The 72,089-nt window shown below is 37.0% G+C and overlaps 1 pseudogene; it reads right to left on the bottom strand.

Moving 5' to 3' along the window:
* Positions 1-23,256: 23,256 nt before the first annotated feature.
* LOC121474939 lies at positions 23,257-24,778 on the bottom strand (annotated as a pseudogene).
* Between the last annotated feature and the right edge of the window lie 47,311 nt (positions 24,779-72,089).

Raw genomic sequence — 72,089 nt, 5'->3', positions numbered from 1 at the left:
GTGTCTCTGCCTCTCTCTCTGTGTCTGTCATGAATAAATAAATAAAATCTTTAATTAATTAATTAATTAATTAATTAATTTTTAAAAAACCATTTTAAAAAGCCTGATGCTTTTGCATGGCTCTGGACAGTTGAATCTGCATAAAATCTCCCTCTAGAACTTCATCAATGGAAACAGAATTGTTCCAATACAATAACAATTTGTTTTTTGTATACAGCACATTAGTAGGCATAGGGTAAAACAAACAAGCAACAAACAAACAAACAAAAAACACGGAATATTACTTTCTAAGGTGATCTGAGAACAGAAATATTTTAAAGCAGTGATTCAGAAGAAACTTGAAAGCAGCTAATACAGACACACTTTGTAAGGATTACAAAGACAACCTTAATCTTAACCCTGATATAGGTGCTTTATGGAGAAAGTTATGCTTGTTATCATAGAGAAGAGATGAGGGTCTGAAGGGGGTTTTATTGATAATACAATTTTACTCGATTATATGTAGCTCAAGGAAGCTCATCTCCCAAAGCAAAATCCAAATTAGGATATTACTCACTTGAAAGAGTTAAATCTTTTGGTCTCTGTGTCTGCTCCCCCACAGGAACAATGAGACTTGTTATTTTCTTATGATCGAAGGATCCCCTGCAGGCTTTACTGACACCTTGTACATCATACAATGTTGGCCCACTATGTCCAGATGCAAAATCAACAAGGGGTCTTCAGATGAGCCAAGACCATGCGCATGCGGTTGGTTGCCAGAAAATCCATGTCTCAAGGAGTCAGATTTTCTGGGTTAGAATCTGTTAGGGCACTATTCTGTGAATTACATGAAAATATACAATGATCATAAGCAGCTCTGAACTTTTGATCAACACCTAACCAGTTAGCAAGGTGATAGAACAGGGAAACAAAAATAGGAATAGCTAATAATTACACAATGAATAACGAATGCCAGGCACTGTTGTAAGGGCTTTGATATCTTAATTGATTTCATCTTAAACACAATCCTGTAAGGTTGGTACTACTGTTACCTTCATTTTTAGATGAGGAGACCGAGGCAAGGAAAGGTCAGGGTTATGCAAGACTTGATTACGTTGTCCGGCTAATAAATGGGAAAACAGGGAATCAAACTTAGGCAGTCTGACTCCAGAGTGTGTGCAAATTAACCACCATGCACTGCTGTCCGTCATAGGAAAAATAGCTAACATCAATCTGCTTCAAAACTAAAAATAAACTGCTTATATTGTGGTGTCAGACATTGGGAACAAGAATAATAGTCAAACAAAAGTAATTATGAAGACATAAAGAAGAGAGAGAGAGAGAATCAATTAATAAATACATTATTATGCACTAGGGGATATATAAACTATAGAATAAGTTACTTAATCCTGGAACCCTAGCCAAATGATGACACAAAACTTTAAAACAAATGTCATCTCTGCAGAACTTTAAGAAGGTATATAGAGTATCATACAAATCAGTGAAAAGACATTATAGCTCCAAAAGTTTAGGAATTATTTACTTTTGGGAAATGTGTATTTATTTTCTCAATCACAATATTTCTTTGAAAGTTAGCGCATCTCAAAATGGATGAGGAAACAGTATAAGGGCCAAGAAATAGATTTTGATAATAACAGAGACTTCACTCAGGGTTTGTCTTCCAGTTTATGGAAATTTCCTGTTCTCTTCATTACTACATGAACTTTATAATCCAGTGGAAAGAAGTCAGACCCTGAAATTGTCTTTACTTTGTCAGGTGACATTTTGTTGTGGCTGGATAAAGCATTTTATTTCCTTGTGATTCAGATTGCCCCTGAGTTAAATGGGGTCAAAGGATCACTGTGTTATGTTCTTGCAAAGCATTTTGAAATGGATATATTTTGAGACTTTTGAGAGGGTAGAAAATCCATGAGAGTAACATGATTTCTGTGAGATTTTAGAATGACTTAGACTTGGGGATCACTTAAATAAATTTAAGCTTTGAATTTTTATTTGATTATGTTATATTTTGACATTATTCAGTTTATGACATAATAGAAACTGGCATTACAAAATATGATGGTCTTCCAGCCCTTCTGCATGAATTAACCTTTGGGGTTGTTATTCCTAGTTATCTCCTTGGGATCTTTCACTGCTTCTCCAGGGCATTTATACCCTGTTTATGCAGCAGACCCTTTCAACAAAAATATATGTCATCTCCTGCAGAGTGTACCATCTATTTCTTATCTCTTGCTTATTCCCATGTGCTGCTGAAGACTTTTAAGAAAACCATAATGCAACTTCTCATCCTTCCTCCTATTCTCAAAAGTAAACTCCTGGTAAAACTCCTGCTACATATGCGAGGCCTGGGTGAAAGAAAAACAGCTACACACACAGCTCCCATCCTTTGAGGTGATAAATGGAGGCAAGATGCAAGGCTAGTGAGAAAGACAACCTTTCTTACTAGACAGTGGCCATGGTTTCAAGTCCTGTTAGCACTATCAGGACACATCTTTTTGAGTAAAGGGAGAGGAAACTGAGATTATTTTAAGATGGAAAACTATTGCCTGACTGAAGGAATGTTAAGAAGTGGGTGGGTGGGGGCAATAGATTTATTCAGAACATTCACACTTCAATGAAGTTAGAAAGTAACAAAAGGCCAGGCTTCTAGTGATTTAAGTTATTCTGTATTCTGTATTCTTCTTCCAAAATCTGTTTACTTCCAGTATATTTCACTGAACCTACTTGATATCTCAGTGTATCATACACTACAAAGCTCCACACAGTGTAGGGGTCAAGGGCAGGCCATCCCAAGAGGGGCCATATTGGCATAAAGATGATTTTGAGTAAAAAAAAAAAAAAAAAAAGCAGTCAAAACCCATCAGGTTCAGGAAAAGCTCACCCACAACCACCTAAAAACAATTTAGATAAGGGACCTGTTGCAAGAAGAGAGTTATCACCATAGATAACTGCATTATGCTACGCACTGGCCTAGTAGAGAGGGAGAAATCTAGCTAGGCCTGTTTGATCAAAGTCCTCTGTGCTCCCTTGTTTCTGCTGGCCCAAGGAACATTTGTTTACCAAATATTCACTCTCTTTCATCTTCCTGTGAATCGCATTAGATTCTTTGAAGTCTCTGACCCCTACCCACTTTTCCTTGGTTCCGGATGACAAATAAACCTCATTTTGTCCTACTCTTGGGAATTTCCATATCCTTGTGGATTCCCTGTACATACAAAATTGAATTTGATTTGCTTCTGTTAATCTGCCTCATGTCAATTTGATTCTTAATCCAGTTCTAGAAAGATTTTGAAGGGGACAGGAGATTCTTGCTCCCTGATACAGGTTTATTTATTTTTTAATCCGCTATAATTCTGAGTTTGATTTTGTTCCTAAAACTTTCTATTACAGTTATCTTCATCACATATTATTTTGTTATTTACATGTAGTGATTTAACCAGTTCATTCATCATTCTTTCTCATTAGGTCTGTTCCTTCCCCCTCTCCTCCTCCTGCTCCCCTTTTTTCTTTCTATTTGTCTGTCCTTCCTTCCTTCCTTCCTTCCTTCCTTCTTCCTTCCTTCCTTCCTCCCTCCCTTGCCTTCCCTCCCTCATTCCCTCCTTTTTTCTTTCCTTCTTTCTTTCCTTCCTTCCTTTTTCTCTTCCTCCTCCTCCACTTCCTCTTTTTTCTTCTCCCTCTTCTTCCTCCTCCCTTTTCTTTTTTAATTTATTTATTCATGACAGAGAGAGTGAGAGAAAGAGAGAGAGAGAGAGACGCAGAGACACAGGCAGAGGGAGAAGCAGGCTCCATGCAGGGAGCCCAACGTGGGACTCGATCCTGAGTCTCCAGGATCACACCCAGGCGGAAGGCAGTGCTAAACTGCTGAGCCACCCCAGCTGCCCCCTCCTCCCTTTTCTAAGCCAAATGCCCTTTTGAATGAGTGGATTAAACAAAATATCCTTATCTGTCTGCATGCTTTTCTGAAATCTTCTATCATATTGATCACACAAGTTAAAACATAAAAATAAATAAATAAATAAATGTTTCTAAGAGGCTTTTTTAAAAAACTGTATACTCTTTTATAGGCTACATACACTATAGAAATCAGTATAATTTCATGGTTTTATTTAAATAACATTTTTGAAAAAGAAAACTTTGATTTTATTTTTGTGTACTCTTTTTAAAAATGCTGGTTGAAGGAGTTTGAGAAGACACAAATCTGAGCTGAGATAGTATAGTGGAGTAATTGAAAGAAGACATTTTGAAGTCAGAAAGCCCAGTGTACGGATCCCTGTTCAGTAGGTTATTTTACATCTCTAATCCCCTGGTTCCTCAGTTGTAAGGTGAACATAATAATGTGCCTACTTGTTAAGATCATTACCATGGTTAAATAATGAGGCTAAGTTTCTTTGCAAGATGTCTAGCATGTAGCAATGAATCAATAAATTGCAGTTATTGTTTGTAATTGCATAGTATTACCTATCAATTCTTTTCTTTTTTGTTTTTCTTTTCCTTAGTTACCAGCAAAAACAACAAAATTAAAATAGTTCCTTGTGTTCCATATGTTGCAGTGGAGATGCTAGGAATAAATAAATGGCAAGGCCTATTGGAAGATTCAGAATTTGGTGGTTCTTTTTGATGGTATTTAAACACTGCAGATGAAAACAGAAGGGAGATTTAGAGACACTTACTCAACTGGGAGTTTAGAAGACATTAAGTATCACAGGAGTAGAAGCAGAGATAAACAGACCTGGGAGTAAAATCCACAAATGGTTTGTAAGAACTATTACAAGAAAAGCAAATTAAAAACACAAAAAGATTGAAAACCATATGACTGTGTAAAAGTGTGCACACATGGGTATGTATGGGGAAGAGGGAACAGGAATAAAGAAATGAGGCAATAGCTATTTAATAATACTTTATGGAATTTTTTTTATTGTCAATAAATGTATGGCCCAGTCACCCTTATACAGTGGTGCTATTTTTTTCATGTGGTTTCTTTTTTCAAAAGTGTACTGCACCTTCATATTACCCATTAGTTTAAAATAATCTGAGTCTTGCCGGCTTCTTCCCTGATTCTCAACACTACAGTGACTAATGGGCAGTCACAGACCCTCCCTTTAATTCTTCCGCCATCCTTGCCATTCTGTGCATCTCTCATCCTTGACAGAACATCTATGCCTTTGTTAAAGGTAGCATTTAAACGTCAAATGCCTTCCTTCCAACTAATACTCCTATCTAGATTTACTTCTGCCTTCCCTGGGATATCTTTTTAAAAACAATCATATTTTTAGCTTTTACTTGTTAGAATCTATTATTTTTGCTTTCTATTTCTTTATTTTTCTCTGCTTTTTTTAAAAAAAGATCTCATTGATTTATTTAGAGAAAGAGAGTGCAATTGAGGGGAGGAGAGAGGAAGGGAGAAGGAAGGGAGGGAGTAAGGGGGAAAGGAAAGAATCTGAAGCAGATTCCATGCTGACTGCAGAGCCTGAATGGACCTCTGGCTTGAACTCATGACCCTGAGATCATGACCACGAGATCATGACCTGAACTGAAACCAAGAGTCAGTTGCTCAACTGACTGAGCCACTCACTAATTGGATATTAAGCTTTTTAAGATAAAGGGTCTTACTTCCTGCTTCAGTTGTATCTTCCACAGTAATATAAAGAGAAGTAGCTCAATAATTGTTGATTGGCCAGCATTTCTCAGTTTTTAATGTCTTCACATTTGTATTATTTTTTAGTCATTTACATGATTGCATTTATTCATCAGTTCACCAACACAAAAATACAATTAATACTACTCATATTTACAATATATTATTTGCAGTTTTTTAAAAAACCCTTTCTTCTAGGGAGTTTTTTTCATTTAACATTCTTACTCATGTGTCTTCCATGAATTCAAAAGATAATGTTTCTTTTTCAATCACAAAGACCTCCTTTGCTCAGCTAATTAGGTCCTCTTGATTATCCTTTGAAACCTAACATCCATGTTAAAAGTTAAAGAATATTTTGTTCTCATTTATTCTACTAGGTTCTCCTTCATTAGTTTAATTTTGGATGCATTCTTGCAGTGAAACTCTTTGATCTTTAGTCATGGTTTATTAAATCTCTCTTCTGAAATGCCCCATCCCTTCATCTTATATCCTGGTGCCATTCCAAATCATGTTTAACTTTCAAGATCCATTTCAAATATCATGTACTACATGACACCATTCACAATTCATTTCTCTCTCTTTTTGACTTCTTCAGTCCTCTGATTTCATCTGTACCATCGAACATCACGTTTTGCTTTTTATTCATTCAAATTCATTGAGCACCTTTCACTTGTTGGGCACTGTATCATGCCATAGAGATGCAAAGATAAATGACTCAGGATCTCTGCCTTCAAAGTTGTTGCAGCTAATAGAGAAGACAAAACATTAGATGATGGATTTAGTAATGTAACTAGCCATAATAGTACAGGAAACCAGAGAGGAGATTTTCTGGGCCCCAGAAAAGTGTATCTAATAAGCCAACATATAAACCAAGCCTTAAAAGTGTGTATGGAATTGGAGAAGTTAGTGGAAGATTTCAGGTAGTGAGGAATGCTTAGAGGAGACAGAGAGAAGCAGTTCTGAATGATGACAGGACCAGGATGTTTAATGGAGTAAGGAGCTAATGTACAGAGAAGGTGTGCTTGAACTGTGGTCTAAGACTGTTTGAAGTCTGCTCCCTTAGAATGATAACAAAATTTAATGTAGAGAAGGAGCCGCTAGACCATATCGTTAGCTTGAAATTTAATTTTTTTCAAATGAGCCCGTACAGTTTGGGATAGGACTTGCATTCATTTTATAGTTTAACATATTAAACATGGAATGAAGCCTAGGGAGCATTTAGTAATAAATTAGTAGTAAACAGATTTCTGTTACTATGCTGTGATTAAACATATTGCTTAATTGAATCTACTAGTCAATATTTTGGAGGCTACTGTGATGGAGCCAGGTAACTTTAAAATAAAAACATTAGTTATTATTGACTTATATACTCGAATTTTGTAAATGACACTAGTGCTTGATAAGTTGCTAAGTCTAGACCATGGATACATTCAACTATTTTAATTTGAACCATTAATGAATCAAGCATAAGTTTTTAAATTCATTATTCTATGCATCCTGTTGAATCTTTTATAATAAATGAACTATGTATAAGAAAGTTACCAATAATTTGAGTATAAGAATTTTATGCTTTACCTCTCTTCCAATTTCTACTAGAGGGTTACCAATGAATTCTTTAAAGTCAAGCCCATTGTACAGCTTGGTGGTTATCAAATCATCTTTCCTATTCCTATTCAGTTTAATATTTGTGAATTACTTGATAATATAATGAATATCATACTTATGTCTGAATAAGCCCAAAAGGAATAAATATTATATTGGGCAAAAACAAGTCAAGGAGATTATTTTTAAAAAGAATATGGAGGCCTGCAGTCAGAATTAAAAATATCATACTCAGATACTGTGCTTGGGGAAGGTCTACTCTGATAGCAATTATTATTTAAAAAAAAAAAGATCTTAGTTGTCTATAAGCTCAGCGTTGAACAAAAAAAAATGCAACTGAATGCTTAAAACATAGTAATGCACATTAATTTATTGTTAAGCCACAAGAATAGGAGGGCAATATTTGGATCAATGAAGGTAATAGACCCATTCTCCCATTGTTCACTGCCAATGTTAGACCACTTGTGGGCTATTCAAGTGCAGATGGTTCATCTTACATTTAAAAGATGGTGAAGAACTATTGGTGGGAATGCAAGCTGGTGCAGCCACTCTGGAAAACAGTATAAATGTTTCTCAAAAAGTTGAAAACAGAACTACCCTATGATCCAGCAATTGCACTACTAGGTATTTACCCTAAAGATACAAATGTAGTGATTCAAAGGGGCACCTGCACCCCAATGTTTATAGCAGTAATATCCACAATAGCCAAACTATGGAAGAGCCCAGATGTTGTCTATCCACAGATGAATGGATAAAGAAGATATGGCATATATACACAATGGAATACTACTCAACCTTCAAAAAAAAAAAAAAAGAAATCTTGCCATTTGCAATGATGTGGATGGAACCAGAGGGTATTATGCTAAGCAAAATAAGTCAATCAGAGAAAGACAATTATATGATCTCATTTGTATGTGGAATTTAAGAAACAAAGCAGAGATCATAGGGGAAGAGAGGAAAAACTAAAACAAGAGAAAATCAGAGAGGAAGACAAACCATAAAAGACTCTTAATAATTGGAAACCAGCAGAGGGTTGCTGGAGGGGAGGGGATTGGGAAGATGGGGTAACTGGGTGATGGGCATTAAGGAGGGCACATGACGTAATGAGCACTGGATGTTATATAAGACTGATGAAGTACTGAACTCTACCTCTGAAACTAATAATACATTTTATGTTAATTAATTGAATTTAAATTTAAAAATAAAAAATGATGGTAAAGAATTTATAAATTATAAAATACAAAACAAAGAAAATTTTTAATGTTCAATGTGGAAAAAAATAACAGAAACATGATAGGAGTTTTTATAAAGGAATTATTTGTATTATTTGTTGCTTAAAGACTAATAAAATTAAAAGATGGATGTTACAAAGACACATTTCATCTTCATGAACAGGTTGACCCAAAATTAGGAGTAAGGAATGGGTTTTATAAAGAGGCCTGTTCTCAATCACCAAAAGGTTTTTAACAATCCAGGTAAAGTTCTAGTAGAGATTCATTTGTGATGAGATTGGACCAGATGACCAAAAATATTGTCTTCAGTGTTCAGGTTTGGAGACTATGACTGCTATAAAGCAAATTAAGATGTATTCCAGATATGGGCACCTGGGCTGCTCAGTGGTTGAGAATCTGCCTTCATTCAGCTCAGGGCATGATCCCTGGGCCCTGGGATCAAGTCCTGCATCAAGTTCCCCACAAGGAGCCTGCTTCTCCCTCTGCCTATGTCTCTGCCTCTCTCTCTGTGTCTTTCATGAATAAATAAATAAAATCTTTTTTTTAAATGTATTTTGGATATACTAATGCAGTTTTTTTTTTTTTGAGGCTATGCTCTTAGATTTGTCTTCACAGTGAAAGGTGATAAATTTGTTATAAAAACATTAATTATATTGAACTTCTTATATTTTATTTTTACTATCACATTATTTATTATGCACCCAGAGAAATGCACCATACACTTTCTAAGTATTATAATTAATCCAAACAACATGTCTACAAGGTACAAATTACTAGCTTCATTTGGGATTAAGGAAAATTGGCTTAACGAAGTCTAGATAACTTGCCTAAAATCACACAGCTGGTAAATAACACAGAGATATTATTCCAAGCAAATCAATAAAAGAATAAACTTGGAAGTGATACAGCATAATGATTTCAAGTAAAGGTGGCTGGGACTCAGTCATTGCTTTGAAAACCCCAAAGACTTCCTCTTTCAGTATGTAGGGGTGGCTAGATCAGATTCATATTTCACTGAGGCAGACTTCAGAAAGCCAAATTATGGACAAACAGATAAACATTCTGGAAATATTCACAACAATACTCCCTCTTCTTAGGCACTTTGGAAAAAATAATTTGTTGCTATTTTATTTATTTACCAAGAGAAATTATAGTTATGAAGTGTTGAAGTAGGGGAGAACCAATACATTATCTCTTGCTAGATTATTAGTTCCATATGTTGAATGAGTTAAAAAAGAATTGAAGACAGATCAACATGAAAATCATGGACATGCTTGGAGACCATGAAATTTGAGGAAGAGGAGTTAGATAACTCAAGCTTTTAACGGTATCATTCTAAGATAACTGTGCTTTCATTCCAATTGACAATCTTATATATATTTATAAACTTAATTTGCTTACCAAAAAGTATTGTGGCCAAGTTTTCAATCCTTTTTTTTTTTTTTTAAGTCATGGACAACCCATGATCTAACCCATTGTGTTAAATTATAAATCTCAGAGGACAAACGTACAGCTCCTATTTAGTATAGCTTCTAAGTACTAATCACAGTTAAAGTTTGTCTGGCTCCAAAGCCCAGTAAAAGCCATATGAGTCAAGGATAATGTCATTATAAACTATTTATGCTGAATGAAAGAATATTTACTTTGGGTACAACCATAAATTCTTAAACTGATAATTTCAAGGGGGAGATAGAAACCTCTAAGTCACTAATGTGACAATAAGAATGAACTTGGATGATCAGACCAGGGAATTAAAAAAAAAAAAAAAAAAGCAGATCTTTTAGAAGCACCATAAATTAGGTTGTTAAATTGTGGCTGGGTTCTAATGCAAATCTAGGTTACCCAGGCATAAAAGACAGCAGCAATTGGCAAACACTGTGTTATTTATTTTCTGGATAAGCCATCTATCAAACTCTTCTATCCTCAGTGAAATGCACTCACACACCATGGAAAGAAAGAAATTGGTTAGTGATGGAGTATAACCCTGGGAACTTCTTTTCTGAACTTTAGTAGAATCAACTAAGTATCAAAGTTCTCTACAAATTCACAGTCGCTTGCTTGTCTAAACCAAACAAGAGGGAGATATTCATTTGGTTGCTAAGCAGAGAAAGTGATTACTGAAATGTTTCATGACCTGTTTGATGAGTCTGTCAGGTGTCTTCTGTGAATCCACTGCCATAAAGTACATCAATTTAAACCTCAACGTCACAGAAATGGCAACTCATCATGAAAATTGTCAATTCTTTCAAATCTCAAAAGAAGAAAAAAAATGCATGGAGATACTGTATTTTAGAGGTACCTGAGCCCACTGATCAATAGTAAGGGGGCACCTGGGTAGTGTAGTCAGTTAAGCACTCTTGGTTTTGGCTCAGGTTGTGATCTCAAGATCCTGTGATCGAGCCTGCCTGGACCCCCAAAGTCAGACTCCATGCTCAGCATGAAGTCTGCTTAGATTCACATTCCCTCTCTCTCTGTCCCTCCTCCTTATGCATCCCCCTCAAATAAATAAATATTTTTTTCTTTTTTTAAATGGGACTTTTCCAAAGTCTGGAGCAGAGGGATTTGGAAATAGCATTACAAATCAGAGAACTTGTGGTTTATATGTTATTCCAAAAAAAAGAAAACTACATTTCTTTATCATAATTTTATTTATTTAATAATTAACAGAAGATTTAGGAGGGATAGTGAGTATATATCTTAATCCACAATCTTGAAGGCACAAGAAATGTATTATTATTTTCTTTAAATCAGTGTAATTTGATTTGAACCTCTATTCAGACATTTGATGGGAATGTAAATAAATTTACCCTTTCCTTACCTCCATCATAACATAGGGATCCAGAATCACCTGGTACCAGGAGAAGAGGCAAGTGCCCTTCACATGAGCCTATTATGTATGATTGCTACTGGTTTAATACTTACCCAAGTTTATAGAGTCACCAGGAGGTTGCTGCTTTTCTATGTCCTTTGCCACATTACCGAATCTGAAATTCAGAATCTTGATTGGACCTGAGAATGCCAGTGCCCTGCAATCACTCTTGAGGAAAGGGAACATAATCACAAATACTAAAGAATAAACACCACCTGATATAGCAAAACACAGCAAAAACCAAACATGAATAAATGTATCAGTACATCATTCCTACAACAGAAGTTTTGTCTAAAGTTTTTGCTTAAGGTCCAGAGTTTTTTTTTTTTAACTTCTATTTAAAATAACTTTGAATTTACAGAAAAGCTGCAAAATAGTAGCTTCCATAAGGCCTTCACCCAGCACCCCCTAATGTTAACATCCCACATAATCACAGCAAAATGATCAGAACCAGGAAATAAACATAGGCACACTACTATTAATTAAAATACAGACTTTATTCAAACTTCACCAGGTTTCCCCCTAATTAACTTTTTCTCCTCAAGTTCTGGTTCAAGATTCCACACTATGTTTACTTGTCCTGTCTCCTTTGTCCAATCTGTGACTATCCTTTAGTCTTCACCTTTCAGGATCTTGACACTTTTAAAGTGCATCAGTTACTTAATTTATAGAATATCCCTCATTTTTTTTATGTTCTTTGCATGAGGTTATACATGCTAAAACACAGAAGTGATTTTTTTGCCCTTCTCAGTGCATATCAGCGGGCATGTCATGTCAGTGTCTAATTATTAGTGATATTCCTAGTGATCATTTGACTAAGGTTCTGTCTGTTGATCTTGAGTTTTTCTAATGTAAGTTACTCTTTGCCCACTTGAAGTTAATAAATATCTTGGGGAAAATATTTGCAAGCATGCAAATATTCAATTCCCCCTCAAAGTTTCACTCACTAATTTTAGCATCCATTGATGGATCATACCTGCAACTATTATTATTATTATTATTATTATTACTATTATTATTATTATTATAACTGTCCAATGCTAATTTTGTTTTTCCTTTATTCTTCCTACATTTATTAATTGGAGATTTTCAATAAGAAAAAGCTGTTTCTTCTCATTGATTTGTTTATTCCATTTATATCAGTATAGACTCCTAGACTTATTTATGGGTTATAATCCAATAACATTAGAGGTTCTGGATTTTAAACTGTTATAATACTCTATTTCTTTTTTTAAAAGGATTTTAAAAAATAAATAAAAGGATTTTATTTATTTGAGAGAGAGACATAGTGAGCGAGAGCATTAATGGGGTCGGGGTCAGGGCAGAGGGAGAGGGAGAAGCAGGCTCCCCACTGAGCAGGGCTCCATCCCAGGACCATGAACCCAGGACCCCTGGATCATGAATTAGGCCAAAGGCAGACACTTAACCAACCGAACCACCCAGGTGCCCCTATTTCTTTTTTTTGAGTTCCACATGTTCCCTCTTTTTATTAGGAATGATATTTGTCTCTGGTTCATTGCAACATGTCCATTTATTCCATTCTTCTTGTACTGTTTCCTTTAATTTTACTTCTCAGTCTTATTATGATTCCTCTTTTAAAATATTTTATCTGTAATATTCTGTCATCTTTTATTAAATCTTGTTATCCCCGCCCCAAACAATGTCATTTTTTCCCCCATTACCTCCACCCTGGACACTCTTTATTTCTATTTACTTCATGTACAGGTGCTGATGAGCAGACATAGTTTGTCCAGTATGAACAAAGATAAATTGCTTATTCCCATCTTTTGAAAATAGTCCATTCGTTCTTTTGACTTTCAAGATGAATGTGAGAAAATTAAAGGAGTCATTCTCTATTTTGGCCATCAATTTCCAGTGGGCACTGAATAAGGTGACCGCTAATAACACTGGTAATGGGTGATATTTCTTTTTGTTGTATTATTGTGGTTGACTTTAGAGAAGGATTGACAATATTTTTTGAACAACTGCTGATTCCATCAATCTTTGAACTAAAAATAATTTAAAACAACACATTTTTTCTGTAAGAAAATTAAAGAAAAATTTTGTCCTTTGTATCTCTGCATGACAGTTGCTTAATTCGCCCATATGTTCTTATACTTACATCCACATCAAATATATAAATTTCACCTATTCTAACCAAAGGTTATAAATCTGACATTTTCAGGTACATCAAAATCTATTCCTGTGACACATATTTTACTGTAGTTGCAGAAGAGAAATCTTGAAAGGAAATTAACAAAACAAACTTTTTCTATATCCCTTGGACATTTCTAATGAAAGCTTATTGAGAACAATTATTTTCTTTTTATTTTTTTTTAATTTTTTATTTATTTATGATAGTCTCACACACACACAGAGAGAGAGAGAGAGAGAGAGAGAGAGGCAGAGACATAGGCAGAGGGAGAAACAAGCTCCATGCACCGGGAGCCCGACGTGGGATTCGATCCCGGGTCTCCAGGATCGCCCCCTGGGCCAAAGGCAGACACCAAACTGCTGCACCACCCAGGGATCCTGAGAACAATTTTTTTCTTATTGTGAATTGCTAAAAATATTTTTATAAGGATGGACAAAGGCAATTATACTTCAGTGAGACAGCAACTAGCCAAACATACCCAATTGTGTCTATATAATTAATTTAGAGAATAGGCTTAGATCTTTGAAATTCTGAATGGTTCACTGCAACCAACAATAATAAGTAGAAAGCAGGTATCTTTCAAGCTACAGATACTGAAAATTTAGCAGGGGATAATTTTATTTTTTTTTAATTTTTATTTATTTATGATAGTCACAGAGAGAGAGAGAGAGGCAGAGACACAGGCGGAGGGAGAAGCAGGCTCCATGCACCGGGAGCCTGATGTGGGATTCGATCCCGGGTCTCCAGGTTCGCGCTCTGGGCCAAAGGCAGGCGCCAAACCGCTGCGCCACCCAGGGATCCCTGCAGGGGATAATTTTAAAAGTTTGAATGTTGTTTAAAAATGCCTACATTGCTAAATAAAGATAAAACATATGCATTTCAAAAGCATAATTAATATTTACTTTATTAAACATTAATATTCCCTAAATGTAAAAATCCTGAGGCCTTCCATTTAAATACTAACAACCTAGACAATATGTGTTCTGAGATTCTTTCCTATTAAGAAAAAGAATCTGTAATTATAATTTAAAACAATTTTAATTCCCAAGGGTAGAAATAGGAATATCAAATAATGGCATAAGAAGGAAATATGAAGAACTTCTGAGAAGGAGACGAAGTTTAGCTTGTGACTATTAATGACTCTTTAACACATAAATAAATTATGTGGATGTCATAATCCTAAAAAGGAAAACAATATGACAAAGTCCTAATAGGTGCCTCTATCTAAATCTACATATCTAAAGACATTTCAAGTCAAATCTTAAAAGATATTGCTTGAACTTGACAAAATGATCATAAAATTCATGTAGGAGGGAAAAAAATCACAGAATTAATTTAAGTAAAGAAACATAAAAATACAAGGGATGGAGATATGCTTGATCATTTTTAAACTGCATTTTAAAGTTCCGATCCATCCAGTCCTTGTTCTCTTACATGTGCTTCTGTAAGAAATAGGTATTTTGACCTGTATTGGGAGGTTCAGAATGCAGATACATGATAGACTGGGTGTGTGCAGTAAAGGCAGATATTTAAGAACTTGCTTCTTATTCCTCCACCAGTATCAAAGGATACGTCACATCCTTTGTGAGCAAAGCAAAGTAAGTGGCCATCAGTAAGAAAAGTACAAAACAACACTTTCTTAAATGTAAACAGTTTTTTTTTCTACTCTCTTTCCAATGTCATCCCTAAGATATGTTATTTAGTGTGAAATAAAGTAGCTTTCAAATAACTGAAATAATACAAGTGAGCAATACTGACCTTTTAACTGTAACCGGAAAAATTTTCAGATCACCCAATTTTTTCAATTAAAATTAAAATTCAGAGGTAAAGCTTTAATGTAACTTACTTCAAATTTGGCATACCTTATTCAGTAAGATATTTCAAACTATTTTGTAAAAAGGACATATTTATACCAATTACTGGTGATCTTGATTTTATTTCATGTTATAAAATGTTGAATATTTTCTATCTTCTACTATCAAAAAAAAATATTAACTACATGCCAGTTGCCAGATGGATTATATTTTGGCAATATGTGTTTTTCTCTTTTTCCCTTTTTCCCTTTTTTAGCCTACAGGAAATGTTTGATCATGGTAACTAATGAACTTAATGAACTCTGATATTTATATTTGGTTCACATTTAATTATTTCTAAAAGCCGAAGTCCAAAGTTTATTGTGCACACAGTGGTGGGCTGAATTATTTCCCCCATTCTCCATTCCTCCCCATATTCAGATTCCTAGCCATGCAGCTGGGCTGAATACTTTTCTCTAGGACCCAGCATGATTTCCCACTCCTCAGTTTTCACTTTGTGACCTGCTGTGGCCAACAGAATGAGAAACCAATAAGCCAATTTCTACGCTAAGCCATAATAAGAAGCTGAAGCTCTTGAAAACACTTGCTCCTTCTTGCTTCTGCCATCACCTTGTGAAAGACATGACCAGGCTAACCTGCTCATCTTAGAAGAAACAGTTGAATGACGTGCAAAAAAGCTGGGCCACGCCTCTGAACCCAACCTAGATCAGCCTACTCCCAAACAAATTAAGGAGCCTTCCTAAGAAGAGCCACCCAGTCCAGGCTAGCCTAGATCAGCGGATACTAGAAATAAATGTAAGAAATAAATGTTTATTGTTATAAGACACTAATGTTATGTGGTTGATTGTTTTGCAACCATACTGTATCAATAGCTTATTGATAAATCCTCATATGTATACTAAAGGATCTTCAAATCTAATCCTATTCCTCCCACTTTAGAAAGAACTTACAGTTTTAGCTAAACATTTCACTACATTTTTACAAGTTAAATAATAGGCAATGGTTTACTGATTTATTACATTGTTTTCATCGCACATTAATTACTCATGATTGACATCATTTTAATCCTTATGACTGCTTATGGAAGTCTCTCTATAATTTATTTCCTCTAAGCTTTTGATACTCACACTTGAAAAGTGAATTGATACATTTGCTTGAATTGAAACATGAAGGCAAAATTTTTCTGACAGAATGTAAGTCTGATTAGCTTGGGGATACTATGGTGATCAGTTTGTAGGACAGTCTCCATAAATTTAATGTGTCAATTCTACAATGCCAAGGCATTGATAAAAATATATTTAAAGCATATAATAAGATAAAAAGAATTTAATACAAAAATATTATATTAGGGGGATCCCTGGGTGGCTCAGCGGTTTAGCGCCTGCCTTTGGCCCAGGGCGCGATCCTGGAGTCCCGGGATCGAGTTCCGCGTCGGGCTCTCGGCATGGAGCCTGCTTCTCCCTCCTCCTGTGTTTCTGCCTCTCTCCCTCCTCCTGTGTTTCTGCCTCTCTCTCTCTCTCTCTCTCTCTCTCTCTCTCTCCTCTCTATGTCTATAATAATAAATAAATAAATAAATAAATAAATAAATAAATAAATAAATCTTTAAAAAATAAAAAAAATTATATTAGAAAGAATACAGTAATATGTTTTATTTTTTCCTATCCCTTTTGTGTGTGTGTTGGAGTAAATAAGATTCTTCTAAATTAAAGAGTAACAGATAGAATTTATAGTCATTTGGTATGTGTTTATAAATTGTTTTTGATTACATCCCAAATACTGAGAAAGTATGGACTATAATGACAAGTAACAAATCATGTTTCAAATCAAATCCAAGCTAGGTGGTTTCCAATTCTTTGCTTTTGCCAATTTGAAATAAGACTTAATTAACAATGGCTAAAAATAATTTTTGGTGATATATCATTGTCATGTTGGCCTTCAAAGATGTGTGTAACAGTCTATAATTAAAAATAATTTTTGATAATAGATCACTGTGACTTCTGGCATTTAAGGATTTAAGTGACATATCTATGAAAAAGAAATAAAACTTCTGTCTGCTCCCCTATACTGATTTCTGTGAAAATAATTTTTTTTCTATTCACCTCTATAAAACAAAACAAATCAGAATATAATTTATGCAAAACTCTGTCCACGCTAGTAATTTCTTATGCATTCAGAGACAAAAGCTAATTGAAAAAAAGTCACTAATCTCAATAATAAACATTAAAATTTTCTTTTCATTTCAATAATGATGTAGAGATTTAATACTATATTTATGATGCACAGTAATATTACTAATAACTTCAGCTTGAAAAAATTTTTGAATGTTTATAACCCTTCAAAGAAATTTTGCTCTTACCATACATATCTTTTCTTTACAAAGAATAATGGTGGGATTATCAATAAAAGTCTTTCAAGAACAAAAAATAGTTTATATTGAGGTAAAATTTTATGGTTAAAATAGAACTGAAATATGATTCAAGGGAGAATAAAGCAAAAGTCGTAAAATTCCTTAATGTTCAGGAAGAAATTGTTGATGTATTGTTTAGAATCATTTTGGTTATTTAAATTTCACTGGATATTTAAAAGAGTACTATAACTATATTTTTATCAAACCATTGATGCAGGCTTTGAGAGCCTCTGGGAGGCTCTTGACATTCTGTTAGCAAGCATCCAAATCTTTCTTTCTTGCATTATTGCCAGTATTCTGTTTGAATTGTTTATTTATGCTTTAGGCTGGAAAAGAGAGACCCTTGGGTTGCCAGTGAGAAAACAAAGTATAGATAATGAATAGAAAATAAATAGGCCAGTATTGAAAGATAAAACCCTACTACAGGGGATCCCTGGGTGGCTCAGCGGTTTAGTGCCTGCCTTTGGCCCAGGGCGCGATCCTGGAGTCCCGGTATCGAGTCCCACATCGGGCTCCCGGCATGGGAGCCTGCTTCTCCCTCCTGTGTCTCTGCCTCTCTCTCTCTCTCTATGTCTATCATGAATAAATAAATCTTAAAAAAAAAAAAAAACCCTACTACATTGTATTTATGGATAGTGACTAATTTTTCCTGGGCATTTGTCATGTTGCAAGTTCTATCTACATTTAATAACTCATTTAATCTTCACACCTACACATGAGGTAGACACAGTTGTTAGCCCCATTATACAGATTAAAGCTGGGGTTCAGAGAAGCTAACTAATACAGCCACCATTCTGTAGTCACTCAAAGTGAGATAGCCACAGAAACAAAGCATGTCAATTAATACTCCACTACACTGTGGGAAAGGCAATGGCTCTTTGCTTTGTCTCTCCCATGATCCCTTGACTAATACCTTCCACTCACTTCACTCTGCCCAGAAAGGAAAGACAGGAAGAATGGATATCAAAGATTATTACTGATGATCTCTGGATGATAGTTTAACCAGTAATTTTTATTTTGGTCATTCTTAATTATTGATATTTTCTAAATTAAGAGGGGGAGGAAAAGATGTTGAATAAGCTTTGTTCGGAAAATAGTCATTCTCCTTCCCCCATCTCCATAAAGAAGCAAACATTTCTATGGAATTGGAGCTGGACTTGGCCGGAGGAATGTGGAAAGACATGATTGTAGTTTTGATACTAGCCATTCTGACTGGTATGAAGTGATATTTCACTGTAGTTTTGACTTGTGTTTCCCTGATGATTAGTTATGTTGAGCATCTTTTCATGTGTCTGTTGGCCATTTGTATGTCTTCTTTGGAAGAATGTCTATTCAAGTCCTCTGCCCATTTTTTTTTAAATCTGATTTTTTTGTTTCTTTCGTGTTGAGTTGTATGAGTTCTTTATACATTTTGGATATTAGCCCCCTTTCAGGCATATTATTTGCAAATATCTCCTGCCATTCAGTAGGTTGCATTTTCATTTTGTTGATGGTTTCCTTCACTGTGCAAAAGTTTTTCCGTTGAATATATTCCTAATAGTTGATTTTTGCTTTTGTTTACCTTGCCTGAGAAGACACTCCCTCATGCACCATTGGTGGAAATATAAATTGGTGCAACCACTATGTAAAACAGTATGGAGAGTGCTCAAAAAATTAAAATAAAAGTAGCTGGTGATCCAGTAATTCTACTGACTATCTACTCAAAGAAAATGAAAAAAAACTAATTTCAAAAGATATATTGCACCCCTATGTTTATTGCAGCATTATTTACCATAGCTGAGCTATGGATGCAACCTAAGTGTCCCTTTATAGATGAATGGATAAAGAAGACATGTAATAAATATATACAATGGAACATTACTCAGCCAAAAAAAAAAAAAAAAAGAGATCTGGCAACAACACGGAAGGACCTAGAGGGCATTATACTACGTGAAATAAGTCAGACAGAGAAACAAATACCATATGATTTCACTTATATGTGGAATCTAAAAAACAAAACAAATGAACAAACAAGCAAAAAATAAACAAAAAATAAAAAACAAAGACTCATAACTACAAAGAATAAACTGGTGGTTTCCAGAGGGGATGTGAGGGGATGGGCAATAAGGACATTAAGAGAGGGATTAATAGGTACAGACTTTCAATTTTAAAATAAGTAAAACACAGAGATGAAAACTACAGTCAATAATATTATAATACTGTTGTATGGTGACAGTTGGTGACAACATTTATCAAGTTAAGCATTGAGTAATATATAGAATTGTTGAATCACTACATTGTACACCTGAAATTAATGATTAAATTAATTAATGATTAAATGATTAATGATTAATGATTAAATTAATGTCATCATTGTCTGTAAACAATATTTCAATAATAACCAAAATTTTATTTAAACAAAAAAAGTGATGATAAGCCAGTCCCAAGCCAAAGCTTCAAGTGGCATCTTTCATTTGTAACTACTCATCTAGGTGCTTCCATCCTCTGCGAAGAGAAGATGCCTCAGATAAGAAGATACCCATCCCCAAACTATAGACAGAAGCAGAGATAACCCAGTCCTCCCAGTCCTCCTGTAGACATAAGAAAGACATGCCAGTTATATTTTGGGGTTGAGTTTTGCAGAGCAAAACTGAGGAATATGATACATGTCTACTGTGTTTAAAATCTTCTCTTTAATTGTTATGCATCTTATACATATATTCCAAAATTAATTCCACAAATAACAAATTTATAAACTGTCTCTAGTAATACATTTCTTAGTCATTGGCATTGCTCATGAATCTCCAGTGTTTTTGTTCTCTGATCATCTAATTCATTCATGGTGTTTGATTTTACATGTAAATGAGATGTTGATTCCACAAAGCAGAGCTAGAACTAGAGCTTATTTCCTGAAGCACTATATTCTGCACTCTACCTCCACACAGCCCTTTGCTCGCCCCATGTAGAGAGGCTAGCTGTGCAGCTCCATTCTGTCCGCACTTAAAACAGCCAAGGGTTGCCGGAAGTCCTAATGGCTGCAAACGATGAGGTGAGATTTCAACTTTCTGGCAGTTGGATGCACTTGGTTAATAACCCTGCACACCATGGTACTGTTTTTCAGTGTGCCTCCAATAGGAATAAAAATCCAGCTTTAAGAAAAATCTTGATTTGTTATTTGTAAAACCTTCGAGATTTGTCACTTCTCCAACTAGTGTCAAGTGGTCATTTTCCTAAGTGGGGTGCCATCCAAGATCCGCCTGTCTTTTTTAAGAATAAGGCCATGACTGTGTGTTTGGGAATGAGAATCAAACTATAACAGAAGTTTGTTTGTTTGTTTTCTCCTTTACTCACTATCCTGGCCTACTTATACAAGTAGTTTCAAAAAAAGAACAGAGATACCCATGATGAATCTGAATTAACCAAAGAGGCCACCTACAACTTCAGACAGCAGGACTCAATCTGACTGATACAGAGGGTGGGGATGATGAAAGGTTGCTAACAGATGCTTCCCTAACAGAGAACTGGCAGATTGGGATACGTTCAAACTTAAGCTTTTATTCTATTACTCTCATTATGCCCCAGTTTTCTTGACAAAACACCATTGGAGATCTTCTGTTACTGAGAGTCCTAGGTAAAGCTTCTGTGAGATTGCCTTCTGTTACTCAGGGAAAACACTTTGCCACAGAAGACATTTTTTCAAGTGGAAAACATCCCTTCCTTAAAAGGAATCTATGCCTTTAATTACCTCACTTGGTAGGCAGTCTGTACAGTTAAAATCTATCTATCTGTCTATCTATCTATCTATCTATCTATCTATCTATCTATCTATGTATCTACCTATCTATCATCTATCCATAAAACAATAACCTCACCTACAATTGTTCCAGGTTGGGAGATTATATATATTCCTTTTAACTGTAGAGACTGACTACCAAATAAGGTATAAATAAGATAATTACTATATTACTATAATTATTGTTATTACTATTATTATTATTACTACTATTATTATAATTACTATAATTATTATATATTATATATATATAAAATATTAGTAGGACGCAGGTCTAAAGAGACTAAAAATAATGAATACAGATGAAAGGAGGAGATACTGATAATTTTTGAGTTCTATAACTTATTTTTAACAGAAACAACTTCTTTGAAAGGAAATAATATTTAGTAAAACCTTTCAGATTAAACCTATTAATGGCAGTAAAATTGAATTATATAAATTCTATTAATGTAGCAGAAGCTTCCCAGCTGAATCTCTCCCTGATATTGTGGAAAACTGCTCATTTTCACAATCACTTTCTGTAAGGGAATTGTTAAAATTGGTTTAACTCTGTTAAGTCAGATAACTGAGATTACCAGTTTTTAAGCTACAAAAAAATAAATAGAAAAATTATGATACTCAGTCCTGTATCTTATGATGTAAAAGAACACCTAGGCAAGATGTTTAATGTCCATAAGCAAAAGCATTTTTGCAAGTCATGTCCAAACAAAGTACCTGACAAAAAGTAGGCACCCAACAATGTTTTCTTAACTAAATTGACTAGAGCTTTTTAATTTTTCTAATTGTATGTTAAAGAAGTTATTCATTTGACCTCTGATCTGCTCCTGTTCTTTCTTGACCCTGTAATTTTGTCTTGAAATTTTAATTTAGGAGAAGAAAGAGCATTGGCTTTTTTAAAAAAGGGAATATCTAATATTTAGTGAGGAGAATTACTATTTGATTAAATTTAAGCTTGACCTGGGGGTAAGGTGATCTGCATGGAAATGGGCTGGAATGTAGAATCACAACCAAGATGATTTCCCAATAGAAATTCCTGCTTGCTGTAAAGAGACCGAGGTCAAAGGCTCAATCTTCAAGCCTACTCTGCTCTTACTAGGTCTGTGTTGCTGGACATGTCACTAAACTTTAAGTTTCAGTTTCTCTGAGCTACTTAACCCAGAGAGGTTTTGTGAAAATAGAGTGGTGTTTGTAAAGTGCTTAATGCAATGCCCAAAATAAATTAATAATGTTATCCTCTATTGTTTGTAAGAAGAATCAAAATTAATTTTAGCTACCAATCTACTTGGCATCCCACCTGCAAAATTTAACCTAAGGCCATGAGGTGTTGTTCTTTGGCACTATTATATACAGGCTCAGTGGAGTGGATGTATCACTGTCAGACGCAGTGGAGGACATACGGTGAGTCTTGACAGAGACTATGACGGTGCTGGGCCACAGTGGGCACTGCCAGGTTTAGGAGACTTTTACAAAGGGGATACAAATGGCTTGGATGATAAATAGGCAAAATACTTTGTCTACCTTTGTTTTTTTTTTGGGCGGGGGGGACAGGCAGCGACTTTATTTGGGAAAAGACACTTGAATTGGCTGTCGGTTGGGGGCATGGACAAGAAGGGGTACCCAGGGCAGTAGACTCCCCCTAAGGGTGGGCTGGGGACCGGGGCTGAGCCTTAGGCGGGTCTCTCGTACGCGAGGCCCCCTGCACAGCTCCTTCCCCCAAAGGCTTCATGGGGCCACAAGAGCAAGGAGGCTGGGAGGGCCCGCGCTGGCTGTTCACCTGGGCAGGACGTCAGACGACTCAGACACCCCCTTCCCATCGCGAGTCTCCATCTTCTTCACAGCCACGGCCTTGGAGGAGCTGCTGCGGCTGAAGGAACCCAGGGCCAAAGCCGGACTGGAAGGGGCTTGGCCGCGGTTGGGGCCGGGGCTTGTGGGGCCCGTAGGCCAAGGCCAGGCCCCCGGAGTGGCCGCTGGTGGTCTTCGTGTGGATGCTCGCGTTCTGCATCCCAGACCCGCCCTCCGGCAGCGGGCGGTGGCGGTCCCGACGTCCAGGGCAGCCTGACGCTCAGGAGCTCCCGGGACTGGCGCAGCTGCCGGGCCGTGTCCTGCTGGTCCCGCTGCGGGGCGGCCTCCGGCTCCGCCCGGCCCGGCCACCTGGCACTGGCGTCCTTGATGGCCAGGTCCCCGCGCGGCTCGGCGTGGGCGATGGCAGGCTCCAGGGCAGCCCTCTGGTGTTTGAGGGCCTCGATCTCAGCCTGGAGGCGGCTGATGCTCCGGTTCATCTCGGAAATAGTCTTCGTGCGGCGGCGGTCATCCCCGTGCTTCCCGGCCAAGGTCTGCAGCTCCTCGTACTTGATCTGGTGCATGGTCTCGGCCTCCGCCCGGCTGCGGTGGGCGATGTCCTCGCACTGGCCTTGACCTCGGCGGTGATGCGGTCCAGGTCCAGGGAGCGGCTGTTGTCCCTGGACGGCACCGCGGACGGTCCGAGATCTGGGACTGCAGCTCCTGGGTCTCCTCTTCCTACAGCTGCCCTAAGGAGTTGATCTCGCCGGTCAGCCCTTCCAGGCGGGCCTCCAGTTCCATCTTGTGCATGTAAGCTTCATCCACGTCCTTCTTGATGAGGACAAATTCATCCTCCATGTCTCCACGCAATTTCACCTCATCCTCCTATTTATTCTTGAAGTCCTCCATGAGCCCCTGCAGGTTGCCAAGCTCCACTTCCAGCTTCAGCTTCTCCTGCCCCGGGGTGTCCAGCTGCCTCCGGAGGCTGTTGATGTAGCTCTCAAACATGTTGTCTATGTTGCTCCGAGCCGTTTTCTGCTGCTGCAGGAGGCCCCACTTGGCCTCCAGGATTTTGTTCTGCTGCTCCAGGTGTCTGACCTTGTCGATGAAGGAGGCAAACTTGTTGTTGAGGCTCTTGATCTGCTCCTTCTCCTGGGTGCACACCGCCTGGATGTTGGGGCGCTTCAGGGGGCTCCGCAGGCTCTGGTTCACTGACACGGCTGTGATGCCCCCGCCCCACGGCCCGGGCCTGCTGTAGCCCCTGACCACACTCATGCTGCTGTTCAGGCCACCCCGGAAGAAGCTGCCCACCCAGGAGAAGGCATATGAGCGGCTGCTGAAGGCCGGGGGGCTGGAGGTGGACACCTTGTAGGACTTCTGGGTCAGTCACCCTGATGGACATGGTGGAGGCTGGACTGAAGGCGAGGAGGCAGAACCTGACAGAGGTTCCAGAAGGAGCGCCAGGAGCCCCTTCTAGGTGGGCTACCTTTGGTTTTATACTTGTACCTAACATGATGCATATGTATATTCTTTTTGGGTAAATAATTTGCCATTTGACTCTACAAACACCTATCAGTCTGATAACAGTGTTTTTCGTAGCTTCCCCGTATTTTAACCAGATTAGCTTTGCCTTCCAGGGCAGAGAACAGGCATGGAGGCATATGTGATAGAACATGCACAGAGTGGGGCTTTTTTTTTCAGATCATCGGAATGTGGAGGCCGAGAAAAATCAAGGCCATTCCACCTCAAGTTTAGCATTAGCACAAGTACAGCCATCTTAGGCCCCTGTGAATAAGAGCTGAACTTTAAGGGGAAAAACTGCAGAATGTCCTCAGTGTCCTCAGCAGGTAATCCCATATCAGAAAGACAACAGAGCTCAGAATTGCCCTCGGCAGAGAATCCCGCATCAGAAAGATAACAGAGCCCACGCCCATGGTAGAAAGTCCCATATTAGAATGAGAACAGACTGTATCCTTTGCTGTGCAAAAGCTTCTTATCTTGATGAAATCCCAATAGTTCATTTTTGCTTTTGTTTCTTTTGCTTTCGTGGATGTATCTTGCAAGAAGTTACTGTGGCTGAGTTCAAAAAGGGTGTTGCCTGTGTTCTCCTCTAGGATTTTGATGGAATCTTGTCTCACATTTAGATCTTTCATCCATTTTGAATTTACCTTTGTGTATGGTGAAAGAGAGTGGTCTAGTTTCATTCTTCGGCATGTGGATGTCCATTTTTCCCAGCACGATTTATTGAAGAGACTGTCTTTCTTCCAGTGGATAGTCTTTCCTCCTTTATCGAATATTAGTTGACCATAAAGTTCAGGGTCCACTTCTGGATTCTCTATTCTGTTCCATTGATCTCTGTGTCTGTTTTTGTGCCAGTACCACACTGTCTTGATGACCACAGCTTTGTAGTACAACCTGAAATCTGGCATTGTGATGCCCCCAGCTATGGTTTTCTTTTTTAAAATTCCCCTGGCTATTCGGGGTCATTTCTGATTCCACACAAATCTTAAAACAATTTGTTCTAACTCTCTGAAGAAAGTCCATGGTATTTTTATAGGGATACAGTCAACAAAACTAAAAGACAACCTGCAGAATGGGAGAAGATATTTGCAAATGACGTATCAGATAAAGGGCTAGTTTCCAAGATCTATAAAGCACTTATTAAACTCAACACCAAAGAAACAAACAATCCAATCATGAAATGGGCAAAAGACAGAAATTTCACAGAGGAAGACATAGACATGGCCAACATGCACGTGAGAAAATGCTCCACATCACTTGCCATCAGGGAAATACAAATCAAACCCACAATGAGATCCCACCTCCCACCAGTGAGAATGGGGGAAATTAACAAGGCAGGAAACCACAAATGTTGGAGAGGATGTGGAGAAAGGGGAACGCTCTTACTTGTTGGTGGGAATGTGAACTGGTGCAGCCACTCTGGGAAACTGTGTGGAGGTTCCTCAAAGAGTTAAAAATAGACCTGCCCTATGACCCCACAATTGCACTGCTGGGGATTTACCCCAAAGATTCAGATGCAATGAAACGCGGGGACACCTGCACCCCAATGTTTATAGCAGCAATGTCCACAATAGCCAAACTGTGGAAGGAGCCTCGGTGTCCATCGAAAGATGAATGGATAAAGAAGATGTGGTTTATGTATACAATGGAATATTACTCAGCCATTAGAAATGACAAATACCCACCATTTACTTCAACATGGATGGAACTGGAGGGTATTATGCTGAGTGAAATAAGTCAATCGGAGAAGGACAAACATTATATGTTCTCATTCATTTGGGGAATATAAATAATAGTGAAAGGGAATAGAAGGGAAGGGAGAAGAAATGGGTAGGAAATATCAGAAAGGGAGACAGAACATGGAAGACTCCAAACTCTGGGAAAGGAACTAGGGGTGGTGGAAGGGGAGGAGGGCGGGGGGTGGGGGTGACTGGGTGACGGGCACTGAGGGGGACACTTGACAGGATGAGCACTGGGTGTTATTCTGTATGTTGGCAAATTTAACACCAATAAAAATAAATTTATTATTAAAAAAAAAAAAAGAAGAAGAATGAGAACAGAGCTCAATGCCCTTAAGCACCATATCAGAATGTAAACAGAAGTTGAGAAATTCCTCCACCCCTTCTGAAAATCCCCTAGACCACCTCTGAAAATCCCCTAGACCAACCTATATTAAAAACCAGCTGTAACCTACTTTGGGGTCCAAGTCCCTGCTCCGCTGTGTCGGGTATACTTGGACCCAAGCTCGAGCTTGCTAATAAACCCTCCTGCGCTTGTATCCGTGTCAGTTCCTTGGTGGTTTCTCGGATTCGCAATCTTGGGCACAACAGGACCAAGGTTTCATACTTTAAGGTACTGTGATATATTTGGTTTCTGGAAACACAGTGGATTGAAGTAGTTAAGTGAATAATTTTATACAGGTAGTGTGGAGCTTAGAGATTTAATCACCTCTTTTTAGTCACTCCTTAAGTGTCTGTTAGTCAACATTTAGTAAGAACTTCATGTGTGGGACCTTGTACTATCGTGGAAAGATGCTGTAGATCGAGGGATGTAGAACTCAGAATCTGTTTCTATAGAAAGAAAACTACCTGGGCTTTTTTTTTTTTTTTTTTTTTACCAATTATTATTATTATTATTATTATTATTATTATTATTATTTTATTAAAGTAGAGTTGACACACAATGTTACATTAGTTATAGGTAAAATTACCTGGTGGCTATATTTTCTTCTTTCAATAATGATGATCTTTATTTTTTGTTAATTCTTCTTCTGTATTTCTGTAGTAATCTAGAATAACAGCATTATCAGCCATGTATTTCTCATTCTGTGAGCAATTTTTGTAAGTAAAGTCAATGAGAAAAGTCAGAAAAGCTAGGGAGTGTCTCAAAGAGAGGAAAGAGGCTGTTATCACCAAGAGAGGAGAAACAAGTAGTAGCACAAGTAAAACACAGAGGTAGCATGGCTTATGGAGGAAGGCCTAGCTGGTTCTTGTTTATTTCTCCAACTCTGATAGGGGACAAAGTGTTTTCTTTACAACTCTATATCCATATAAGTTGCCCACATTTTCCAACCCTTTGTTCTGGGATGTCGAAAGTGGTGGCACTTGGTTGGCATTATTGTTCACAGGAGTTGGTACAGTGGAACTCTATGCTCTAGGACAGCTTAAGTCCCTACTGCTTTTTCCCTGGTTCTTCCAAGCAAAGATTATGATTCATGAACCCCTTCCAGGGACATGGTTGTTTTCTCTGCTTCCTCTTCAGTTTGAGTCACACACAGCAACAACCCCTCTCTCTGCACATACCTTCTATGCACCACCTTTCTTAGCCTCATCTAACCTTTGTAGGAAAAAACAAAAAACAAACAAACAAACAAAAACCCAAAACCTCATTCTCTGTATACATTTGAAATATTCTTTGAGTATTCTTTTTTTCAATTGCTTGTTATGGGGAAAGGTGACAGAAATATGTGAACAAGCTGAGGAGGAAAATATATAAAGAAGCTGAGAAGAAATATATTAACATGCAGAATAATGCTTTGATATATTTTTACAACATAAAGCTAATCCACAAGATGCCCCACATCATGTTGCATTGGAGATGGACTGGAAAGTTGACTTCTTTCTTTGTATTTTTATATGCTGTCAATCCTTACACACACACACACACACACTCACACACATCATTCCCTCTCCTCTCTACACAATGGTGACTATCATGATCCTCCTTGACAATAATTGGCAAATCAGAATGATACAACCTACTGCACCCTAGAATATCTCACCTAACCTATGCTAAAGCCTGTTCATTTGGGGATCCCTGAGTGGCTCAGCAGTTTAGTGCCTGCCTTCAGTCCAAGGTGATCCTGGAGTCCTGGGATCGAGTCTTGTGATCAAGGGCCGGGGTCGAGTCCCGCATGGGGCTCCCTGCATGGAGCCTGCTTCTCTCTCTACCCGTGTCTCTGCCTCTATCTCTCTCTGTGTGTCTCTCATGAATGAATAAATAAAATCTTAAAAAAAAAAAAAAAGCCTCTCCATTTGACTCTACCAGTCTCCAGTTTTGCTTTTAGTTCAACATTCTCCATACTGTAGACTGGGTGTTTCTCAAAATCTATCAAGTCATTCTCTGTTTAAAATCTCTCAGTGGGGCAACCTGGGTGGCTCAGCAGTTTAACGCTGACTTCAGCCCAGGGCGTGATCCTGGAGACTCAGGATAGAGTCCCACATCAGGCTCCCTGCATGGAGCCTGCTTCTCCCTCTCTCTGTGTCTCTGCCTCTCTTTCTCTCTCTCTTCTCTCTCTCTCTCTCTGTCTGTCTCTCTCTCATGAATAAATAAATAAAATCTTCAAAAAATAAAATAAAATAAAATAAATCTAACAATGTTCCCAGACAAGTTGGAGGAATAGGGAACAGATGTACCCTCCTGACTGAAATAATAATAGAAAAAATGAAACAATACTTTTTTAAGACTTTAGACACTAGGTAAAAGGAGGCATAAAACCTAATAGGTGAGAAACAAATAGGGTGAGCCCTACAATTGCAATTACAAGCTTACTGCCTTGAAAGTTTTTCTGGGTCACAACGCGGGCAGGGAGAACCTAAGTGTAGCTCAGCAGACTTCCTGTGCTAAGGAGACAAAGCTGAGGGAGATCATAATGGTTAGAGTACAGAGGACAGAGTACCGGAGAGTAGAGAGCACAGAAGGAGAGCTCCAGAGATATGCAGAGAATCCTTCTCAAGTATTCATCTGAGTAGTGACCAGCATGTGCTGGTAGAGAAACTACCTGAGGCCAGGGCACCTTGGTGGCTCAGTGGTTGAGCATCTGCCTTTGGCTCAGGTCGTGATCCCAGGGTTCTGGGATTGAGTCCTTCAACAGGCTCCCCATGGGAAGCCTGCTTCTCCCTCTGCCTATGTCTCTGCCTCTCTCTCTCTCTCTGTCCCTCATGAGTAAAGAAATAAAATCTCTGTCCCTCATGAGTAAAGAAATAAAAAGGAAAAAACAACAACAACAACCACCTGAGGCCAAGCAAAGAACTACTCAGAAGAATCAGGGAATAAGTAGTTGGAGCTCATATGGGGTCAGAAATAGTACCATTTTCTACCAGTCAATCTGGAAAAACTAATAATTCATGAAGCATTGTGTAGAATAATCACAAGGTTCTTCCTCAGTAGCAGTGAATAATTAGACCTAGACTCAACACCCCTCTGAATTGGCCTAACAAATGATAAAAGAAAGAACAAAACTATAGTTTAACCAAATCCCAGAACAAAGCTCAAGAATATTTATAGGGATATAAACATATCCAGCATCCAGCAAGATCAAATTCACAACTTCCAGCATACAATAAAGAGTTACCATACATGCAAAGAAGCAGGAAAATGTGATCCATAGTGAGGAGAAAAACCAATCAACTGAAATGGAACCTGAACTGACACCAACATTAAAATTAACAAAGGATATTAGAAAGGTAATTATAACTGCATTCTATATATTAAAGAAGCCAGAGGGAAGGTTGAATATGTTAAGTAGAGCCATGAAACATATTTTTAAAAGACCCAAATAGAACTTCTTTCTAGACATGAAAACCACAATGTCAGAGATGAAAAATACACTAGATGGAATTAATGGCAAAACACATGTTGCAGAAGAAAAGTAATGAACCCAAAGACAGAGCAATAGAAATTATTTAAAAATGAAACAAAAAAAAGGACAATCAAAAGAAATGTATAAAGCTGCAGGACAACTTCAAGTGACCAAATATACACGCAATTGAACTCTGAATGAGAGGATAGAGGGAATGAGACTGAAACATATCTGAAGAAACAGTGCCGAATATTTTCCCAAACTTGATTAAAACTATAAACCAATGGATCTAAAACTTTAACAAATGGCAAACATATGACACATTAAGAAAACTACACCAAGACACATCACTAAATTTCTTATAAGATCTTAAAAGCACATGAAATATTTGAGGAAATGCAAATTGAAGCCATAGTAAGATATCACTACATACCTGTCAGAACAGCTAAAATTAAAAAGACTGATCATACGAAATGTTGGTGAGAATTTGAAAGAGCTGGAATTCTTGTACACTGCTGGTGGGGTGACATAATAATTTAATCTCTGAAAAGCAGTTCAGTCCTCCCTCCTTGGACTTCTCCTATGTAGCACATATTTCAATTTATTATAACTACCTATTTCTTTTCCTGTAAACCTCCTCAGTATCTCCATATAGCCAGGTTATCACATCTGTCTTATTTACCATCATATCCCCAGCAATTAATACTATGTCTGGCATAGTAGAAACTTGAAAAATATTTGATGAATGAATGAGTGAAGGGACTGATGAATGAGGGAATGATATGTTTGTAATGGGGTCAAATGTCTCAGGACACTGGTGGTGGTGATCCAAGACTGAGTCTCTGAAATCTCCACACAGGAGCTTCATTGGGGAGTATCCTTGGGATCCATACTCGTAAGGAAACAAAGAAGCTGGAATGGACAGAAAGAGGCTGAACTGTGATACATTTGCAGCTGTAGCCTCTGCTAATCCCATGAGGCACTCTGGATGTGGGATGGACATTCTAGGTGCCCAAAGAGAGGCAAGGGATCTGGAATTCCATCATCTCATGTCTACTGTTCTGTGGATGAGGTGAAACCCTGAATGAGGCAGCTCATTTATGTAGAAGTTCCATAGAAGGCTCAGGTGTAAGCCCTCGGCCTCTAACATGCCCAGCAGCTGGGGGATGAGTGTTGAATCTTGGAAGGAGATCTAGGCCATGGATGGATACACCACATAAAGTGATGAGGCAATGCATTTCAACATGAGGCAGAAGCTTCATGTTTGCTTATGAGGGCAAGCCTCATGATGGCTTAGGAATCCAGTGAATAAAATATCATATTCTGAAACTTTTTCCTTAAATGAAGTGCCACTCTCAGAACTCTTTGTAATATGCAGTGAAGAAAGCATTGTACTAACCTTTTCAACTAATAAAGATAAATTAAAAGTGTCAAACAACTTGTGATCTAGAGTCTTCTGGTAGAAATAAATATGTGATTTAGAGAAGAAGAGAAGAAAATGTGAAAGACAGCTGTCTGGCTAAGAGGAATGGCTTTCAACTGCTATAGATTTTTGTAACTATGCAAGTAAATTTCAAAAGGTAAAATATCTGAGGCTAAGACAGTATATTTTTCTCCTTTCTCAGAGTCCATTGGGAGCTTCAGCTCTCTTCAGTTACATCAAATTTACTTCATAGGAAAGAGATGATTTGTTCTACCAGTTTCCACATCCTTCTGTTTAAAACACACACACACACAACTTTTTTCACAGTTTAGAGAAAAATTTGCTCCATAAATTATTTTCAGATTTTTTTCTGTAATTGAAGCTGAATTTCTCACAGATGGTGATAAAATAACCCTTTCAAAATCTCTTCTTCTAAAAGGGGATGCAAGAACACTGTTACCAGTGAAATGGTTTCTATTTATTTTATTCTGGTTTCATCTCCTTCTGCTACTCAATTCTCAATCTGGCCTTTACATGGAGAACAGAGGATATAACATATAATGCCAGAAGGACAAAGGGTGTTAATCAAATTTTCCTTCTGATTAAGACAGAAAATCCTAAATCAATATCTAACTTTTTAAAAATGAAAGACAATTTTCAGTAAGACTTGAACAATAGCTTGATTTGTTTAAAACACTTACACTGATTTAAAATCTAATAGGATATTGCAAGGTTGAGAATTAGTCTCTGAAAACCCTTGTTTAAATCCTGGCTTTCCTGCTTATTAATTTTGTGACTTTGGGCAAATAAAGAAGAAAATAATAGTACCTGTTTTATTAGGTTTCTTCAGAATGAAATTTGCTACTACACATAGAAATAAATTTAACTATTATTACACTATAGAGAAAATCCATGTAGGAATGACAAGGAAATCAAGCCTACTTTTTTCCCTTTTCTTCACTCTAGAACTAGAGTTGAGATAGTTTCAGAACTCAGAATGCCAAGTAGCCATAGGACCGAGAAAAAGTTAACTACTCTTACACTTGTGTCATGAGTTCTCTTTCAATAGCACTTGGGATTCTCCCCTTTAAGAACTCCTCTCACTCTTCTTTTTCCTTCATTGGTTAGTATTATCTGGAGCATTTTCTTAACTTGGGCAGAGGTATCTGCCAGTGTCTTCTCACTGGATCTTAAAAACTTGATACCTAAAGTGAAGACCATCGACACCCTCTATGCTTCCTGAAACTGCAGATAAGTCTTGAACACACTCAAGACATGTGAAATCAGAATCTAAATTTTAACAAGATCCCAGTTGGGTTATGTACACATTAAAGGTTGAGAAGCATGTGACATAATACAGACTCAGCAGAAGATCATAGAATACATGTTATTTAGAAAAAAATTTTGTTCTTTTTACTCTTTTCTTTCTTTTTTTTTTTTTTTTTTTAATTTATGATAGTCACAGAGAGAAAGAGAGGCAGAGACATAGGCAGAGGGCGAAGCAGGCTCCATGCACCGGGAGCCTGATGTGGGATTCGATCCTGGGTCTCCAGGATCGCGCCCTGGGCCAAAGGCAGGCGCCAAACCGCTGCGCCACCCAGGGATCCCCTTTTTACTCTTTTCATTGAGTTTATTTTCCAAGATTTGTTTGATTGATTGATTGATTTGGCCTCAAAACTAAACATAGAAAAAAGGAATTGAAGTTAGGAGCCAGAGAAGGTAAAGAAACTCTTGAAATATGTTATCCATTCCTGGACTCTGGATGCTTGGTAATACATAGTAGGCCTTTGGCCTTGTCCTCTGCACAAACATCTCTAGGAGCCCCAGTGAGGTGTTAGCTGGCAGATGATATAGTGACTCACAGTTCCAGACAAGAGAGGCAGAACCATTCTTTTTTCTCATTAAGGTATATCAAGAATATATTTAACAATAAACCATTTTGCTGTATTTCATGACAAAAAAATTACTGCTCTTATTATTAATGAAACAGACATCAGTATTTCATTGTTCTCCTCATGGTATCAGTGGGTGGTAAGAGATAAGAGTTTGTCTCAAAATCATATTTAATTATTCCTGAGCTCTCTCTTTTATTTCATTATTTTTAATTCTCAATTCCTTTGCCATTTAAGAAAATGAAGCAATCCAACACCTGCATTCTCCAACACCACTATTCAAGTGGCTTGTGTAAACTTTATCATATGTAAATTCTGAGCTTCTAAAGAATACCAATGTCTGAAGAGAGAATGAGGTCAATCCAACTTGGGTCAGGTGCCTGGTTCTGATCTAATCAGTTATAGTCTGAAAGTAGGGGATATACGGCATGAATAAAAATGAGAGGGGTCCACTTCTGTGGGCAGGGTGGGAGTTTCTAAAGTGATAGGACTGGAAAGATATTCAGTAGACCCTCTATACCATCCATCTATCAATATAGATCATCCTAAATGGATTTGTTATCAACAACCATTTTGTTAACTATTTTTATCAAATGGAGGATAAAAATGAATCCATGTTGTGAGCACTATAACAAGCATGATGGAACATGTCAAAGCTATATTTGTATTTATATCCGTAATATTTTTTCTGTGAAGGCATTTCTGCTTTGTATGTGTAGCAGGGCAATCATAGAAACTCTTTCTCCCCCACCTAAGTAATCATTGTACCTTTTGGCCACCTCATGTCCTTCTGCAGCTCACTAGTTGCTATGTGAACATTTCCACTACTCAAGAAAGATTTCCCAAAGTATCCTGCTCTGATGGCTCAGGGATGCATCAGATCCTTCAAAATGTTTGTGGCTGTTTCTTTTCCAAATGACTATATTGGAGAATACCACATTTGTCCCATATTGGGACATTTTAACAGACTAGACTTCCTTTTTAGAAGTTTTTTTGCCAGATTGCTGACATTCTTACATAAAAATGATTTCTCTAAATATCTTGGAAATTAAAGCATGCCTGATTTTTAGGTACCCACAGGCCTGCTCTCCTAGGGTTAGAAAAAATGCTCTCACATCTCTCTCCCTCACTTTTTGATTAATGACAAAGACTGGCCAAAAAGCTGGCTGTATTTAGGGGTTGAAGCCATCAGCTATGGAACCAGTGACTGACATCAACAGGAATCAGAGATGCAACAACCTTGGTCAGTAAGATCCAGTGGTTATGACAAGGGTACCTTCAGACTCTGCAGATAGCTCAGTCAGTGCTACAGAAATCTCATCTGAAGACAGTTTCCAGGCTTGAAACAGCCCACAGGGACCCTCAAATCTGCCTCTTCTCAGGATCCCTGCTCCTACTTAGAATGCAGTGTCATTGTTTGTCCATTCACTTACTTATTTACCATATCAGGGAACATACATAGAAAGATATCAGTGGTCATAACAGGTGAGTAAGGAGAGAGAGAATAACCCCTAGGATATATTCTCCCCATACCCCCCAACTGCTCCATGAGTTTAGAAGCCAGTGCTCTAAAATGATACCATGGTTACATATGCTAATTTACAAGGATTGATCATATAATCTGGCTGATAAATCATGAAGGCAATCAGAGCAAGAGATCCTAAGGAACTCCAGTATCTCTATTTGTCATCTGAATGACCAGTTTGGTATTATATATGATAAATTTAAGACTGCTACTGATAGCTGAGATCTTTGTTCAAATATAGATTCCTGGGCCAGGAGCTTCTGAATCTGCAGTATCAGGAATGAGGCCCAAGCATCTATATTTATTGCAAAGCTCCCAAGGTGATTCTTATGCAGCCAGACCTACAAATGTCCTCTGACTGAAGTTTAGGAATGAGAATGAAATTAATATAGTTAATTTAGGCTGGCAGAGGGGGAAATCAGTCAAACCAGTTGTTGAATTGAAGTTTGTACATAAAGAGATACATTGATTTAATGAATTTCCTTTTTTAAAATCATCAGTTTTGTTTGTACCATATAAACAAAAAGGAGCACTTTTCCCCTCCCTAAATGAAAGCAAGATAAGAGGCAAATTTGGGCAGTAGAATTACAAATGTTAACATATGAGAAACACTAAGAATTGTGTTTTAAAGTGATTTTTTAAAATGATTCTTCTGCTCCTCCTTTCTGCCCATTATATCTAAATAAAGATAAGATTTACTTTATGTCTGTCTTGCTGAAACATAATGATAACTTGCCTGAATAAGCAAAAGACTCTAAGATTAGTGGCCAGTGACATTAATCTTTACAGCAAGCTGCCCACCCCACCAAACTTTCAGGTTGTTGAAGGAGCAATGTCACAGCTTTGGATACTTTGGAAGAGGTGTTGTCAGGGGTTAAGGAGAACTAAGGCAGCCAACCACCTATAAGTCAGGAGCATCCTTGTATCTCAATCTTACCTTTCAAATTCAAAATGTCCAGGTTTTCTCCAGGGAGATTTTTTTTAAAGATATTTACTTATTTATTTATTTATTTACTTACTTACTTACTTACTTAACTTATGATAGAGAAATAGAGAGAGAGGCAGAGACACAGGCAGAGGGAGAAGCAGGCTCCATGCCAGGAGTCCAACACGGGACTCAATCCCGGGACTCCAAGATCACGCCCTGGGCCAAAGGCAGGCACCAAACTGCTGAGCCACCCAGGGATTCCCATCCAGGGAGATATTTTACTTAACCATATTACCTAGGAAGTCAAGGAAGCATGGAGGTAAAAAGCAAGGAGGCAAAGGATGAAAGCGAATCTCTCTCTCTTCTCTGTCACTCTGGGGCCTCTACAGCATGGGAGCCCTCCCCACTTGTGAAAGATTATCCCTTAGGACTGGGATGGAAGGAGTCCTTAGAGAAAGCCACAATGATGATTATGAGTTTACGCTTGGAAGCATATATATGTTTGGGATCCATGAGGTGTCAAAAGAGAAGTGGTTTCAGTAGGGCTTCTCAGGAAGAGTTCACAATATTATAAGCTGGAGTGGGGACTGAAATATTGCAAACAAGATGCTAAATTATAAGAATTTTATCAAATAAGGATTATCACTGGCTCACTATGAATATTACTGCTACTGATTCCACCACCACTAATACTGGCTACCACTTGCTGAGAGACAATTGTCTACTAAGCAAGGTGTCAGGGGCCAAGAATTTCCCCCAAAACTAGAAAATAAAGTTTTATATAAAACTAGAAAATTAAGTTTTATGCTAAGGGCTTTATATAAAACTAGAATATTAAGTTTTATGGTAAGGGTAAACTCATCAGTGGTTCCTCATATAGCTAGTGGAGGAGTTTGGATTTGAACCCAGATCCAACTTGACTCCAAAAACTGAACTCTTGCTCACCATGCATTACTGTTTTTCAAATATAATGATATAGTAAACATTATAATTTACAGAACTCTCACGAAGGACCAAGCTCCTCGCATCTATCATTCTTAGCCTTATCACAACTCTATTATATAGGCATTATTTCTGTTTTTCCAGAGAAGTAAATTAAAACTCAGAAATTAAATAACTCATTCAAGGTTATATAGTTTTTAATTTGCAGAAATAGGATTTTCATATAGGTCAATCTGACTCGTCTTTTCTTCTGCACAGTATAGGTATGCTGGAAGCAGTGATGGGTGTTGGACTGCTTGCTCTGGAAAGCATGTTTCATAAAAAAAGTTTCAGAATTAACATAAAATTCATTAAAAAGAAAAACAGTCGTCTTTCTGTCTTGTCTTTTTGCATCTATTTATGGCCATTTCAAAAAATGAGTTTTACTCATTTGTCCTCTAGGATTAACTCTTCTATTTATGTTAGGAGTTGAAAGCACACTAGTGATAGAAGAGAAAAAATAAGAGGCTTTTTTTGTTTATTTAACCACAAAAAGGCCAATTTTGTCTTAGAGATATTTAAGCCTCCAAATGACTCCCTTCATGTGCTGGAAATATTAATTCCTGTAGAGGAAAATTTAATAGTCATGTCTGGGGGGATGATGTAGGGTTTTTATTGGAATATGTCAATCTCCCCTTAGTTTCATGGAAACTCAAAGCAAGGGAAACACCAGAGAGAGAAACTGTATGGTAGTCCACCATATGGGTTTCAACCTATGGAAACCCAGAGCATAAACTGGACGCAAATACTACACGAAATCCTAAAAAAGAATAAAATCATTATTGTCAAGCAAGCATGAATTTTACTTTTTCCCTTATAGAATTAATTTCATGCTCTGCATCCCCATTAACAAACCAACACATGTGTCTACCAAAGTGGTGTGTAAGTTATCTGCTCCTTCTACATTCATTACAGTAAGGAAGAAATCTGTAGGAAGTCTTTGCAAACTTGTTCAAAAAGTTAAGTTGTTGGGTAATTCCAACAGTTTAGAGATATCTGCCATCAGATAAGCAGAAGACCATCTGCAGCTCAGTAAATGTGTGGTGAGTGAATTCCGGAGTGATTCTGGGTGAGATTTGCAGGCTGTTCAGTATATATCACCGTCACAGCTGTAATAGTATTTTTTTTCTGTTACAGCAACTCCTTGTTTTTATATATTCATAGGGTTTATGTCAAGAAAGAAAATGTTCTTCCTTCCAATAGCTTCTGATTGACCTATCTTGTCAGCACATCCTGCTTTCTTGAGATATAAAAAAAAGTTTTGTAAATTTTAAAAAAATAATAATTTTTGTTTCCCAACCCTACTGAAAAAGAAGAAATAGAAATTCTTGGCTCTGCTAAGTTTGTTGCCCTGATTATCAAATCCACACTTCCCATTCCTGTTAACAAAATGACAAACTCGGTAAGGAGATTGCCTAGCAGCTTCTGTTTTGTCCTGGAGATCCTAAACTCCTAGGAAAAAAAAAAAACCCAAAAAGCAAAAATGCTGCAGCTTCAAATTCAGTTAGGGCTGGCTTAGCTTCAGATTTGGTAAATAATTGCATTTCTACATTAGTATTTTTTTTCTCTCTCTCCCTTCATTCCTCCCTTCCTCTACATTATGTGTGAACATATGTGTATGTTTGTGTGTATATCTATTGGGTATGGAGGAGGGAGCTATTAATTTAAAAAAAAAAAACACATCAAAACATACCCTTACTGCTGCCTATAATGAGCTTTTGAGAAGCAATAGTTCATTTTATCACTTTGGAAAAATACGTCGGTTTCCAAGATGGTACAGTATATAATATAGAGCAGTATATTAAAATATAGTGGGGTTTCCTGTTTTAAAATATGGAGCACATTATTCTAGTTTTGAAATTAACCAGTAGTGTTCCCTGACATATGTCACACATACACACACGTAAAAGAGCAAGTGCGTCCAACACCTCCAAATGTTACTATCTGTAGAATAAGGAGGTTGGGTTATTGTTAACAGCTTGAGTAGAATCACTTATTGTTCAAAAGTAATGATTCCCCAACCCACTTCTTTGGGAGGAACATATTTCTTCTCTCTGTGACTTACTTCAGCCAATGGAATGTGGAAGAAGTAACCATCTGAGATCCAACAGCCAGGGTTCTGATCCTGAGCTTTAAGAAACATTGCATATTTTTATTCACATATCTGGAATCTTCCAAACTCTGTCATCAGAAGAATGCCCCAAGATATCTGAGGACCTAGATGAGACTCATAAAGCAGACAGACTTGGGTTGATCCATAATCTGATGCAAATTGGCAGTCTCACAGCTCATCAAGTGAGGCAAAACCATGCCAGGTGACCTATTAACATGAGAAATGATTGTGATTTTATGCTACAAAGTTTTACGGTGTTTTGTTACACAATATTTAGAATGACAATAGGGGAGAAATGTATCAGCGGAGTTTGTAGCATCAATATTCTGTGATTCTATGATTTATTCCTGATTATGCCTATCAACCACTTATTAATCTTAAAGAGATATAAGGTATACACCTGAATAATAATATGATTTCTTGGTAACTTTCAGCTTTTTTGTTTTTCATGTATTTTTCTGTGTATGCTACCATGGTATAGGCTTAAGTGAGTAATTTAATATTAATAAACCACTTTCTCTGACAAGCACACATTAGGGAGTCAGATGAGAAGTTATTTTCAGATGAGTACCCTCAACTCTAAAACTTTCTACATCATGTTCTGACAAAATTACTTGACTTCTTTAAAGGAGTGGTACAAAGCTTATTTAAATATCTATTCCCCACCCCCACCCCGACCTAGGGTAGACATAAAGGACTTGGAAATTTTGACAAATGTACCAATAGCCTATGAAAAATCTTAGTAGTGATTAGAATGGACATATCAGCATCATATCTTTTGCTAGTTTATTTTATGCATTGAGGGGGCTGTTGCAGCAGATGATTTTAATATGAGTGGCTCTCTGGATGATCACCTAGGGGATGTTGACCCTAAGAATCCATCTTTTGATGTTTCTGTGGAGAGAAATGAACATACAAGATAATAAACTCAACATTGTCATCAGTAAAGCTAATTGAGTGGTAATCCCTCAACAATGCTGAGAAACTCTTAAATTCCTGCCTTTAAATGTTAACTCCTTCTATTCACAGATCACTTCTCACATTGCAACAAAAAGCAGCTCTTAGAGCCCTGGATTTCTACTTGCCTCAAGGAATTAATTTAGCTGCTCTCTTTATTAGCATACTTGGTACACTTCATTACCTCAGAGACCTTGCTGAAAATGTGACCCTCTGTAACTGTTGTTGCCTTCTTTGTGAATTGAAAGCTAACCAAGCTTAGAGCTAGATTAAGTGGCATGGAAATTTAAGAAGACAGCTGGTGCTCTACTCCCAAATGGAAATACTACACTCAGATCTAATATTTCATTCTTATGCGGTAGAGATATATTAGGGCCCAAGAGAAACAACACAACAAGATTCTTTCAAGCATCAATAATTTCCTTCTCTTACTGTTTAGTCATTGGAAACTTGGCCTTATATCACCATTGGCCATTATGATAGAAAGGACAAGAAGAAAAATCCTCTCTTCTCTCTTTCTCTTTCTCTCCACCCTCCCGATCCCCCCACGCTGCCCCCATGACTGTCTTCCCCGCCCCCACCACACCCTTGTATCTGCATGTATCTACCTAGAGATATGGAGAGAGGCATATCTTGCTTATTTTCTGACATTGGGAAATCTTCCTTTAAAAATCAGACCAAGCTGTTGTGAATTGAAAATCAGATTTTTCTTTTATTAGCGCTGTAGTAGCAAAAACGCTTTATAGTCACTCATTGGTTACTTCTTTGCAGCCTGATTATGCTGTGCAGGAAAATAAATTCTTTAAGATTCATCCTCCATGAGCCAAAACCACAGATGACTTTTAAAATAACAGAAATTAGCACAAATAAGAGTGTACTTTCATAGTGGCTATTTTAAATATTCATGAAAAGGCTGCTAATTTACTTTTGACTACTCTCCACATTTTCTGACATGGATATTTTCTGTCTAAATACATATTTTACTCCTCAAGAAAGAGAATGGGCAGTGGAAGGGAAATAACATTATTGCCTATCTACACGAAACCCTTTGCTATGAGAACAAGGTAAAATTTTCTCATTAAATTTTTTAAAGTTTGGCATTGCTGTCTACCAGGATACTAATTATATGCTCCCATTATTATACAGTCTGCAAATGCACAAATAATTTGGATACTTTTTAATCCAGCCATATTTTGTCCCTTTAAACAGATTGGAATGATGATATTATTTCTTTATTATTTCAAGAAGGAAGAAACAGTTTTAGGTATCCTGCTCAAAGCCACAGAATATTTAGTGATCAAGTCAGGCTTAATATGGTTTCTAGATGTCCCCAAACATACTTGGTTACTTCTTGATACCTTTATTATTTATTATTATTATCTAATCAATGTTTGTCTTCTCTACTGGAGACACAATGAAGTCAGCTATTATCTAAGATCATAATAAATCCAATACATAGCAGAATTTTGTATATATATATATGTATATATATATACATATATATATATATACAATGTATTTAAAATGTGTAAATCTCCATCTTCTGCTAATCTCAGGCCTCTTGCCATTTGTGTATTTGCTTAATAAAACTAGATAACCAGGAGCAATGTTCACAAACAAATATAAACCAACCTGAAAGAATGAAAGCCCACAATTTGATGTTTTTCCTGGGAATTCTAGCAGAGCTGGTGCTTTTCTCCATTTGTAGTGCATTGATATCTGTTATTTGAAGACGACCCTATCTTTATGGAAGTATGTATTGTATTACCCATTGCTACATTTTTCTTCTTGGCTTTACAAACTTGTGACACATAAACTCACTCAGTTTCCTTGGAAGAGCCAAATCCATATGATCACTACATTCTCTCCTGCATCTCTCAAAGTGTATATATAAGATGAGAACAGCTTTCCTCTGTCCTCCATACTACTCACGGCCCAGCTAATGTTTCTGATGACTAGGTTTTACCCAGATAACCTTTTGAGACCTTCACTCACTTTGTCTGTCAAATGGCTTCTTTTGGCAATCAAATAGCAATCTTCCTGGTGGAAGCATTGATATTGAGACAAGCTAACTAACTTTGCCAACATTAGACACCTACCAAGCTACAATCAAATTTTGGTTTATCTTATATTTCATAGGCTTAGCACTTGCTTATTATTCATGAAATGAAGGTGATAATAGTACTTGATTCTGAGCATAGCCACAAGGATTATATTCAGACAGGTCAAGCTCTGAGTACAATGTCTTGCAAAGTATAAGCTAAATAAAATAGATTTCAGCTATAGATAACTCTATAGTTCATGTGCAATGATTGACCTTGATATAGGACAGCAATCTTGAGGTGAAAAAGGGGACATTTCATACTAGACGGGGATTGTTAACTCCATTTTGTAGTCAAAGAATTCCTCCAGAAACTACAGTATCAGTTCTTATTCACCAATTATTTGATTATTTTTATCCTCCCCCACCCCTCTGATTTCAGCTGGAACTAATGCTGGTGTCATGTCTACACTTAGAATAACTTCAGGTAACTGAAGCCTCCACAATAAATTCACTTAAAAACAAAAGAGGTGTCACTATTTTCTTGTGCTCTTCTGACCAAAAGTAAATTGTATTTGGAGTTGCTGACATAATAGATAGACCAGAAATGTGGTTTTATCAGTGGCTTTTTCATCGAAGTAGCCTGAGAAGGGTGAAGAACTATTCTTTAGGAACTGACAAGAGTCTGGTTAGGAAACCGGACAAAAGGGAAGCATGATGTCAAAGATGTCAAATACTCAGATTTAGGAGATAGAAGAAGAAAGAATTTTACTATTTAAAAAAATTTTTTTAGGTTTTATTTATTTATTCATGAAAGACACACAGAGAGAGACACAAGCAGATGGAGAAGCAGGCTCCCCGAAAAGGAGCCCAATGCGGAACTCAATCCCAGGACTCCGGGATTACACCCTGAGTCAAAAGCAGACGCTCAACCACTGAGCCACCCAGGTGTCCCAAGAAAGATATTTAAAGAAAATTTGGATTTTTTCCTAAAAACTAGGAGTAACATCATTAGTTCTGAATCCATCATAGGGCTAGTTTTGACAAGTGAGTCAGAATGGAGATAGAGGAGACAAGTAATGAGAAAGAAAGGGAGAGGAAAGGGAACATAGGAGAAAGGAAGGGAAGGCAGAGAAATTAATAAAGATAAAGGAGAGAGAATCACACCAGCAGAAGCACACCAAGACCACCAACCAATTGCCTTAGTTTACCAGCCTTCACTTAAGGACACAACCTTTTACAATTATCTCAAGGAGAGTATTGTCTTCTCTTATCACAAACATGATAGAAGAAAAATCAAGGGAGAATGTGAGTGGTGGCAATGGCAGAATTTGGAAAAGAGCCATAAATGATGGGATAAATTGTTCTGTGTCATGAAACCAGAAGAGTCGGTGGCAAAAGTGGTGATGATTTTTCCCCTTTGCCACATGATTGTGCTCTCTGGCTACAAAAAAAAAATAACAGTAGAGGTAGTTTTGCTATTATTCAGGAAAGGCTTTGGTCTTTAAGAGAATATTGTATTTATGTATGACCTCAAAAGAGTCAAAACAATCTAATCTTCATTCCCTCATTTCATCTTCACTAAATAACTGTGAAATAATTGAAGAGGTCTCATCACTTGTCCTTTGTTAAAAATTAAAAAATAGTGAGACAAAAGATTGTTAAGTGCTAATTGACCCATGAACTATTTAGGAGTATGTTGTTTAATTTCCAGATAAATGGGTGGTTTTTCCTAGCTATCTTACTTATATTAATTCATAATTTGATTGTTATGATCAAAGAATACATTTCATATGATTTTGATAATTTTAAATTTATTGAAATGTGTTATGATCTAACTTGATAAATCATATGAACCTGAAGAGAATGTGTATTCTTAGTGTCTGGGTCTAGTGTTCTGAAATAATTACATTTAAGCAATGTACTACTTTATATGTAGGTGTTCTATCAATTGCCAATGGACAATTATTACAATATCTTGCTATAACTTTGGAGTTACAAGGTTCTTCCTTTAGTTTTATACATTTTTGATTCATTTATCTTAAAATTCTGTAAGTAGACACATATACACTTAAAATTGTTATGTCTTACTGATACGTTGTTTCTTTTTCCATTATGAAACATCCCTCTTTTTCTTAATACCATTTGTCATGAAAACCACATATTAAAATAGCCACCCCACAGTCTTTGTATGCCTCCTGTTTGCATGGTATATCTTTTTCCATTTATTTGTTTTCACCTTTCCACTTATCTCTTTATATTTAAAGTTATCTTTATCTATGTCTTTATATTTAAAATGTATCTTTCTAGATAGCATATACAGTCTTGCTGTTTTACCTACTTATCAATCTCTGCCTTTTAACTAGAGTGTTTAGACCTTTGCTCTTCAGTTTTGTCAAAATTTAAAACTTACTATTCTTTGAAAGACATCAAAGAAATCAAAAGGCAAGCCACAGACTGAGAGAAAATATTTTCTATATAAAGTTGAACCTTGAATATGATTTTGAACTGTGTGGTCGACTTACATGTAGATTTTTTCCTAATAAATACAGTACAGAACTATAAATTTATTTTCATTAGGATTTTCTTAATGACATTTTCTTTTCTCTAGCTTACCTTATTGTAATAATACACTATATAATATATATGACATACAAGAGACATATGTCTCTTAATTAACAGTTAGCCATAATGCTTCCAGCCAACAGTAGGTTATTAGTAGTTACATTTTGGGGGGAGTCAAAGTTATACATGGAATTTGACTGCTTGGGGGTTAGCACCCTAACTCGTACATTGTTCGAGGATCAAGTATATATACATTTCACTAATGCTTTGAGAATATGTAAAGGACTCTTACAACCCAGTAATAAGACAAATGATCCAATCAGTAAGGAGGCAAACAGTTTTTAACAGACAAGATTTTAACAGAGAACATATATAAATGACAAGGCACTACACATAAAGTTTCTCATTAGTCACTAGGTAAATGCAAAGTAAAACCATAGTGAGATACCACTCTATACCCACTAGAATGTCTAAAATTAGAAAGATTGACAATACCCAGTGTTGGTAAAAATGTGAACAATTGGAACTCTCGTATTGCTGATGAGAAGGTAAAATATAACAACCACCTTGCAAAATCGTTTTGCAGTTATTCATATAGTTAAATATGTATTTGCCTACCATATGACCCAGCTATTCCATTCTTAGGTTTTTATGTAAGAAAAAAGAAATCTGTACCAACACAAATACTTGTACATGAATATTCATAGAACCATTATTTATAATAGCTGAAAACTGAAAATAGCTCAAATTTCCATAGACATAGGCCTGGGAAAAACAAATTGTGACATATCTGTAAAATGGAATATTTTACATCATAAAAAGGAATGTAATAGTGATCTATATATATGTATGACAATATGAATGAGTCTCAAAAATCTTATGCTGAGGAGAAACCTGACTGAAAAGAATATGAACACTAAAATGTCCTTCTTATGACATTCTAGAAAAGCTAGAGCTAATCATTATGACAAAAGACACATCAGTGGTTCCTAGGGCTAAAGGTGAGTGTGGGGGCTTGGTTAGCAAAGAAATTTGACTGTAGGAGGGCAGGATAGAAGTTTTTGAGTAATAAATAGTCTCTATCTTCATTGTGGCAGGAGTTACACAAATATGTACATTATTCTAAATGCATTTAACCGTACATTTGAAATGGGTACACTTTATTTCATGTAAATTACATCACTGTAAAGTTGATTTAAAAAAAAAAAAAGCTAATAAATAAATAAATAAATAAATAATAAATAAATAAAAGCTGCCACTGGAGAGAGAGGGAAAAAATTTGACCCATCCAACCAATCTACTCTCTATATGAACCTGAGATTTATTTTTAAAATATAAGAATTGTTTTATGTTTAAAATTTGTCAGTGACTCCTCATAGCCCTTGGGATAAAGTGCAAACATTTTAACATAGAATACAGGGCAATTAATATCTGGCCCTCCTCTTTAGTGCTCAAGTGTCATTTTTGGAAAATCTGCGGATCTCACCCTGATTCTCCAGATTAACTTTCATTCTCTAAACATGCTGTTTTACATTCAAGCTGTTGTGGATGCTGCTCCATCCACCCAGAGGTCATTCCCCTCTTAGGCCAATGCTGAATATTATTTTCTTCCCTCTTTGAGCACTGAACTAGAGTACGTGACCCACAGTAGGTTCTCAATGATGTTGAAGAAATGAAAACCTAAAAAGTGGTTTTGTTTTTTTCTCAGAAAATTCACTGGAAACATTATAATTCCCTGGTATGAATTTTAGCCTTTCAACCTTTTAGCTCAACCAGAAATATAGTATTCTGAAAAATAAAACCATTAATACCATAATCTCTCTTTTAATCCAAGGTTTAGGAACATTTTCCAAGCATAATCCTATTAGTGGGAACAAGAGTCAGAGCCTTGACTCTTATGAATATCTCTAACTTAGATAGTGAGTAATACCCCTAGAAAAAGACTTGGAATGTTCTTCCATCTGGAGTGGAGGGGAGAAGAGTAAAGTAGTTTGCATCAGAATCTGAGTAATCTTCAAATCACTTATAAGGTTTGCAGAGAACTTTCATGGAGTTACCTTAATCAATAGTTAGAAACAGCGTTGTGATACAGCTAGCCAAGAATTAACCCATTTGCATAAAAGTATTCAAAGACCCAAAGGGTTAAATGATTTTTGTGTGTGTACATGCCAGAAGACCTAAAACTAGAATTCTGGTCTCCTGACTTCCTAATTCTATGTGATTTGCTAACAATCACAGAGAAGAAATTGTATTAGTAATTTAGGAGGGAACTGATGTAGTTCATGTGCCTTTGAACCATCCTCATGTAGTTTCTTGGGGGAGAGACGGTCTAACCCCATGATAGAGAAACTGACAAAATATGGTGATGAGAGTGATGTTTTCCTCACTACTTACTAGCTGAGTTGCCTTGGACAAGTCACCCACATTCCTTAAATATCAACTTCCTCCTAAGTAAATTGAGAAAATAATAGTAGAGATGCCATACAGTCATTGTGGGAATTCACATAGTAGATGTAAATCAACCACTAAAACACATATTACATACTAAATGCTCAATTAAAGTTAGTTGTTTTAATTATAATTTCTGGTGAGGGAGCCCTTACACTGACCTCTGCAGAATGATGGCCAGGAAATGAAGCTGTAGCAGAGATCATTTTCTTTATTTGAGCGCATTGAGGGCTCGGACATTGAAGCTGTGGGTACCAGCTGTGATCAATAGATCCACAGGTGATAAAATCTCAGATCGGGACCTGCAATGGAAGAAAACTCCTAGCAGGACAATTCATTGTGAATGCAAAAATAGAGCTCAAAAAGTTCTTCTGAAAGAATTAAGTAGTGCTTTTGCAATTGGCTTTTGTGATATCTTTGCACATGGCCTCTGTTCTCACTACCTAAATGCCACCAGATTGTTGACATTTCCTTGTCGTTTTCTTTGTTCCACAACTAATGTAGAAAAAATAATACAGAAAACAGTCCCTTTATCTCTCTACCTGTATATAAAATTAATTTTTGGAAATATGATCTTCCTCTCACATTTATGTATTTCAAAAAGAGAGATTCACCAGTGACTTCTTAGTCACTAAACCCAAGGACCTTTCCTTGTATCTCCTGTCTCTCTGAAACATCATACATTAACCCTGCCCTCTTGACGCCTATTTTTCCTTGGATTTAACGCCTCTTAATAAACTTGCCTGCTTCCCAAAGCCTGAAATTCAGTATGAATTAAAATTAAATATTCAGCTTCTGCTCCAAAAACTTTTGTCCCTGTCCTGTGTCCTTTGCTTCTGCACTTAATAGCATCACCTTATCATTTTTTTTTCTTTCCCGTAGCCTCCATCCTGTCACCAAGCTCTCCACATCACCCCACCCACCTCTTTCCTCCATTTCAGGCTCATTACCTCAGTTGTAGCCCTGTTGCCAAATCCCCTGACCTTTGTAAGAAGATTCTCTTTCTACTATTTGCAAGATCTCCTCATTGCAGTCCAGCCTGAACCCTGCAGCCAGATTCACCCTGTAAAACACAATTCTGATCACTTAATCTGTATATAAAACCTGCAGTGACCAAGAAAAGCCCTAGCTCTTTGGCAATGGGTGTACCAGGCCCTTACCTTCTGGTCTCAGCTGACATGGCCTCCCTGCTTTCCATCAGTTCCCTTCACATACTTTACTCACCAAAGGGCCAGACTCCTAGATGTTCCCTACATGCTTTCCACGTGGTCCCTCTCCAGGCTTTCGTCTCGCTATACTTTTTTCATTTAAATATTAATTCACCTCATAGCCAAAAGTTGAAATACTGCATACCTGTCATAGTTCAGACTACATGACATCTCTATAAAGGGTTCCACGATGCTCTCACTTAGAAAGTAGGATCTTCCAGGGCACCTGGGTGGCTCAGTGGTTGAACATCTGCCTTTGACTTAGGGTGTGATCCTGGGATCCAGGATGGAGTCCCACATGGGGGCTCCCCACAGGGTGCCTACTTCTCCCTCTGCCTGTGTGTCTGCTTCTCTCTCTCTCTCTCTTTCTACCCCCTCCATGAATAGCTAAATAAATCTTTAAAAAAAATAATGAAGTACAATCTTCCTTCTTTGTCTTCCCATGATGTGTTCTTGTTAACTATCTCTATAGCACTTGTACCTTTCTACATTGCATCACAACTAATTAAGTACATAAATTATCTGCCTGGACACACTGAAGAAAGGTAAGTCTGTTTACATGTGAATCCTCTATCATGTATTGTAACTTGTTCATAGTTGGGATTCATTAAACACTCACTGAATGAATGAATGATCCCTGACTTGAGTCAATGTGGAGTTTGTAACTGGACAATGTCTTTGATCTTCATAATCAGAATGTCTTAATTTCAATAGACTATAATCAAGAAAAAAAAGTATTTATCTCGTTGATGACCTCATCTGCTCTCTTATAGCAGGTCCAATAAAGAAATGCACAAAAGATAAGAGGAAAGACTATTAATACTAAGAGTTATTGCAAAAGAGTTGTATGTCACTGGTAATGTCAGTGAGAAATTGTGCAAAGGATGGATTGGTGAGAATCAGTCTTCCCAGGGTTATCCCCAAAGCAGGTTTATGTCTAGTCTTATGGAGGTTGTATAAAGACTGTACCTGTGGTACAAGAAATAAGTTCCTTTGTTAAAGTGGTCATTTTTCATACAGTGTAACATTACACATATTAGGAGGGCATTAGACTAAAACTTCATTTGGAAGGATTTTTATGCCCAATATGTTTTTAAGGGTGAAGTCCCTGTCCTATTAATATGTTCTACCCTATTTTGTAGTGAGGTTTTAAGTTAATAGATGAGCCTCCTAAAATATAACCTAGATTATATGAGCTATAATTAATAACCTTGTTTAATACTGGAAATATAAAAATCTGAAATCTAATTTTTCCAAATTTCCAAAGAAGAAAGCTAAGAATACAAGATAACAAAATATTATTCTAAAAACTGACAATTCTCCTACCATTCTGTTCTTTCTTACAACAATAGATTGATAAAATCGCACATGGTCTGAACTCCTCTCCTCTCTTCATATCAGGCTTTCTATATTGATAAAGTAGCTACAGAATCAGCAGGAGTTCTGTCCATCAAGGATATATCTGAGATAGAAAAGGGAGAATTGTCCCAATACGTATCACACTGAATGAAAAATGTTCTTCTTAGGAAACTTTTGCAGAAACTCAATAGAAGAAATCATCAAAAGATAACTTTAAAAGGAAATGACTTCTCTTTTGTCACTTTAGTTTCTTTCCCTGTATGAACAACCCTAGGATTACATGCTTTGATTTTTTTCAAAATGAACTTCTTAATAAAGAGCCCCTTTGGCTATCCTGGCTGACATTTTATAAATTCTCAAGAACTGGCATTTTATTCCAACAAAGATATAGTAAACATTTAAATTTCTTTAAGGTCACAGGATAGAATTTAGGCATTTGAATTAAAATTACACTGTTAAAATCTTATATATCATGAAAATTTTAAAAAACAAAAGCAATTTTATAAAGTAACCAGGTGTCTAAAAATTCTAAGTTAATTTATTTTCACTTCTAGAAGCTTTGGAGATTTTATTTTAATCAAGATGATGTTTATGAATGTTAGGAAAAGAGATGCAATGACAACAACACTGATATAATCATGTTCATTTATCTCTCCCAATAGCCCATCTGGCCAGAAAGAAAATAATAGCAGAATCTGTAAGGTGGGGTATAGGGCTGCTTCATGTTAAGCTTAGCAATGGTTGAATCTATTATAGGTCATAAGCCAAATAAATACAAAAGCTGATTGAAGCTTCTTTTATCTAAAACCGGTTAGGATGAATTTTGTTAATATGCCAGTTTTTGAATGAATATTCCATAAAGTTTAAAAGGCCCACATACTCACTTGTAACCAAGGAAATGTAAGGCAAAATGTAATGCTTTATTCCCAGTGAATTAAAAAAAAAAAAGGGAAAAGAAAAAGAATGAAGACATCTGATTTTGGCAAGAGTGCAGAAGAATGATATTCTCGGCACCTCTGATGGTAGACTCAATTGATACAACCAATTCTGAATCTTAAAAATGCATAAACATTTAAAATGTGTTCCCCATAAGCAAGAAATTCCATATCTATAATTTTATCCTATTGAAATACATGCTAAAATAATAAGATTAATAATAACTAGTACTGTTGAAACAATAAAATAAATAGCACTACTGAGTGCTCAGTATGTGCCAGCATTGTTCTAAGTGCTTTACAAACATTAATTCACTTTATTATCACTGTAACTCTAGGAGGTTCTATTAATATCAAGAAATATCTATTAATATCAAGGCCTCGAGCAGTTAACTAAGTTGCTCCCAGGCACACAGTAGTGGAGCTAGATTCCAACATGATCCAGCATTCTTACCCATTACATCTCATTGCTTCTCTCAGCAGCACTACATATATTACACATGGGCACTGAAGGCCACTTATCGCAGCACTATTTGTAATAGACGAAAATTGGAACCAAACTAGCCATCATTACCAAGAAATTATTAAATGAATTATAAGTACTTCTAACACTTAAACTAAGCTTGTGCCAAACTTCCATCTGTAGCAAACCTATAGAAATAATTGAAATACTCAAAACACATAATAAAAAAAAAATTCCTATTTTACTTTATGTGCCAAGGGTCAGGTTAATCTTAATTTGTCAGTACTTGGGACATTATCACTGGTCTTCATAGAGAACAGTTCTTGTTTTTTTCATTTGTTTTCTTTTTTCTCATTCCTTTTCTCTGTTTCCTGTCCCCTCTCTCTAAGGTGTTTCCTGCAGAGAATATAGTATATTCTTACAGAAGATAAATTATTGTTTATATGCTTATCTTCATATACATATAAGAACTATTATATATATCTTGTTGTGATTTCTACTTTATTCATCTTGCTATATATATATTAAAAACTTTATTTATTATTTATTCATGAGAGACACAGAGAAAGAGGCAGAGACATAGGCAGAGGGAGAAGCAGGCTCCCTGCAGGGAGTCCAATGCGGGACTCGATCCCCAGACCCCAGGATCATGCCCTGAGCCAAAGGCAAACACTCAACCACTGAGCCATCCAGCTGTCCCTTGGAATGTATTTTTATGCTCTATCCAAGTTACTGTGCATGTAATTAGTCTATTGCTTCTTCTGACATATGTACTATAGAGTGAGCAGCAACACATCTTACCATTGACTTCTCATGCAGTAGATGCCTGCATTGATGGCAATTTCCTGCCAATAACAGCAAAAACAAACAAAGAACCCCACTGTGTTGAGCTTTTTTGCATGCCTTCTGGTAGATCCACTGAGCATTGCTTTGGAATATATATACAGTAGCAGAATTGCTAGGTCTCAAGAAGTAAATGAAATGTATTGTAGCTAAGCACTTCCACACTGTTCTGCAGAATGGCTACACCAATATTCACCATCAGCAGAAGCACCTGAATATGCCTATGGCCTCATATTCCTACCCACATCTGGCATTATCCACTGTCCTCACTTTTGTCAGTCTGATAGAAGTGACATGACACTTCATTATTTTAGTTTTCTTCTGAAAATGAAATGAAACATATCAAAACTTAAAAAGTGTAAACAGGAGATATGGTGGTACAAACAGGAGATATGGTGGTACCAGAAAGGGAACCCAAAGTAAAGATTGGCATTCTGTTGGTGCATCATAAATTGGATGCACATATAGGTCCAAGTGATACAGAAGTATCATCAAAGTCCTTCTTTCCAAACTTGATTGTCAATTTCTTCTATTATTACTAATTCCTTCCATAAGAGGTTCATGTTCAAATTGGCAAAAAAGAAGTCAAACTCTCCTTCTTTTCAGATGACATGAGACTGTACATAGAAAACCCAGACTCCACCCAAAGATTGCTAGAACACATACTGCAATTCGGCAGTGTGGCAGGATACAAAATCAATGCCCAGAAATCAGTGGCATTTCTATAAACTAACAATGAGACTGAAGAAAGAGAAATTAAAGAGTCAATCCCATTTACAATTGTACCCAAAAGCATAAGATACCTAGGAATAAACCTAAGCAAAGACATAAAGATTCTATACCCTAAAAACTACAGAACACTTCTGAAAGAAATTGAGGAAGACACGAAGAGATGGAAAAATATTCCACGCTCATGGATTGGAAGAATTAATATTAGGAAAATGTCAATGCTACCCAGGGCAATTTTAACATTTAATGCAGTCCCTATCAAAATACCATGGACTTTCTTCAGAGAATTGGAACAAATCATCTTAAGATTTGTGTGGAATCAGAAAAGACCCCAAATAGCCAGGGGAATGTTGAAAAAGAAAACCAGAGCTGGGGGCATCAGAATGCCGGATTTCAAGTTGTACTACAAAGCGGTGGTCATCAAGACTGTGATACTGGCACAAAAACAGACACATAGATCAATGGAACAGAACAGAGAACCCAGAAATGGACCCTCAAATCTATAGTTGACTAATAATTGACAAAGCAGGAAAGACTATCCACTGAAAAAGGACAGTATCTTCAATAAATGGTGCTGGGAAAATTGGACATCCACGTGCAGAAGAATGAAACTAGACCATTTTCTTACATAATACACAAAGATAGACTCAAAATGGATGAAAGATCTAAATGTGAGACCAGAATCCATCAAAATCCTAGAGGAGAACACAGGCAACACCCTTTTTGAACTTGGCCACGGCAACTTCTTGCAAGATACATCTATGAAGGCAAAGGAAACAAAAGCAAAAATGAACTATTGGTAAAAAGCTTCTGCACAGCAAAAGAAACAGTCAACAAAACTAAAAGACAACCTACAGAATGGGAGAAGATATTTGCAAATGACGTATCAGATAAAGGGCTAGTTTCCAAGATCTATAAAGAACTTCTTAAACTCAACAGCAAAGAAACAAACAATCCAATCATGAAATGGGCAAAAGACATGAAGAGAAATCTCACAGAGGAAGACATAGACATGGCCAACATACACATGAGAAAATGCTCTGCATCACTTGCCATCAGGGAAACACAAATCAAAACCACAATGAGATACCACCTCACACCAGAGAGAATGGGGAAAATTAACAAGGCAGGAAATAACAAATGTTGGAGAGGATGCGGAGAAAGGGGAACCCTCTTACACTGTTGGTGGGAATGTGAACTGGTGCAGACACTCTGGGAAACGGTGTGGAGGTTCCTCAAAGAGTTAAAAATAGACCTGCCCTACGACCCAGCAATTGCACTGTTGGGGATTTACCCCAAAGATACAGATGCAGTGAAACAGCAGGACACCGGCACCCCAATGTTTCTAGCAGCAATGTCCACAATAGTCAAACTGTGGAAGGAGCTTCAGTGTCCATCGAAAGATGAATGGATAAAGAAGCTGTGGTCTATATATACAATGGAATATTACTCAGCCATTAGAAACGACAAATACCTACTATTTACTTTGACATGGAGGGACCTGGAGGGTATTATGCTGAGTGAAGTAAGTCAATCGGAGAAGGACAAACATTATATGGTCTCATTCATTTGGGAAATATAAAAAATAGTGAAAGTAAATAAAGGGAAAAGTAGAGAAAATGACTGGGAAATATCAGAAAGGGAGACAGAACATGAGAGACTCCTAACTCTGGGAAACGAACAAGGGGTGGTGGAAAGGGAAGTGGGCGGGGGGTGGGAGTGACTGGGTGACAGGCACTGAGGGGGGCACTTGATAGGATGAGCACTGGATGTTATGCTATATGTTGGCAAATCGAATTCCAATAAAAAATATACAAAAGAGGAAAAAAAGGTTCATGTAAGAATTCTATGTATTCAATATAAAATGTAAAATGCCTAGCACTTATAGAGCTCTAGGCACTCAATTAATAGCGATTTGTTTAGGTTTTTATTATTACCTAGAATGACAATACTTTCTATGACTAAAAACAACAACAACAACATCAGCAAACGGAGAACTGAACTTAAAAGAACAAAAGAAATCAGAAGTCTCTATGTTCCTCATAGGAATCTCTGGCTCCCTCCAAGAACTATAGTTTTTGTTTTTGTTTCCATTTATCATAAATTCAACTTCAAGAATTAGATACAGGAAATGATTAAATGTCCCCAATTTAGAAGATTAGGTGGCTAGGTGATTAGATGTTCTCTATTTATTAGGGCTCAGTGTGATTTTAAATTGTATAGCTTGTGAAATTTGCAGAACTGAAGCTCGTGTGATTGTGTTTGAACTTGGCTGATTAGATGGGTGGTCAGGGATGCTCCCTTTTTGCTCTCAGCAGAGCAGAAAGACAGGCTCCCAGGTTCCCTGTGACCATGGAAGCTTGAATCTCTTGCCAAGAAGAGCAGTTTCAACACAAATGAGATTTCCAGCTGCTGCCTGAAAACCCCTTGTGCAGATTCTCAGCAGGAGGCTTTGCCGATAATGGGGTTGGGTGTACCTGACACAGAGGAACCAGATTCTGGAAACAGACATTTGGGAAGCCTTATTATAGCAGACAGAATCTATTACTGGGTCAACAAATCTAAAAGCTTCTTATCCTGGACACTTGATCACTTGACCTTCCTGGGGTGACTGAAACTGCCCTTTAAAGGTCACTGATTTCTAATAAATCCTCCACTGATTTCCTTTCCGTCCTTACTCTCCACCCCGGTATTCCTGTCTTCAGGGCCCACTCTTTTAAATCATTTTTCCAATGACCCCATCCTCATTCATATTTTAGTTTTACAGCAGACTGTGCTCAGGATTATTCCTAAGCAGCCTCTGGTTTTAGCTGGTTAATGGGCTCTGAAGTGTATCTGTGACTAAAAATAACTCTCTCCTCTGATGCTGGCTGCAGAGAAATGTGGGTCTTTCTTCATCATGATGAGTCGTAGAGAGACATTTATTTTTATTATCTCAAAATTGGTCTGTCCTTTTCCACTCTCTCATGTCAGTTCTTTAACCACCAACACTGCAAGATGTAGAGGAAGATGCTTCTCAGGATGACAGACCTAATGACTGCTCTGTTAAAACAATGGGCTAGGATGCTTGGCGATGAAAAAATACTTTTACTCAGTTTCCTTATCTGGATTTCATGGGTTGTTCTCAAAAGACATGTATAAATATGATAAAAAAATAAAAAATATCATTTTTAAAATATTTAAAAGGTAAACTGCTCATTTCATTTATAGTTCGGTTTATCATAAGGTAAAGAACAGTCTCATATTTTTAAACTTCTCTATTGTTTTCAGCTCCTAATTGGTTATGTTTCAAAACAACAAAAGATGGAATTTATTTCTTCAGATATTATTCCCCAATAATATTCTGACATCTGGTGGTTTTGATATGTTGATAAGCACCAATCACATATTAATATTTTAGCATTGTCCACAATACAACCAAAACTGATGGATGCAAAAATTTCATCATGAAAAAAATAAAATCAACTGTGAGCAATCATTTAAAAAAAAACACAACTCCTTAATTAGTGGAATTTTTCACTGTCTAGTAATTATTTTGATACTGTAGCTATAGATCTATTCATATGCTTTGGGGGAAGAAATGGCATACGGTAACCTAAATACTGAAAAATGAATTCTAATTATTTTAATTTTTGAAAGTACAAATTAATAGGGTAGTTTTCACCAGAAGAATGTGAGAAAGTCTTCTCTATACAATAAAAATTATTTATAGTGTTTTTCTCATCAAAGGACATTTCTATATCTTGCTGTGACAATTATCTGAGGCTATATTTAAGTACCTGACAATTAAAATAAAAACTATTACTAGGGTAATTTATACTTTTCTCTCTTTCTTTTTCTTTACCTCTCATTTATTTCCAAATAACCCTATCATTTTGAAAGGAAAAAAAATGAAGAAATTTATCATGTGTCAAAGTCCCCAGAGGAGGGGAGGCTTCAAGGGAAGCCAGAGAATTCATAGCGAAAATGCTGTAAATTATAAGAGAAGGTACACCTAATATAGAGTATGGTGAAGTTCACGAGTGCTCCAACAGAAAACTTGGTTCTCCTTGAGTACATATCTCCTTGTCTTGAAAGAATTAAGATCTTAGCAAATTTCACCAGCTGCAGGATAGAACCTAGTCATCCACTTTAAATTGGGAGCCTTTAAATTTACTCAATCTGTAAAGCATTCACCACGGTGCCATTTGTATAGACATGCTTTTAAAAAAATACATTTTGATGGTGACAGTTACATTATTTTTGGCTTAGCATAACAGCTGCAGACTATAATTAAAACAACTAAAATTGTAGGTGACATTCATCTTTGATATAATATTGTATAGTAGTCGCACAAACTGTTGTTCAGAATCCAGACCCTACACCCAGGACTCTTCACGTATTAGTGATATTTGGGTTAATACTATTTCCAGGAATTATTCCTAGTACCACATGGGGGCTGCAATACCCAGTGCAGAGACTCTCTCCTGGATACTTCTTGCTTTACTTTATGTCCCAGATGATTAATTCCACACTATTTCAGGAGCTGCTGCTGCTGTAATCTTCCCAGATCTATTTTTGATCATCATTTCATTGACTTTTTAACTAGAATGTTCTGGATCCCCGTGATATTTACATGCCACACCATCTTTTTCTTAATCATACCAATGTCTCATAAGAATTTTAAAATATATATATGCCATTGATTGATACATCGGACTCATTGGAAATAGATAGAAAATAGAATCTATTCACTCAAAGAGGAAAGTGCGATCTTTAATGAAACAGTGTGAATTGTTGGAATTAGAATTCTGTGAACTAGGAATTTCAAAATTATAAACATTATAACCAGACGATGGATAGGTTGGGGAAAGAAGAAAGAGAAAATAGGGATGAGAAACGGAGGGGAAAGCACTAGAAGTGGCTCTGGGGAATGGTTAAAAGAGCAAAATGAAGGCTATCTGGAAGCAGAGTGAAAGGTTCTGGTCCTGGGTACCTCTCCTCCAATCTCACCTGGTCCGATTTCCAGGGGCATCAATTCACTTCTCCCAGGTACTCAGCATCCTCTCGTCTAATGCAAAAAGAGTCTGTTAAAAAAAAAAAAAAAAAAAAAAAGCTTAAGTTCTCTTCCAATTCTAACATTTTTGTGTAAAAGGTAAATTGTCAGACATCAAAACAGATCATATCTTTTAAGAATTGCCTGTTTGATGAAGTAGTAAGTAACATCACCAAAACCCATTTCTGCCTTCTATACAATCATGTCATTTAATACATTATTATATCAAAGGCAAATCCATCTAACACACTAGTGACATTTTCTGTCCTCTTTTTTATTGATATCCTATGGCTACCGAATTAGGACTTTTTTTTTCTTTTAATCTACTTTTCTTTGAACTGAGATGCTAGACTTGCTCTTTCTGATGTTCACTGGAATAAGAAACTGCAGGGAAGTTCATGTTGAGTAACAGAAAGAATGTGGATTTTTTTTCTAAAAGACCAAGACCTCAAATTGTATTAATCACTCTTTCTAGAACTAGGCTTATGCTTAAAACATGACACCTTAATTACAATTTCTAACCATTACTGTCACAAGTCATTGAGTTTACAAAAGCCTTTTCTTGCAAGTAATTATCATTTTTGTGAAACTTTTCTTCACCACTCAAATGAGTATTGTCAATGAAAACACAGATTTCTTTCTTCCTACCTTGCTCTTCCAAGTTTCTACTAAATCCTTCACTTTATCTGTTTGCTGTGGATCTTCAACAGGCTTGCCACTATGGAGTGGTACAACATTTGAAAAAAAAAAAGAATATATAAATGATCTTTCCCATTCAGCTCCCACGAATATCCTGATTTCCAGCTGTGAGGCAGTCTTCCGAGATGGCAAAGTAGGAAGGAAAGTAAGTAAAAAAGGAAGCAAGTAAAATTTTCAGAGATGCTTCCAGACCTTTATAGAAGCCCTTCTTTTGGATGGTGTGGTGCGTGTTAAGTATTCTCAGGGTGGATTCCCTGGGCTTCTTGAAACAGGGCATCTCTAGGGCATTCTTGATGTGCCCTGCCATCCAGCACTTTTAAATAATAGTAGTGTAAGCAGAGCCTCCTCTCCTAGCCAGATCTGCTTCCTGCAAGCCTCCGGTATCTGGGAGCTCTGCCTGGGTTCAGTTTTCAACTCTGAATCCTCTGTGTGCTTCTCTTGGTTTGCAGTCTCTCCTGTAGTATCTCTGCTCTTCAGCCCACATCCTGAATTACTTCTGCTGTTTGACTGCCTCAGTTCCTGGTTTAAAAATAAAAATTTGAGAAGTGAGTGAATAAGAGAAAGTACATAATTATAGAACATTAGAACCAAATGGGGTCCTAGTGAGCATCAAGTTCAAATAATTCCATTTTAGAAATGAGAAAATAGTTTCAAAGACCTTGAATGATTGTCCTCATGGTAAGCTACAGCTGGTAAGTGGCAAAGATAAGCCTTATAAATATATGACTTCTGATTTCACATACAGGGCCTTTCCCGCACTGCTGCAGTGAATTAGATGGGCATTTCGTGTACCTTGACATAGTCTGTGAATGAGAAGAGGCTCCCTTATATGCAGATTCACTCGTTGTACCTACAACTCCTGGTTGCAATATGTGAAGGCAGTTTATAAACTATAGAATCCATTATAAATTCCAGATAAAGTTTTTTCATGTTATTTTCCTTCATCTGAGACTAGGCCCAGGAGGAAAAGGTAGTTTATTTTTCTCCAACTCTGATAACCAATGGTTTTATCTCTCCTCTTTTGAAAGATGTTTTTGAGACTCATCATAGAGTCATCATAAACCAACCCCCCTCCCCAACCCCTGGCGAGGAAAACTTAAACAGGAAGTAATTTTTTATGGGCTAGGGTATACAGGTGCAGAGCTAATAGAATTTTAAAATGGCAAAATCGATGCAGCTTTGAGGATAAATACCTAATAATAATAGAGCTTCTTGCCTTTGAGCCCATCATATTTGGTCTGATCTGTCTATATCTCTGATCCTGAGCATGTCATTTACAAATGAGTATTTTGAGTCTAGAGGTCAGACTAGCTAAAAAGAGAAGAACAAAAAGATTGGAAATGTCTTTTTTTTTTCATGCCTCAAAAACATTGCTGTTCATATTAATGGTGAATTAATTGTCTCATTCTGGTATACATAGGATTCTATTCATTCCTTTATCCTGTTAAGACGCTGATATTATAAATGATTCCTCCTTTGTTCTGACAGCCTGAAAGCTACTGTCCCCATTTAAAGAGTTATGAGTCTATCTAAGCCGAATTCCAGAGTGATTATGATGCCACTGCTGCCATTGCCTGGTATAAATCATGTGGTCATAAATGAAAGCAAATCATGGCAGCCTCTGGACAGCATAGCCTTTATCTTTGGGAGCTGTTACTACTTAAGATAGTTTGCAGGGGGGTTTAGAAGATGTAGTAGTTATGCTTTTCAAAAGCAAAGACCATGCTGCCCTGAATTGCAACTGCATCCTTTGGCACTGTTAGCATTCATTTCCTTTGAGGACCAGCTGGAAACTCACAGGGACTAAAAGAAGTAAAGAAATCATCAGCATCTATCTTTATTTCAGGACAAATAAAGAATAATAGGAAAATTGCCTGCAGCTGCCTTTTGCTTAGGCCTGAAGGAGATGGTGATATCCAAGTACACCTGAAGTCAGAAGAGAAAATGTTCCCCAGAAATCTCTCACCCTTGTTCTCAAGCCATCCTTGCTCCTGGTTAGCTTCCTCGCCTCGCTCCTCTCCACTGTTAGTCCTTGGTCTCATGGAACTTCCTCAATGCTTTGTCCTCTCCTTTCCACAATTTCGTCCATAATTTTAGAAACAAAAGATAAATGTTGTAGGAGATGATGGGAAGCATTGGAAAAGAACTCCTATTTTGAGTTTATGTTTCATGCTAGAGCCTGTCGCATCATTGTATTTAATATCCAGAACAAATTTGAGATGGTTATTGATCTCATTTTAAAATAGAGGAAGCCGAGATGCAGAGAATTTAGACAACTAATCGATGGAGTTTTATTGGTAAGTGGCAGATTTCGGGCCCAAAGGCCATACTTTTCTCCCTATGATACTGTTGCATCAGGTAATCCCTAAAGGTTCTACTGGTGGAGTAAGGGGCTGAGTGATTTTTAAAATACTGTATGGTACAGATTAAAGAATAAGCATTATAGAGAAAGGAAGCATTCACAAGGGTCAACAAGACAGAAATATGGGGAGTCCTCCAGTCAATCTCCATCTCTCCATGAAATGGCTTGTGAGGTCACAGTCTGCATTACCTAGTGTGGATTTTATTCCAGGAGAGGAACCTCTGGGTATCTCTTTTTCTACATATAAGAAAATGACTTCGTTAATGATGGAATCCATAGGCTGTTTGGCCCCAGCCAGTCTGGGTTTTGAATGTCAGATACTCACAGCTGTGTTCGAGATTACCAACTGCCTGCTACCTTAGAGAACTGGGAAGATTTGGTACTCATGTGTGATTTGCAGGACCCTGCTTGGGAGGACATCTTCAATTCCATTGGATGCTACCCTCCTGTCTAGGAAAAGAGGAGTAACCCAGTAACCAGCTAGCATCTGATCCAAGCCACCCAGAGTGAGCTCCTGGTATTGTTTTCAGATGATCCTGGTGCAGACATGCTATCTAAAATATGGCCAAGTGGCATATATCCTCTTCTCTCCAAGGATCAGACTGCAACTCTTCAAGATACATAGCTGTTCTGTTACTTTTGAAAGCTGGTCTTTGGTCATTTATTAGCATGGTGCTAATGACAGAAAGTCATCAAAGAGTTAATGGGTATCTGTAAAATTTCTATTTTCTTCTAAGTGATTAAAGTGTTTAAAAAATGTTGGCTTTTGCTCCTCTTTCCCCCCCTTAACAGCCAAGTAAGGGAAAAGAGGCTGAGAAGCATAATGCATCTTGCCCTGGGGCTTCTGCAGCCAAAAGGTAATGCCAAGATGAGCACTAGACTAGACTTCTCTAATTTTCCATACTGGTGCTTATCCTCCTGCCAGGAATGTGACTAGAGTGTTAAATTTAGAAGCACTAACTTAGTGAAGAATTTAAACAGAAGTTCAAACATATCTATGGCAGTTCTAATTTACAGTTTGTTGTTGGCAGTGTGTGGATTTAGGGAATTAAGGGATTTGGCATGATACTCACTTTGCCTGCTTATGCCTCTTCTCACTATAATTTGACTCAATGCAACAAATATTTCTTAAGCACTTACAACAGGGCACTTCTCTGAGTACACTGAAAAACAGATGAATAAGACAGTTCTTACTGTCCAGGAACTTTACCTGGATGTATCCATCTTATTTTATACCTTGGGGAGTTTTGACTGCAAAAGTGTCCACCGAGGTATATGCAGTTATCTTTGGAAGCTGCTCAGAAGAGGATCCTGAGCCATTGGTAACAAACACCTACTTTTTTTTCATGGTGGTGATGATAGTAACAGTGAAGACAAATTAAACAGGAAAGCAAATTAGCATGTCGGCTTTACAGTGTGAGCACCACTTTTTCTGAAGAAATGGCTCCCTGTATTTTCCTGGTAGGTCACAGGAACATGGAGGTTGATGCCTTAAGTTTGTTACTACTTCAGTATCCTTGGCATAAAATTTCCATCCAGAAAGATGCTCCCCTGGAGAAATAGGTCCTTCTCTTTTCAGAGGTTTTTCTGTTGGCAAATCTACCTTGACTTTCTGAATGAAGTAAAAAATCCTGCCTCCTCTTGAAACAACAACAACAAAAAAAGGCAATTACTTCATCCTCCTAATTATTATACCAAATCTGTCCCTTATCTCAAATGCATATCATAGGGGTACTCTATTAATCACATCTTAAGAATGTCTTTGATTGCCAATCATTCATAAAACCACAAACGTCAGGGCTATTTGGTGTCTTCAGAATCTTAAAAGTAGAGTTACTTTTTTCTTCCTAACACGAATTGCATCAAAGAAAAAAGTGAATGTAAAAAGGGAAAAACTGCAAATCCAGAAATAAATGGGCCAAGAAATAGCAATCAATGAATAGAGACATAAATCAGAAATACAGACATTTAGTGAGACAAGGGAAAAAGATCTTGTTAATCTCCAGTGCTTGAAAAATCCTAAGGGTCAGCTGGGCAGTTAATTGACTATCACTACAAGATGTGACATGGCTATCAAAAAGGTCAGTGTAATTTGGGCCTGGCTATGCAGAGTCATCACTTCCTAAAGTGGAGAGATAATGCTCCCTGTCTACGGACTGGGCTTCACCCAGAAAATATTTAAGTGGCCATCAAGGTGAATTTGTGAATAGACACTAAGCCACCTTCAGACTTGAGCACAGGTAATTAGAGATACGCAAGGTGACACCACTCTCGATTCTCCCAGCTAGGGAGCAGCCTTCCCCGACACCTAGGCACTAGGTTTTCAGAGAGAGTTTATTCACAGTACTGGGTGTTACACTATATGTTGGCAAATTGAATTTAAATTTTTTAAAAAGAAAAAAAAGATATGACACATGCAGCGGCCCAAATTTAACTTGTCAGTTGCCTGTCTACAGATGAGAAGTTTCAGATCACTATTACTGAGTTAACTTTGTAATAAGCCTGAAGAGTTCCTTGGAGAGCCTTGAAAATCCATTTAGAAGAGGAGATTTTGAATATTTCAGTTTAGGGTGAGAAGTAAGCTGCTCTTTATATCTTTGCAGCAGAGGCAGGAGGGCTGCTCAAATCAGATCTTTGACTCCTTTAAAATTCTGCTACATGGAAGCTAAAAGCATTGCAGTTTCTTTTTAAGGTGTTCTTATTTTGCTGTAGATTTTAATTTAACCAAAAACGTTGCAGATAGAGCCCCCATGTATCCCATTCCCACTATCTCCTGGGTTTTTTTTTTTAATATTACAAGACACTTGTTTTACTTCCTATAGAACTTTCTCAGCATACATAAACTAAATACTGTAATTTTATTAAACAACCAGTAGGAATTACAATCACTATATAGATCCTATCATCACCTAGTTCTTCATGACCACTGTGCTGCTCGCTATACAATCTGGGAAAACTATGGTAAAAACTAGACTTGAAAACTGGTTTCTGGAATGTTTCCATTATGCATTTTATTGAAGCAGTTATTTTTTCCTTTTATTTATATTTTTAAAACAATTTTACCAAAAAAAGTGTTTCTTTTTCATTCTGTCTCAAGAGAGAAAGAGAGATCCTACACTTTGCCATTTGGGGTAATCTCAATGAAAACTGGAAGTTTGTTTTCAAATGGCATGCAGGCTAATTGCATTTCAGTCAAAAACAAAACAAAACAAAACCATACCTTTTCAACAGAATTATTCAACAAGTTAATGGAAGTCAGAGTGAACAATGCTCACTGTGCTTGGAAGTGGAAATAATAACAGCCTATTATGAAATAGAAGGTCGTGGCTGCGGTGTGTCTTCTCCTTTTAAGGAAGTTTTTTAATGATCTTTGATATTATTCTGTTTATAAAATGTATAATAGAAGAGAGCAGTAGAGAATGCGGAAGAAAAAGAAGTAGGAAGTTCCCGACTCTTTCCAGTTATCTTTCCAATTATGAATTTAAATTCATAAACCCTTAAGACTTCCTAGGTATAGAATAGTAGTCACAGAGTAAAGTGATTGTTTTCTGAGATAATCAAGGCAGAAAGAGGGAAATAAGTTAGCAATTCCCTAACTTCTGCATGAATTAAAAAGATGGATGGGATAGCAGAGGAGGGAAAAAGAAAAGAAAAAGAAAAAATTAAGGATGGGAAGAGGATGAGAGAGATGAGAAGGAAAACAGTATGCATGGAAAACAGGAATAAACATAAATGAAGGGCAGAAAGTCCACTTTTGAGTATCATTTTCTCCAAATTTCAACATGTTCCAAGTAGAAATGTTTGTTACTGTTTTCTCTTTCTCAGCTTTATTGTGGTGTAATTGACACATAAAATTGTAAGACATCTTAAAGCATTATGGCATGATGATTTGGTATAAGCATACGTTGTGAAAGGATCCCCTTGTCTAATTAAGTGACATTTTCATCACCTCACATATTTACCCTTTCATTGCTGTTGTTGAGAACATTGAAGTTCTAGTCTCAGCAAATTTCACTTATCCACTATAATGTTATCAATTGCAGTTACCATGTTAAACATTAGATCCTCAGACCTCATTTATCTCATACCTGAAAGTTTGTAATGTAACCTTTTACAAGCCTCTCCCTTTCCTCCACCCCGGAAGCCTCTCCCTGGCAACCACTTTTCTACTCTGTGTCTGAGTTCACCTTCTGTTTGTTTGTTTTAGATTCCCCATATAAGGGATACCATGTGGCATTTATTTTTCTCTGTCTTGCTTATTTCTCTTAGCATGATGCCCTTCAGGTTCCAAATGTTGTCCTAAATGACAGGATTTCTTTCTTTTTTAAGGCTGAATAATGTTTCATGATATATGCGTACCACATTTTCTTTACCCATTCATCCGTCAACAGACAGATTGTTTCCATACCTTGGATAATATGAATGATGTTGCAATGAACATGGAAGGGCAGATTTCTCTTTGAGATACTGATCTCATTTCAGAATCATTGAAAAGTATCATCTCATCAGTATCATCTCATTTCATGTATATATATATATATATATATATATATATATATATATATATATATATACACCCAAAGGTGAGATTGCTGTATGGCAGTCCTATTTTTAATTCTTTAAGGAACTTCCATACTGTTTCATATAGTGGCTGTGCCAGCTTACCTTCCTACCAACAGAAAAAGTACACAAGTGTTCCCTGTTCTCCACATCCTTGCTGACATTTGTTACCTGTTGTCTTTTTAATAATGGACGATCTAACTGGAGTAAGATGATCCTCATTATGGTTTTGATTTGTATTTCCCTTTTCAAGCACCTGTAGGCCAAGCACACCTTCTCTGGAAAAATATCTACATAGGTCCTTTGTCTGCTTTTAAAATTGGGTTATATTTCTTTTTACTGTTGACTCATATGAGTTCCTTATATATCTCGGATATAAATTCTTTATAGAATATGTGGTTTGCAAATATTTTCTCCCATTTCATAGGTTGCCTTTCATTTTGTTGATGGTTTCCTTTGTAGTGCAGAAGCTGTTTAGTGTGTTTATTTTTGTTTTGTTGCCTTTTGATGTCCGATCCACAAAACCACTGTCAAGATCAACAGAAAGGAGCTTACCTGCTATGTTTTCTTCTAAGCATTTTTGGTTATGTGCAGGTCTTTAATCTATTTTGAATAGATTTTTATGTATGATGTGAGATAGGGGTCCAGTTTCAGTCTTTTGCATGTGGCTATCCAGTTCCCAACACAGTTTATTCTCCTATTATTATCTTACATTAGTATCTTACGTTTGTCACAATTAACAATTATTGATTTGTGACTGTTAACCTAAGTTTGTACTTTGTTCAGATTCCATCAGCTGTATTTTTTTAAATTCTCTTAGTTTTTAGTTTTTACATAGTGTCTTTTTTTTTAATTCAAATTTCCATATAGGTTACTACATTACATTTAGCCATCATGTTTCCTTAGACTTCTGTAGATTGTGATAGTTTCTCAGACTTTCCTGGCTTTTGATGACTTTGACTTTTTGAGGACTACTGGTCAGTCAATTGAAAGAGCTCCCAATGACTAAAGCTGGAACAATTTGAGCAACAAAATAATCTTGGTTTATTATTGCAAATGTAAAATAGATATCCATGTGTCCATATTGATATATACAAATGATTCATTGAATGAATGAATACATACACACATACATAAAATGGGGGAAGAATAGACAAATGTCCCATGCAGAAGAATTTTAATTAATTTCTGCAGATAATCCACCCTAAAGGGGATGGAACATAACTCCCCACTTTTCAAATGTGGGTTGTGTATAATGACTTCCTTCCAAACAGTACTATATGGAAAGGGGTGGGAGAGTAACCTCACAGTGAAGAAACCTGACAAACACTCTGAGCCAGACAGTTAAAGTTAACATCGACAGAATAAATTATGTTGATAGTTTGTGCATCTGATATGAAATGATGAACATGGTACTATCCTTCTGTGGTCTTCTTCCCAAAACCTGTGGCCCCAATGTAATCAAGAGAAAAATATCAGGCAAATTCTAACTGAGGGATATCCCACTATTGACTCTTTTTTCAGTTGAGAACAAAAGGAGAAAAACACAGTGCTGGCATATCCATCAGGATAAAAGGGCTAGTTGTAATGATTGCTTCTATCTTCCACAGCTCTATTTTTTCCCCCATGAGTAACTAAAAACTCAGAAAAAAAAAAAAGTAACTGTAAAGTCCAATCAAGTAATCTTTTTTCTCTTTTTACCTCGCTTTGGCAATTAAAGGATGAAATATGTATTCCATGTCATCTGGATGATGCTCTTTCCCCCATTGCTGTGGACATATCTGGCGGTGGTACAGAAGGGAAGTGGCAGTTTCCAGACCTGCTCCAGTCATACTGTCCAGTTTGAAGTAAAGTGACAGGAGAGCTGACCAACAGCAGGCAAAATCGAGGTCCACATTCAAATACATTTACCATTATAGAAATGGTTGTTTTCTGAGTCTAGAGCCCTACAGTTGAGCATATGATGCAAAATTACATGAGTAAAGTGGCTATATCTGACTGTGGGAATAGTCTAGTAAAACCTTGGAAGTCATTTTTTTCTCAATATTTGATCAAAATGAATTTGATTATATAGTATATACTCTGCAAAGCCTCTATGTTATCTAATTTTATTTTAATTCTGTTTATGGATGGGGGTAAATCCTTTATTCTTTTTCCTAGGTTGTTGTCATGTTTTTAGGAACCTACTTTACATATATGATAAATTTGAAATATTCCTTATGAAAAGAGTGTGAGGATTGTCATTTCTTCTTATAGAGCCCATGCATCAACATTGCCACACCCACATATTTCAAGCAAGCTACTAAGAAGATATTTTGAATTCATAAGTCATGTATAATGGAATTTTATTATGAAAATACAGTTAACCACAGACTAAATTAAAATAGTAAACTGAAATTATTTTTCATATCACATTCACATTTTGTAATGTGCATATATATATATGTTTAAAGTTTGTTCATATACTTTGTTCTATGTATCACATATCTTTAACAGCCACTACTTCTTCTCTAAATGAATTTATCATTAATCATTTAGTGATAAAAATTAATGACACAAATTTTTAAGCATTTTCATGTGATTCTTTGGATATTTTATCTTCTTGAAGTATTTGGATACTTGATAGAATTAATTTATTGTGAGATTATTGGGAATTTTACACTGCCATCTCTTGCACACTCAAGTAGGTGGAAGTTTGGAGATGCTGGGCAAATTGCCTAGCCTTTCCAAAAAACCTGCCTACACATTGCCGGCCCTTTCCAACAGTCTAGAGAAACTCTCATTTTGGTAACTCTTAATTTTCTTCATCCTTTATAATTCATACTCCAAACCGTAGGTGAACATAGCTTACCTTTGGAAAAATGAAACTAGTATTAAACACATAGCATTCTTCTGATTGTTGTACTTTTAACATTGGTTGATATTTGTCCCCTACATACATGCTCACATATACTGGCCCCTGACTGCCTAGTGTTACCTCACTGTGGAATCCCATCTTGGTTTTTGCTTGTATGTGGGGTTACCTTGCTGACTCTGAAATTTATAGCCTTGCAGACTTGAATAGATTGCTCTGTTATAGATTTCTTAATCAGTAAAAGTCAGAGGACGGGCACCTGGGTGGTCCAGGTGGTTAGGAATCCAATTCTTGATCACCACTCAGGTCTTGATTTCAGGGTTGTGAGTTCAAGCCCCACGCACTTTTTAAAAAAGAAAGTCAGAAGATTATTTCTGTCTTGCTATAATTTGTTTTAACAATGTGAGCTCTAATCTAAAATAAAAACCAAGGCAGACTTATGATATACGATGCCGTTTCTGCATAGGGGTAGCAAATTTTTTCTTTTATTTTCCTCCAAGAAGGTTACAAAATAAGAATAAAATAGAATTGGTTCTAGCAGGACAATATAGGATGTGAGTAGTTAGCTGTTATTTATAAGAAAATAATCATTTGAGTTAGCTGAATTATTAATTTTGCAACAAGATGTGACAGTAAAATAGTACATTTGATAAAAACTCTAGGCAACCCTAACAATCAATCAATCAGCATTGGCTTCTCCACTAAGTGACTGCATGCAGTTGAAGGAACTATGTGAGGAATATGAGGCATGTGCGTTATGGGGCAGGGCAGGAGAGAATGAGATGATAGTACTGTACCCATATGTTTCGTGGTAGTGGGATTGCATGTGTTTATGGGATATGGGATGTGCCAAACAGAATAGAACACTGTCTTTGATCCCGACAGCGAAGAAATGAATGATTTTAATCAATAAAATAATTAAGTGCTAAGAAAAAAATATTCTCATTATTTCAGAGCATAGAAAATTCTCTAAGAATTAGAGTAATAACAGGTTTCGTAGAAACTATAGGTTCTGAGCTAAGGCCAAAAAATTTTTACTGCATTATTTGTTTCTAAAAGCCATCTCAGTACTTCTCTCACTCCTTCCCATTCACACATCTAAATAGCAAATGACACAGTAAAATGGAAAGTATTCCTGGGCCCCTAGTATAAGAGAATGATATAGTTTACCTGAAAAAGTCAACCTTCTGATGGCTCAAATATTGGTTCTTGGGCATCTATTAATTATGCAAGTGGTATATTTTGGAATACTTTATCAAGAAAGCTTTAAGTATAGGTATTCTGTGGGAACAGCAGTCCTGCCCTAGCAATGACCTTGCCCTCTGCAGGAGAAATAGTCTGTTGAATCATTTCTTTAGGTCATTCCATACCTATCTTCAGTCACACATCCCCAAGTAGGACCCACCTTTTTTTTTTCTTATGTCACTAATACACTAATATTTTGGAGCAAGATATATAAATAAGAGCCTGCCTAGGAATCAGATTCAGTATTTTTGAAATACCACAGTTTGCTTAGCACTTGGCTCTGCTGATCTAATGCATCTTACTTTCAGGATGCATCAACCATCATCCAAGTACTAGGGATATGAAGATGAAGAGGAGATATTTAATTAATGTCTGATTACTTAATGGTTTCTTAAACTCAGGTTTTCAGACAACGTCCTTTTGACCATTCCTTGAAGCTTAGAACCCCCAGCCTACTGGGCAGCGGGTTGACTTCCACTACATACCAGAAATGCCCCAGAAATCAAATTCATGTATTCACAGCTCCTAGAATGCTTTTTTGCTTCTCTACCAGGAGGGAGGTATTTCAGTGTCCCTTACAAACATCTCTAGCCCCTATCTACAGCCTGTAGAATCATTCCAGAAACACTGTTTGGTCCTTTTGAAGCTTTCAGTGGAGCCACAGCTCTTACCAGAAATAGTTCATATCCAGAGTCTCCTGAGGTTAACCATGGAAATAAGTGATATGCATCTACATTGAAAGATAAGGCATGGATCCCAAGTTCTAAGAATTTTCCTACAACATGTAAGTTATTGAGGTAGAAGATGAATTTACTAATATTTCTGGGCCACAAGTAAACATCTTTGAGTCATATATGAAGGCAATTTATTCCCTGGTAGTGACAGTTTACCTTTATCTCAATCCCCAAAGAGGATCCCTTAAGCCCAACTAGGTGGAAGTATAAGGGGAGAAAATCTGGAGGAGTCACCCTGGGATAAAATGGACATTAGAAAATCTCAACAAGGCTGATATATAAAAGCAACACTAAGAGAGAGAGATAAGGAAAAAGTGCTGAGATGAGGTCTATATCTAGCCTTAACCTGATGAAGTCCAGCAATAGTGATTAGAAAAATGTTTTTAAGGTTTCTAGTGAACTTGTAACTTGCCCTTATTTGTTTCCCAGTAATAGAAAAAGGACAATATTTTAGAAAATCTGTTTCAGGAAAAGAGTGGGATATAAGAATGGTAGAACTGGGTCCAACTCTCAACACCACAGGAGAGAGCTTCAAGGTGAAAAATTGTTAGCCAAAGGAAGAAGAAATGGGAACAGATCCTAAATCTCTACACACAATTGTGATGTAGATAGATCTCTTGGTTCAGAAGTGATTTTAGAAAAATGTAAGCTATCAGAATTCCTGAGTGATTGTTTTCATTATGTCTTTTATTCTGTATTTTTTAAAAGATTTTATTTATTCATGAGAGGCACAGAGAACGGCAGAGACATAGGCAGAGGGACAAGCAGGCTTCCTATGGGGAGCCAGAATGCGGGACTCAATCCCAGGACCCCCAGGATCCTGACCTGAGCTAAAGGCAGACACTCAACCGGTGAGCCACCCACCTGCCCTATACTATATTTTTGATGCTTTGACCTCTAGGGGTTTTGCTGACCCTGGAGGGTCCGCCCCTTCCGGGACTAGCCATTTTCTAGGGATAGTAAAGGACTTGCTCATTAAGTGTGCTTTTCATATGCAAACCAACAAACCCAGAGCCCAAACCTTGAACCAATTGCTTTATCATTCTCTTACACTTAGACCACTATTCCCCTTCCCTACTTTCTCTAGGGCCAGATAGCAGACAACTAAGGACTGTCTAATGAAATTATTCAAATCAGACAAGTCTAAACCTAATCACCCTGCCTCATTCCTTCTTACAAAAACCCCAGTGAAAGTTCTTGGCCATATTTTTCCCTCACTTCCTCTGCTTCCTGACCAAACCTGATGCTTCCCTGTGTTCTCCCCTGCACGGTATGGCATGCCAGTCTTCTTGGGATTTGTGAGTACAACAAACTACCTTTCAACAATTGTATCTTCATCTGTTTGCTTCCCCATACCTAAATGATAATAAAACCTACATTTTTAAATACTTGTTTTATATAAATTGTCCCCATACCCTGCATAGTTATGGAGGACAAGACTTCTACACATTTTTGTGGGTAAGGCCTCCCCTGTTTTCTCTTTTTTCATTTGGAAACAGGAAGAATTACATGATTTATTTTAAAGTACTGTTTTATGATCAGTTTTCTTTAAAAATATTTAAGTTTGATTCATTCAATCAAGATTTTCTTGCAAATTCACACTCAGTAATATTGTTAGTAAGTATTGTAATAATTACTTGTAAAAGTAATATTGTAAGTAAGTAAGTTTACCCATTACAAGTTTCTCATCAGACTGATTTCAAAAATAACTCTTGACATTTCATTCATATGTGGAATTTAAGAAACAAAACAAACAAACATGGGGTGGGGCAGGAAGAAACGAGAAGCAAACCAAGAATTAGACTGAACTATAGAGAACAAAG

This window comes from Vulpes lagopus, chromosome 13 (genome assembly GCF_018345385.1).
Source record: "Vulpes lagopus strain Blue_001 chromosome 13, ASM1834538v1, whole genome shotgun sequence".
In the NCBI taxonomy this organism is placed as follows: Eukaryota; Metazoa; Chordata; class Mammalia; order Carnivora; family Canidae; genus Vulpes; species Vulpes lagopus.
Note: the sequence above shows the minus strand (reverse complement) of the source record. Positions and strands in the feature narration are given on the sequence as shown.